Genomic DNA, 72,089 nt, shown 5'->3' with positions numbered 1-72,089 from the left:
TCTTAGATACACCATATGCTCAACAGTTAGCATTTGTATATATTCTATTGGATATACGGTGATAACACACTCTGGTGTTAATTTGCATTTCTCAAATGACCAAAGATGTTTAACAACTTTTTATGAGCTTCTTGGCCATTGATATACATTGACTCAAAATGTTCACTCATTTTTTTTATGTGTCTGTCTTGTTATAGTTTTACAAGCGTCATATTCTAGATAGAGGCCCTTCGTTAAATACAGATTTCAAAAACGTGTAACAATCTAGGATCTGGCTTTTGAATTCTTAAAATGTGTAACTGGCAAACGAAAGGTTTAACTTTGATAAAATGCAGTTTAGTAATTTTCCCTCTTGTAGTTAAGATTTTCATATCTTCTTTAAGAAAATATTTGTCTAACAAAAATATCACAATTTTATTCTGCAAGTTTTAGGTTTTAGTCCTGTGTTTATGTTTGTGATCTATGTTTTTGTATGATTTTGGTTCTATCTAATGTTTGCTACAGCTGTAGATGCCAGAGACTTCAAAATTTTGTAGTGTCCTTATTCTTGCATCCCCTCCTAACATTGGGCTTTTCCACATAATCTCAAGGAGTCTGTTTTGCAGCTTTTTCAGCTGTAATCCACTATTTGTATACTAGAGCCCTTTTGGTGGTGTTGTAAGATGTGTGGGGAAGGAAGTGTTCTGTAATCATACTACTAAATCTTAATCTTTTAGTGGGTCTCTGTCTTGGATTTTAGTGGTGACTCACTGGATTAGCCTGTCTTTCCAGACTTCACAGTAGCAGTCTGCTTTGCAAACTCAGTTCTCTGATGAGGACGTGAAGATTCCTTGATGTAAATTTCCTCAACGTTTACATGTTGTAACAATGAGGCAGATAATTTCTTTTCTTTTCTTTTTTTTTGCACACAAAGTCTTGCTCTGTCACCCAGGCTGGAGTGCAGTGGTGCCATCTTTGCTCACTGCAACCTCCACTTCCCATGTTCAAGCAATTCTCTGCCTCAGCCTTCTGAGTATCTGTAACTCCAAGTGCACACAACCACACCTGGCTAATTTTTGTATTTTTAGTAGATATGGGGTTTCACCATATTTTCTAGGCTGGTCTTGAAGTCCTGACCTCGTGATACACTGAGGCTGATAATTTCTAAGCAACTTGATGTTAAAGACGAAACTTAACCATTAACATTAGAGCAGAAGTTGTCATTTTTAATGTATGCAACTGTTCACTGGAGATCTAACCACATTAATAAAAAGAACTTTTTAGAAAAAAGTACATTGTTTACCAACACTTGGGAACAAGGATCATTCCAGTCCCTCACCAGTGAGAATTAATTTTGGTTCCAGGATGCAGATTGCATTATAGACATAAATGCATACATCTGTGTAGAGAAGTGGTCAACTCTACACAGTTTTTTCAGCTCTCCTTTGATTTCTTCCAAATCACCTGGCCCAGAGTCAACTGGGCCATTCTTAATACTCTCTGTAACCCATTCTTAATACTCTCATTGAATCTTAACTCATGAGTGCCTAGGCCTTTCTGGCTCGTGGTTCATCATCGACATTTATAAAATAATGCATCTGTATATATGAGAAAAACCTCAATAAGACTGTGATATGTACAAAAATTTGTATTCCAAAAAAAAAAAGATGTGAAATCTCTAGCTCAAAACATTTGACAGCAAATATAAGACTTCACAGAGTAAGAAAAACCAATTTATAAAGATTCCTTTTTGTAAAATGTATTATTATTATTTCAAGTATTATTTAATATAGTTCTTGAAGACTGATCAACAACAGAAAAAATAATTCATTACCTTTGGATGAAGCAGTAATTGTGTGGCTGCAAAGGAATAAAACTCTTTTTAAGAGAGTCGATGATATCAACTTAGAAAATGTCAGAAAGCGAAAAAAAAATTGACAAATCACAAGAGTCTAATAATTCTGCACTTATAAGCAAACTATACAGAATCAATTGTGTTTATGATATGATGATATTGGTGGAAAGGAAGATGTGGACAAGCAATCAAAATAACATTATCTTAATTATATTTGCTAAGGCTTTAGAGTTTCTAAACAAGATATTGTTTCCCTCAAAAGAAAGATTTGACAATAATATAACATATGAAGTTATAAAATATCATTCTAATAAGGAATTTTTTTTGCTCAGGAATTATTTGTGAGTAAATATGCTGATGTATACTCAGAATCCCTAAATTGGGGCTTACAGGAGCAAAATTTTCCAAATGCGCTGAGAACTTTGGAACATGTATTGAATCCTCTTCCAAATCTCCCGAAGATTTGTGGCATTTATTAATGGGCCTTCAAATATCAAGTCACCCTCCTCATCTCACTTCTCAGTGAATATGGACATAGGCATCTAAGTTTTGCATCAATTTAAAGGAAGGTTAGATCCAGGGAACAAGAGTGTCTAATTTTTTACCTAAAATTATAAGCAAACACCCAGATCTTTTTCATTATGAAGCAAGTGAGATAGGACATAATTCACTGATAAAATAAGAAATTATATATAATTTACATCTAATTATTAAAAACCTTGAAAACTATATAAAATAGTATTAAAATACATAAATGTAACAAGGACTTGTGGAAAGAAGACTGATCTGGTTTGATTTATAACAAGACTACTTGTTGAACTGATATTTAACCTGAAATTGGAAAGGTAAGAACAAAAAAAAAAGAAAAGAAAAGAAAAACTGACACTCTTTGGGTGCTTACTGTTTTGTGGGGATTAGTTAGAATGCTTTAAATGTTTTATCCTTAGCTCAGTGTCCACAGAGTGGGCTCCAAATTGGCAGCATTAGTATCACCTTAGAACTTGTTGGAAATGCAAATTCTTATGCTCAAATCCAGAATCATGAATTCTTGGGATCAGGCCAGGAATTTCTGTTATAATGAGCAGGTGACTCTGATGCCCACTAAAGCTTGAGAAACTTTGCTTAGCTAACCTTCACAACAAATTAATGGGAGAAGAATATTGTAAACCCTATACAGATCAGAAACCTAAGGTACGGAGATTTTTAGTAACTTGCTTAAGACCAAATAACTATTAAATCACAAAGTATAGGTTCCAATTGTGTTCAAATACTGCCTTCCAAAGTCTGAAATGTTCTAGTCTGGTCTAGGCCCATTGAAAATCAAAAGAAAAACCAGTGGAAACTATATTGCGTAGAATGGGAATCAGAATGGTATAGTGTACAACTTGTTGAGCAAGGATTCTATTCATTAAGAAGAGATTAGTAAAAGATACATTTGAGTGAAGATGACTATCTATACAGAAATATCAAGTAGAGGCCAATCCTACACTTGACAAAGTGAGCTTATGTTGGATTTCAGAGACATAACTCTAATGCCTCAGCTCTTAAATGTTATACAAACTGAATCAATATTGAGATACACAAATATTAATGGGACAGAAAGACAATCCTATATATAAAATAATTTCCCCAATGATATTTACATATATGTAATCTCTACATTTCCTTGTTGTCATGAAATGCTTGGATAAAGGATGGCAAGAACATGTAGCCCTGTTTATTGGTATGCTGCCTTACTCTAATCTAGCTTTTAGTTATAGTCCACCAATTTTTCTTGCAAGCACTACTAGCATAGAATTATGTTAATAAGAATTATATTATCAAGAATGCCAAAATCACTTATTAAATGAGTGAATGAAAGACTGAATAAATGATTGACAAAGTCTCCCTTGTGTCCCTGTTGGTCTTCATAGTGTCAGCCAGAAAGCCATTTCTTCTTTCCATTGGAGTATCCTTTTGCTCTTTACTGTAAGCCTTACGAGCATCTCTTTCAATAAGTCATCAAACCTGGATGTCTACTCATTACTTCTAGCACCCTTGCTGGGATAGTATTTAATATTTTGTAATATTAGAATGTTATTACATACTTTACATTATATGGTATGATTAAAATTCATTTATTTTGTGATATTTTCATATTATTTCCATTCAGTTGTTATGAGTCATACCTCTAACCTGTCCAGCTCCACAGTCTGACCCATTTCCACTGCTATCCTCATGGGTAGACAGTAACTAAAGGACAGCTTCAGCACACAACATCCTTAAATGTGAGATTCTATTTTTAAAAAATTCATTCTGAAATTCTGATTCACACTTAATACTAATATATCTTGCTGCACTATTAGAATATGTCACTTAGCCTCCAGTGTAAAGTGTACTTTTTGACATGGCACAGAAAAATAAATCTTATTCTTTTTCAATATTTTGCGTTATGCCACATTGAGTGAATGCATCATTCACATTGCAAAAAGTGGTCTTCTTTAGATGACAAGGTCTGTCTTGCCATCTAAACGCAGAAATTACGGTGTCATCACCTGCTCTCTCAACTCTCACTTTTGTTGCAATAAACTGGAACAAATGATTGAGAGATGTAAGTATGTGTGTGTGTGTGTGTGTGTGTGTGTAATTCAGGCCTCTGGTGTCACAGTTGATAATTAAACACATTTCCTAGGGTTAGATGAATTTAAACACATTTCTTAGGGTTAGATGACTTTATAGAGTCAGAAGGTGTCAATGAAAGAGAGTTTATTTCTGTAGACAAAGTTGGTGATTCCCCACTACTGAAACTCCTATTTGTCTAAAACAACTTCACAGATCTAGATAAATAAACTAGTCTGGTGGGCAATAATAATCTTATTTTTTTTCTCCAGCTGGTCCTCCAAAGAAGCAGATGTAATTCTGGAAGAGAATGTGATTCCTTATCTGTTTCTTCTATTGTTTCTATAACATGGTCAGTCAGCACACAACGTTTCATAAGAGGATGGCAGAATGGGGTTAACTTTGCTACTTAGCTCAGGTTAGGTGTTATTAGGAGTGTAACTAGGAAAGTGAATGAGTATGAGTTCATTGCTCTGTATATGTGATAATTAGATACATTCTTCAAATTGTGATTCTTATTTTATTTTTTCAGCATCACTATCAGCTCTCCCTAAAAAAGTGATGACTTACCTCTCTTTCTTTCTTCATGTTGATATTTTGCTTGTTTCCTCAGATCTTCCTATTGGGCTTTTTATTCATCTTCTAAGACTCAGAGGGGTTACCTCCATCTAAAAGCTTTGACTCTGACTCTTCTAATTAGCAGAAGCTCTTCCCCATATCTTCAGATGCTAATCTGTTTACTTTCCTATTATTTCACTTCATAAGATATGTTATAGTAATCTCTTCATGCATCTATGCAGCATGTGACATTCCAAAGGTATATTTAGGCCCAGGTGTATTTAACACATATTCTCTACTACTGACACCTGTGGCAACTAAAGCACCTGACATTTATTCACACTTAATTTCCTGGGATTTTACTGCTTGCCTTGTGAATATCGTCTCATTTAATGTTACAAAGTAATGAAGTAAGTTAGTCTTACTCTTTCCATTTCACAGTTAAAGAGGCTGAGTCACTGATGTGTAAAGTAATTTTTCAAAGAATACACAACAGAGAAATTTGAGGTGCCTGAGCTTTGAGTTCTGTGATGTCTGTTATTCCAGTGTATGTTTAAGTTTGTCTATTATAGTGATAGTAAAAAAAGAATTTGGAAACAAACAAAATGGCCCACACTATAAGAATTTAATTGCCATAAAGGGAGACATGTGCTATCATTCCCATGACTTTTCTTTTTTTTTTTTTTTTTTTTTTTGAGACGGAGTCTTTCTCTGTCTCCCAGGGTGGAGTGCAGTGGCCCGATCTTGGCTCACTACCATGACATTTTAAAAGGATAGTTTTAACACAGTAAATGCACATAATGTGTTAAGTAAAAAACTAATATTAAAGTCATGAAGCAAGGTACTTTCTTCTGTTCAGTATACGTTTGCTAAATGACATTTTTACTGTAGATAAATATATACTACATACGTGGATATTACAGAATTTAAAAAGATTTAAAAGACATGTTTGTGTATAACATTTTAAATATTTCATACAATGTGGATGTCACATAAACCTTTCCAGCAATGTCAACTTGTTATTATATAAATCTTTGCTAAAAAGGAATTTTGAAATACTATCAAAGAGAATTTTGAAATACTAATGTAGAAATGTATGAGAAATTCAAATACTTATCTAGAAATATGGCAGATTTCTCCATCCTCCCATTCTCAATAAACTTGTATATTTGAAAATCTAAGCTTTGTATTATAAAACAAACAAGCTCTAATTGGGAGGCACTCAAATTATGAGCTTATAGTCAAGGACTGTTTTCTGAAATCAATGCAACTGAGTATTTTGGAAAAAATATTTAAAAACCTAAAAACCATGCTGAATTTGCAAGAATTAAAGAATGAAGGAAACAACGACAGGCCATACTTTAAAGCTATTTTAAAAAAAGTCTATCCATGGGTTTTTATTCTTTGAAGTTCTGATATTTCAAAACATGAAATAGGCAGTTGCATATATCTTGATGTAATTTATAGTACCATTGTTTAAAAATCTGTTACAATTTTATTTCACTGGTTAACTTAAGGGTTTTCTGCTTGTTACACTCTATTAATTTATTTTGCTTGCAAATGTTAAAAATAATGTAGTAGTTTCATTTCTTGGGAAAGCATAACTGAAAACAAAATCTCCCAACCTGGAAAATTTCCACAAAAGTAGAAGAGAATGAAAGCATTTCATTATTGAATAAAGCCCTAAAACAGATTATGTCATCCATCACAGATAATCTGCTAAGAGATTGAAAAGACAGGAAAAAAAAAAAAAAAAAAAAAAAAAAAAAAACTTACTCTTTTATCTAACCAAGCAGACACAACTCATTCTGTACTTGTGTCTAAGGTAAACAACTAGTCCTCAAATAAGAGGACTTGACAGCACCATTTGTTACAGCAGTTTACCCTAAATTTACTTGGTAATTGGAATGGCCATCTGTGTTAGCTAATTGACTTTATACAACGGAAAAATCAACTCCTCATATCTTTAAGACAAGAGGTAGTTTTGCAATTTGGAGGGAGGCACCAGTTAGGTTCCTGCCCTCTCAGAGAAAACGGGAGATTGGGGCATTATCTTTATGATGATTACATTATAAAAAGATGGTTCCCAAGTTCTTGAGGAAGGAATTCATGGATGTGAAAGCTGGCAAGAGCCTTAGTTTCTAAAAGACTTACATACATTTCAAAGAGAGAGAGAAAGAATTAACAGTCACAAGTTTTCTAAAGTGTATGTTCTAAAATGGAAGGAGGATGTCTCTTCCCTATTTTTCAAGGAGAATTAAACCTATTATTTTAAATATGTATTTTCCTTATATATGACTCTTTTTGAAAAGTATGAATATAAACATGGTAAAATTAGCACTAGTACTAAGGCAATTTACCAAAGGAAGCCAGAATACCTCGTTAATACTAAAGTAATACTAGCTGTGTTCTCAGTTGACCTGATAGTTCTCTTTTATTGAATATGCTAGAAAAACATCGAACTCTTCAGTTAATTCTGCCTGTGCAAGTCACAAACCATTAACAAAAAAGCCTTTGCAAGATTTTTATGAGCATTTGATGATATTTTTCCAGGGATGATAAAGTGTATTTGTTTTGAAATTTTATTTCACAAATTCTCTGTTGATAACATTGTGGTATTGGCTGTAGTATAATTATCTAATTAAAACAATCAAAATAAGCAAAGTAAGCAAATTGACCATACCAAACGCCTAGAAAGCTGTACATATGAGATGATTAAAAATGAAACAACATCTTTTTGATATGGTCAATAAAATTAATCTGCACACGGAAGAAAACAACATTCAATGAGCCTTACCTTAAGTAATCATTTGATAGGGTGTTAAATTTCTGAAAGGTTTATATTTCATGGTTAATTTAACTTAATTTATTATTTTAAACCAGGTTTATTTTCATATTCATCTGTCTCTACTTGATAAGAATGTTTGCATTATGACCATGGTAAACAAATAAAGCCCATGATTTCTACCTTATAATCTTCAAATTAACAAAGATAATCATAATCCCCCATACAATGCGCATTCTTTCAGTCAATAATGGAGATGTAGCTGTCAGCTGGTACACTATCATTAATTTGAAAAGCTGCCCATGTAATACTGTCATCAAGAAATTTGAATAATGTATGGGACTGAGCCAAGTGTTGCATTAATGGAGGTTTGACAAGCATGTGATAGTTGAGCTAGGCAAGGAGGCATTCAGTGCAAGAAAGATTTCACAATAGATAACGCAGATAATTTCTGGAAGTGAATAAAGCAAGTCAAATGTAGTCCATGAAAGATTTAGATAAAAGGAAACACAGGAAAAGGAGTTGTCTAATAAAACATGGTAACAGAAATAAAAATTTGGTAATTGTAAAGATTGAGAAAGAAGATAAGGTTCAAATTCTCATGGACAGAAAACTAGTTCTGGAGACAAAGACAAACATTCAGCTTGGTGGTAATACGTGATATGATTTTCAGTTGGATACAAATGAATAGAAAAACCTGGAACCAAGTTAGGAGTCCAGTGACAAGGCTGGGTCATTAAACTTTTAAGAAAGCTGCTTAGCTTAATTTCTGTATTTCTTGTCCATGTTTGAAATGGAGACAGGTCTATATCTTAGATATGCATAGAAAGGCTTCAGTTTATATTTATGATCAGAACAATGTGCAGAAAAAAACAGAAATCAAATTATGAGAGATTATACATGTTAATAGCATTTCAAAAGTATAGTCAATAGAATATATGTAGTTACAGTGTTTTAAGTATTGAAATGTTCAAATTATGTGTTCCCTCATCTGAAATAAAAACATAACATATGCGTCATGTACTGATAAATTAGTTGCTAAATTAGTTCTAGGTTGGATTATATACATTTTTTTCCCCAGTGAAAAGACAAAAGGGCTCAGAATAGTTGGGCTTGATTCCTCACTCTGGCTCTTACTAACTATGTAAATATGTGACCTAGGAAGGATTAATTAATCAATCTCTCTGTGCCTCAGGTACCATTTCTCTAAAATGAGATGTTAACAATAAAGTTAATTTATAAGGTTTTGAAAGTATTAAATAAAAAATGTAAAACTATTAAGAAAGATTATAGCTGGGCACGGTAGCTCATGCCTGTAATCCCAGCATTTTGGGAGGCCAAGGGGGGCAGATCATGAGGTCAGGAGTTCAAGACCAGCCTGGCCAATATGGTGAAACCCTGTCTCTACTAATATTTTTAAAAATTAGCCGGGCGTGGTGGTGCTCACCTGTATTCCCAGCTACTCAGGAGGCTGAGGTAGAAGAATTGCTCGAACCTGGGATGCGGAGGTAGCAGTGAGCCGAGATCATGCCACTGCACTCCAGCCAGGGTGACAGAGTGAGACTTCATCTCAAAAAAAAAAAAAAGAACGAAAGATTACATATATGTTATTATATAATCTTTCTTAATAAATGTTATTATATAATCTTATAAATGATTAAAACCTTACTATGAAGTTATTATATACTCTATTAAAATGCACATATATTTCATTTAAAATCCTTGGAATATATTTAAAATGTGGATAATTTAATATGCATTTTCTAAGAAATAATCATTTATTAAAATTTTTTCCTCTTGAAATATGGTTGTTTTCTCACATCTTCATATTTCAACGGCTAGAACAAAAGGGAAACACGTGGATAGCCTGTTAAGTATTCAATAAAATAAAGTTTTGAATTCTGCAATAAAATATGAGTAAGCAGGGGTTACAATTACTCTTATAAAATTGTAAGCTGTCTTGTCAGATAGAAGCCTTGAGTGTTAATTTCCTTAAGATCTCACTTTTCTCAGGCGCATTTTTCTTCATAATAAAAATGCCAGTTTAGAACCCCACCTTAACAGCACCACCAAGCAAATCAGCTTGCAAAATAATTTTCCTCACCAAGGTTCCATATCTATTAGCAGTCCTCATCATTTTATTATTTCTAAATTGCAGCTTCTTAAAGATGTTCTTAATTGAGATCTTGACTGTGTGCTGAACTGACCCCCATAAATGATTCTGAAATTACTATAAACATGCTGTCAGTTAACTAGATCAATTAACAATGTTAAGTACAGATCTTTTATGAAATTAATTAAATGATTCTCATATTTTCCCTGACACTGATTTCAACTCATTATAATGTGCACTTCTTTTCTGAAATAAATGGCGTAAATTTTATGAACAAATAATGTAAAATTATCTTTTAAGCCTTACACTGTTTTTAAATAGCACTTTCAAATATAGTGATCTAACTTCATAGTATCTTTATAGACAGTTACATTTTCATAAGTGTATAAAATATATATCATATGTTCAATGTAATATCTTTTCTTTGGGTTATTTCATTACCTCATGTATCACAATAATTTTCTCCTCTCCCCCATTTTTTTTTTTTTTTTTTTTTCTAGTAACTGGTGTCTGTCAAGCATTCACAAGTGTTCAGTCAAAAAAAAAAAGGTGAATCTGTTGTAACATGCAGCCCTATACATATTAATACTTAGCCTAAACTCATTAAGACATTTTTAGGCAAGAATACTAATGAATCACTATCTTATAATTTTTTTCTTCTTTGAGTGGGTGTAATGGTCTTCAGTAGCAGCAAGAGGCAGGGAAAGCAATTAATGTATTAAGTTGCCACTATCTACTAACTAAACAAAGCCATCAAGTAGTTTCTCATTTGGAATGGAAGAGGCAACCAGGATTTATTAACACTTGGTCCATTTACCCTAATCATAACTACACTTTCCACAACAAAAATTATCAAGCAGGCATTTTAGTGAAGATTATTTCAGGAAAGCTAGGTATATACATTCTAATTGTGTCACTTTGCTAGGGCAGCCATAACAAAGTACCACAGACTGGAGGGTTTAGTCAACAGAACTTCATTTCCTCACAGCCTTGGAGGTCTGATAACAAGCTGAGATCAAGGTATAGGCAGGGTTAGTTTCTTTTAAGGCATCTCTCCTTGGCTCGTAGATGACCCTTGCCCTCCAGTGTTCTCACATGGTCTTTTCTCTGTGTGTCTGTGCTCCAACCTCTTCTAATAGAGACACTAGTCATGTCAGAGTAGGGCCTACCTATATGATCTCATTTACCTGAATTTCCTCTGTGAAGTCCATCTCTCCAAATACATTCACATCCTGAGGTATGCGGGTTAAGACTTAAACATACGAATTTTGCAGGGACAAAATTCTACCCATAATAACAACCACTTAAACCTTCTTTCCTCTATATAATGACAGGCTTAGTTTATAGTCAGACCTCTCCCAAATTCTATGGCAATCTTTGCCTAAAGACTGATTTAACTAATTTTGTGATACTCTGCACCTGTTTCTGCTTCTCTGGTTTTTTTTTTTTCTTCCTCAAGAAAAGGGCTCTGAAAACTGAGGCAATTTGAACAGTACTTGCACTAGGCTTGAATGGACCTTACATTAACTTATTCTAATTGTTATCTTGTTATACTTCACATTTATAGTCACAATAAATCATTATTTTCTGTAGCCTCTAGCTCTTTTTCAGAATTTCTTCTCCTAAATCATAAATCATTCATAATAGTACAATACATGTGGTGTTTTAAGAATAACAAAATAGTTGTTCATGTGCAAACCTTTTATATAAATTTTTAAACTTATTTTTAGCATGTGTTTTTTTTCTCCTCAAATAATGGATTTCCCTTTTTATCAATAATTTCCAACACTGAATATTACATGATGAGATATAAAGTATGTGTAGTATAGAAGGTGGTTTTACTATAAAATACAGTTTATATCCATAAAACCAGATTGCTGTGGCAGCCCTTAAACCTTAGCACCTGAACCACTTTTCCGAAGGTATTCAAGGTTACCTGAGCTTTTACAATTGAAAAGGCGCTAGAGAGACAAAGATGGAAATATATTTAAGGGAAGTCCTGGAGAGACAGTGCCATGTACGGTGAAGGGTGGGTGGTTAAAGCAGCACAGGAGTTATTCAAGACAGTTCCAATATCATGTGTAGGGCAGGAGATGCATCTCAAATACTATGCAAATCCCAGTTTGTAAACAGCCTCATCTGCTAATTTAAGTTAATGCTTTGTTAATCCTGAAGACAACAACAAAAATGAACAGAGAACATTTCATACTCTCGCTCTCTCTCTCTCTCTCTCTCTCTCTCTCTCTCTCTCACACACACACACACACACACACACACACACACACACACACACACATTTGCCAATGATAAATGTTTCTCATTCTTGAGGGTCTTCTCTTAAGAAAAGTCCATAGAGTCTAGTAAAAAAAATAAGCAAATGTTTCCCATAGACTAAAGATTGTTAGTTTATTGGAAGGTGCGCAGAAAGGCAGCAACATAGAATAGGGAAGTTGCTTTACCAGGCAGTGCCAGGAAATAAATCTGACCAACGTTTTAAAACAAGGGTTTGGATTTTTGCATATTCTTGACAAAACCTCCATCACTGCTGTCCGTAAACCACTGCAAGTGTATCTTCTTCTCCCCAACACAGATCAGTTCTAATTTTAAGTCATGAAGACCCTTTCCTGAAGACATCCTTTATCTTGTCGCTCTCATCAGTGGTGACTAGTTACTCCCTCGCACTGCTCATATCATTGGGACAGGGTGTGTGGTAGGGTAGGTGTTCTCTGTTACTGATTTGTCACTTCTGCTTCCAGACCATTCCAGACCATTCTCCTTTCTCCAATTTCCTTCCCAAATGCTTACATTTATGTTATTAGACGATACGACACACTACCTCTGTTTCAGAAGTTCTCTGGTATAGTGTTCTATATAAGAAGTCAATTTGTTAATTATAGTGTTGTCTTTATATGTATTGGATTATGTTAGTTAATAAAATTGTTCAAATCTTCTATATCTTATTGAGTTATTGCTCCTTGTCTTATCACTGAGAGAGGAGTGTTATCATGTTCCATGATAATAGTGGATCTTTTCTAATATTCCTTTTAGTTCTGTACTTTTGTGATATATATGCACATTTCTCATGGGTTTTTAGAATATATATACACACACACATACTCCAGAATATATATATTATCTATACATATACTCCAGAATATATATCTCTATACATATACTCCAGAATATATGTATCTATATATATACACGTGTATGTGTATACATATATGAATGCATGTAAATATATGTATATGAATGCATGTAACATTAGACATGTTGCAGCTTTTTTGATGAATGAAAGCATATATCCACACAAAGGTGCATATATAAATGTTCATAACAGCTTCTTGTAATACTAAAACTAAATATAACACAGATTTCCATCAGTAGGTAAATAGATAACCACATTTTAGTACTGAAATACAATGGACTACTACTTAGCAATTAAAAGTCACAAAGCATTTATAGATACAACTTGAATGAAACAAAATAATTATACTAAGTGAATGAAACCAGACAAGAAAAAGTGTGTACTACCTGATTCTCTTTATGTAAAATTCTAGAGAAGCTGTAGTGACAGGACACATATAAATTTTCAGGGTTGGCACAGCGGGAAGAAAAAAGTTACAAATGAATAAAATGGAACTTCTAGGGGTGAATAATATGTTCATTATCTTGATTGTGATGATAGTTTCGGGTATGTGCATACATGTGCCAAAACTCAAATTGGTCCCTTTACATTTGTGTAGTTTATTGAAAGTCAGCTATAACTCAATAAAACTAGAATAATTCATTATGACTGATATTCTTTTAATATGATAATAGTGTCTAGTTTCTGTAGAATACATTCTAAGCTCATTGTTATATCCCTAAGAACTTCAAGCTCCTCTTCTTTCTCATTTACTACACAGATACTAAGCTCCAGTCGCACTGAACATTCCCATTCTCCAATAAAACAATATTTTTTTCTAATGAAAGGAAAAATACATCTGAGACCATGGAAAAAATATCTCTGCTGCAGCATTAAGCTGATATATTTGTAGGTTTAGTAGAGATTTTTCATTGTTGGCTTTTTTTTCCTGTCCCCAACCCTTTTTAGGTAAAGCAAAAGAAAGGGCTATGAGAAAACTCTCCAGAGAGAGAGTTAAGCATATTTTTCAAGCATGATAGCCTTAAAGAACATGATGATATATTTGGAATACTATAAATAGTACTGGGTAATCAAAGAACCTAATTTTCTTTGGTGTCCTCATCAGTGAGAAAATATCAACCTGAATGGGCATTACTCAAGTCTTACACATAATTCATGTTCCTATTATACCTTATGACTTGGCATTTCACAAAATTTGATTTGAAAAGCCAGACCCAATTTCCCAAGACTTTATAAACTGTAAAAGCACAGGTAAATTATTGAAGACTCACTGAAAATACAGGAAAATAGGAAAATTTCTAAAATGATATTTTTTTAAACATTAGAACTTTTATCAAAATGCAGAAGTTACATTTGATAACTGCTAATATTTCAAAGAACATTTTAGTATGCTTCGTGGTTAACATTAAAAGTTGTTTACAAATAGATTCTTTAGAAATTATTTTTTATTCCAACTAAGTAATTGGAAATTCAACTCCATTTTTGCTTAATAGACATATCTTTAGAAGTAAATACAAAACCGTACCTCTCACCCTTTAATGATTCTTCAGTACTTTCCACCAAGAATAATTATTACCATAGTTTCATCATAACTTTGATTAATTGCACTATGTAAACCCAGAATTCTCCTATAAACCCAATTGGTTATGACATTATTTTTTTCACTACCTGATTATATAAATAGGCCACTAAAGATAAGTAATGAAACAGTTCATTCTCCCATATAGAAAAATTAACAAATGCTGTCATAAGAATACATTCTCATTTTAATATTTGAATATGTGAAAAATGAACGATGAAGCAACTCATTTCACAGTTTATTATGGAAAACAAATATAGAAACCGTTAATTCAAGTAGTTCAATAGCTCAAGCCTTACACACACAAAAGTGTATGACAACATACCCAGTGCCTATCCATAGGCAGCCATAGGATGAATCAAGTCAGAGCTCTAAATATAGTGAGATTGGCATTGGCTGAAAGTCTGACAATGCATGAAATATATTGGGTGGACTGTGGTGATTTAGTGACAGTATGAGAATTAGTTTATTATCTATTTTTTGTCCACTAGAATTAAGTTCCATAAAAGCAGGATAGATTTTTGTTTACTCCTGTAACCCAGTGGCCAGAAAAGTGCCTGACACAGAAAAGAAACTCAGGAAATACTTGCTGATGGAATGGATAAATATGTTAGTGAAGTTATGAGATTACTGCACAAAGATAAAACCAGTAGATGGACTACATTTGTAAAAGGCTACGCTTCTATTTATAAAGGGTATCTATCCATATAGAAATGGAAAAGGTAATAAGCAATATAAGATTGAGATAACTTACAGAAGTTTACATGAGCAGACAGAGCAGGCCAACATAGATGTTTGGAACACTAAAACAATGACAAGTATGCCACTGCTAGTCCTAGAGTAGAAGGAGAAAATCAAGACATTAATTATGGTGCTGGGCACATAGTAATAATTCATATAGGTTTGTGTAAACTTTTACATTGTGAATTGTTGAGATATTTTTGTACCTTTTCCATTCCTATACTATGTGAGACTACAAATAAACTATTAGAATTAGTGAATGAATTAATTAAGGTCAGTTTGGAAATATCAGTTTTATTTCTATGTGTAAGCGACAGACCAAAAATACAATTTGAAAAGAGGGCAATTTAAAATAGCATTAAAACATGTAATAAAATACGTACAAGAACTTTTCCAAATAAATCATAAAATATAATATGCATAAATTAATTAACTTCATAAATAGAAGGTTATACTATATCCTGGTTTCAGTGAATTCAATATTTGATATTATATTAATAAGTTCTCCAAAATTAATTCATAGATATAAAACTATTTCATTCATAATATCAGGAAATATTTATAAGGAAGTATTTATCAGGAAGAATAAACAAGATGATTGCAAAGTTTATATGGAAATGCAATGGGCTAAGAAAAGCCAATAAAATCCTGAATAAAGAAAAAGCTGAACTTCCTCTGCCATATATCATGGCTTATTTTAAGATTATAATAATTGAGACAGTGTAGTTTTCATAGAAGATGATATGGTTTGGCTCTGTGTCCCCACCCAAATCTCATCTTGAATTGTAATTTCCACATATCAAGAGAGGGACCGGTTGGAAGATGATTGGATTATAGGGGTGGTTTCTCTCATGTTTTGAGGGGAGTTCTCATGAGATCTGGTTATTTTGTAAGTGTCTGGCATTTCCCCTGCTAGGTCTCTCTCCTTCTGCATTGTGAAGAAGGTGTCTGCTTCTTCTTAACCTTCTGCCATGATTGTAGGTTTCCTAAGGCCTGGGGAGGTCTTAGCCATGCAGAACTGTGAGTCAATTAAACCTCTTTTGTACATAAGTTACCCAGTTGCAGGTAGTATCTTTATAGCAATGTGAGAACAGACTAATACAGAGAACTGGTATCAGCAGAGTGAAGTACTCCTATAAAGATGACCTGAAAATGTGAAAGCAACTTTGGAACTGGGTAACAAGGAAAGATTGGAACAGTTTGGTGGGCTCAGAAGAAGACAGGAAGACATGTGGAACTTTGGAACTTCCTAGATACTAGTTGAATGATTTTGACCAAAATGCCTATGGACAATGAAGTCCAGACTGAGGTGGTTTCAGTTGGAGATGAGGAACTTATTGGGAACTGGAGCAAAGGACACTCATGCTATGCTTTAGCAAAGAGACTGGTGGCATCTTGCCCTGCCCTAGGGATCTTTGGAACTTTGAACTTGAGAGATGAGTATCCAGTGAAAGAAGTTTCTTAGTAGCAAAGCATTCAAGACGTGGCCTGGCTTATTATGAAAGCAATCAGTTATATGCACTCACAAAGAGATGTTTTGAAATGGAAACTTATGTCCAAAAGGGAAGCAGAGAATACAGATTTGTAAAATTTTCAGTGGACAATGTGGTAGGAAAGAAAAACTCATTTTCTGGGGAATATTCAAGCCAGCTGCAGAAATTTGCATAAGTAACAAGGGGCTGAATATTAATAGCCAAGACAATGGGGAAAGAGACCTTCACGGCAACAACTCCCATCACAGGCCTGGAGGCCTTGGAGGGAAAAATGGTTTTATGGGCCAGGCCCAGGGCCTAACTGCTTTGTGCTGCCTTGACACTTGATACTTTATGTCACAGCTCTCCAGCTCCAGCCATGGCTAATAGGGGCCAACATACAGCTCAAGCCATTGCTTCAAAGGGTGCAAACCCCAAGCCCTGGCAGTTTCCACGTGGTGTTGGGCCTACGGGTGCACAGAAGAGTGGAGCTTTGGAATCCTCTGCCTAGATTTCAGAGGGTGTATGGAAATGCCTAGATGTCCAGGTAGATATCTGCTGCAGGGGCAGAGCCCTCATGGAGAACCTCTGCTTGGGCAGTGCAGAAAGGAAATGTGGGGTTGGAGTCCCCACACAGAGTCCCTGCTGGGGCATGGCCTAGTGGAGCTATGAGAAAAGGGACACTGTTGTCTATACTCCAGAACTGTAGATACAGTGACAGATTGCACCATGCACCTGGAAAAGCTGCAAACACTCAATGCCAGCCTGTGAAAGCAGCCATGGGGGCTGTAACTTGCAGAGCCACAAGAGAGGAACTTCCCAAAGCCTTGAGAGCTGATATGGTTTGGCTGTGTCCCCAGCCAAATCTCATCTTGAATTGTAGCTCCCACAATACCCACTTATTATGGGAGGGACCTGGTGGGAGGTAATTGAATCATGGGGTGGGGTCTCTCCCAAGCTGTTCTCATGATAGTGAATAAGTCTTATGAGATCTGATGGTTTTATAATGGAGAGTTTCCTTACACAAGTTCTCTCTTGTCTACCAACAGGTAAGACATTTCTTGCTATTCAGTCATGATTGTGAGGCTTCCCCAGCCATGTGGAACTGTTAGTCAATTAAACCTCTTTCCTTTATAAATTACTCAGTCTTGGGTACGTCTTTATTAGAAGCATGATAACAGAGTAATACAGGAGCTCATTCCTCACATTAGCATGCCCTGGATGTGTGACATGGAGTCAAAAAAGATTATTTTGGATCTTTAAGATTTAATAACCACCCTGTAGGCTTTCAGACTTGCATGGGGCCTGTGGCCCCTTTGTTTTGGCCAGTTTCTCCCATTTGGAATGGTAACATTTATCCAATGCCTGTATCCCCACTTTATCTTGGAAATAACTACATTGTTTTTGATTTTACAGGCTCATAGATACAAGGCACTTGCCTTGTCTCAGATGAGATCTTGAACTTCGACTTTTGAGTTAATGTTGGAATGAGTTAAGATTTTGGGAGGCTGTGGGAAGGCATGGTAAGTTTTGAAATGTGAAAAGGACATGAGATTTGGGAGGAGCCAGGGGCTGAATGACATGATTTGGCTTTCTGTCTCCACCAAATCTCATCTCAAATTGTAGTCCCCACATGTCAAGTGAGAAATGTGATATGAGGTGATTGGATCATGGAGGCAGTTTTCCCCATGCTGTTCTGGTGACAGTGAGAGTCCTCATGAGATCTGGTTGTTTGATAAGTGCCTGGCATTTTCCCTTTTGGTTCTCTCTCTCTCCTGCCACCTTGTCAAGAGGGTGTTTGTTTCCCATTTGCCTTCTGCCATGATTGTATATTTCCTTAGGCCTCCCCAGTTATGTGTAACTGTGAGTCAATTAAACCTCTTGTGTTTACAAATTACCCAGTCTCAAGTGGTACCTTTATAGTAGTGTGACAACTAATAAAGAATAACAGAAAATTAGACATTGAAGTAGATGTAAAAATTCATAAGACATAATGCCTTAGATTTTTAAAATTGATGCATAATAGAGGCACACATTTTTGAGGTACATATAATATTTTGATACATTATTTTAATGTGTAATGATCAAATTAAGGTAGTTTGGATATTCATTACCTTAAATATTTACCACTTCATTCTTCTGGGAACATTAGAATTGTTTGCTTCTAGCTATTTTGAAATATATAATAGATTATTATTAACTATAGTCAACCTACTGAAATATGAAACACCGGATTTTATTCTATCTAATGTATTTTTGTCCCATAAATAAATCTTTTTTGATCCCCTTCCCCCAATCTTCCTGACCTCTGGTAACCACCAATCTACTCTCTATCTACTCTATCTTCACAAGACCCAGTTTATTAGCTCCCACATTTTAGTGAGAACATGGAATAATTGTTTTTCTGTGCCAGCAATAACATCCAGTTCCATTCATGTTGCTGCAAATGACAGGATTTCATTCCTTTTTATGGCTGAATAATAGTTCATTGTGTATATATGCCACATTTTATTTATCCAGTTATCTGTTGATAGACATTTAGGTTAATTCCATATTTTGGATATTGAGGCTAAAAAACAACATAAAAGATCAAAAGGTTGTTTTTTTAAAGATAAATACAATTGATAAACTATTAGCTATACTAAGAAGAAAAGAGAGATGACACAATACGTACAATCAGAAATTTAAAATAAGACATAACAATTGATATCACAGAAGCACAAATAATCATTAGAGACTATACACCAACTATACACCAACAAATGAACTGTACACCAACAAATTTTAAAATATAGGAGAAATTGATAAATTCCTGGACACATACAATCTACAAAGATTGAAACATGAAGAAACAGAAAATCAAACTGATAAATAACTAATAAGGAGATTGAAGCCATAATAAACAATCTCCCATCAAGGAAACCCAGGACCTAATGGCTTCAGTCTGCATGCTAGCAAACATTCAAGTATAACTAATACCAGTTCTACTCATTGTATTCAATTAATTGAAGAGAATTCTTCCAAATGCCTTAGGTTTTGTTGCCCCAGAAATAGACACTGAGACAAGAATTTAAGTGTCAATAATTAATCTGAGAAGTGCAAATAACCAACCAATTAACAGTGGAGGTATTAGGAAGTACTGAATGAAGTGATGGTGTAGAATGTCTTTTAAAACTACTTTCTGCTGAAGGTCCAAGCAATTGTCCCTTTCAGAAAATGGGAAGTGAGCATGCTCTTTGGAATGCAGTATTTTCCTAACCTAATGTTATCAAGTAGAACATCTCACCTAGAATCAATGTGGGTGGAGGAAGAGGTTTAAAATCGAAAATCAGGAGGCCATTTTTTTTTTTTTTTTTTTTTTACTGTATTTGTAATATATTACAGAGTGTCTATCACCATATATATCCCATAAATAATGATTTAATCAAATGAGCTAATTGCAGGCCCATTTCTATCTCTGTTATGTATACTCTTGAGTAAATCATTTTCCTTTCAAACTTCAGCTGAACCATCTTAAAATTAGAGGCAGTTGTGATAGTCACTATCTTAGTAAGTATTAATTTATCAGTGAGATGAAGTAAAGCAAAATCTATACTGGATACTAAAATTTGGAGGATTTTCTTTGTCATATGTAATAAATCTATATGCAGACAATACATTATGGGTCTGGTGTTCAGTGGGGCCTGGGTTCCTTCCAATTTTTTGTTCTACTGTTCTATTCTTAGAATCTCAACAGGAAGCATATAGATCATTGAATTAGGATAATTTAAAAAGAGTTGATTTATAAAATAATTATTCAAAGGAGTGTTTGGAATATACTAAAAACTCAAGACCAATAGCAGCAGTCATTAGTAACCTTGGGCTCAGAAGGGACAGAGTTGCGAAAACAGTTACCTAAACCCAAGAAAAGAGAGCCTTGTAGTAAAGGCCACTTTGTGAATGGCTGTGACCCTCAATTGAGGACACCGTTAGCACAAAGTGACACAGCTGGGGGGAAGCCAGTGGGAAATAACCTGAGCTTCCTCTCATTTCTTTCTCCAATTTACTGCCTAGATTTCCCTTTGTTTAAACTCAGCTGGAAACCAGAAGGCCTGGTTATGAGCACATAAGTGAGCCTGTTAATGGCACACATACAGTGTAGTCTCCTAGGGCACTAAACAAGACAGAGAAGGATGGAGAATCAATCTGCAAGGGCAAGTGGAAGACACCAGCACTGCCATCCTCAACGCAGTGCTCTGCTGCTAAGACAGCTGCTTGATTTGCAGTTATAATATCTACATTACATCTATCAGGAAATAGTCCAGAAAGCAAGGAAGTAATGCCTCCTTCCTTTAGGGACACATCCCAGAAATTGTCCTCATCACTTCTACTTTTGCTACATTGGTCAGAGCTGAGTTACATGACAAACTAATTGCAAGGGAAGTTGGGATATTTTGTTTTTATTTCAGTCAGCAAACAGACGCAAGTGAAAATAAAAGATTTATTAAGAATGCAAAATGAGAGAATATCTAGGTATTTGTTACGTGCTTCTTCCCCTCTTTGAGCCACTTTTCTGGAAGTGACTCGATCCCTCAATGATCACATCTGCTCTCAAGAGGAATCTTCTCTAGGGCTCCATTTCTCACCAGTCTAAGAATATACTACCTACCCTCTAATTCCCTTGGGACCTGTGGTGACCAGAATGGCTTCCTGTTGTTGCTGATATCTGGGTGACTTGGCACACTCTGTTGTTTCCTCGCCATCCCCACTCTTCTAGGGAAGTCTGTTTATTAAAATGATTTGAAATTTATGAGCTGAATATTTTATTTTTTCTTATGACAAAAAATAAGTTTTTTAAATCTATCTTTTTAGTTTGTTTTATTTTTTGGAATATATAATTACATGATATGTGACTCTTATGAATTCTAAAATACTCTACAGATATTGGAGTTAAAATATTATAAAGCTACTTTTTAAATTACCCCAAATATGAATATCTTAACAATTTTTAAACTGGTACTTTCTCGTTCTATAGGACAGGTAATCTAGGTTAAAAATACAATTTTTCCGCCGGGCGCGGTGGCTCAAGCCTGTAATCCCAGCACTTTGGGAGGCCGAGATGGGCGGATCACGAGGTCAGGAGATCGAGGCCATCCTTGCTAACAGGGTTAAACCCTGTCTCTACTAAAAAAATACAAAAAACTAGCCCGGCGTGGTGGCGTGCACCTGTAGTCCCAGCTACTCCGGAGGCTGAGGCAGGAGAATGGCGTAAATCCGGGAGGCGGAGCTTGCAGTGAGCTGAGATCCGGCCACTGCACTCCAGCCTGGGCGACAGAGTGAGACTCAGTCTCAACAAAAACAAAAAAACAAAAAAACAAAACAAAAAATAAATTCTCAATAGCAAAATAAATGTGTTTTCATTTTAAAAGGGAAAATGTATCTTGAATATAAATTTTTATAACTTTAAAAAATAGCTTAGTACATCTTATATTCTTATTATTTTAAAAATAATTTCTTAATACAGATATGCTTATTTTCAAGATGCCATAGTGGTTTATTTAGCCATCCCTTTGATTTGGGCAAAATAGTAAATGGCGTGGTTTTCTTTAAGTAAAAAAAAAAATGCTCTTTTACAGTTAAAAAAACTGGAATTAGATGGTCAAGAGGTATCAGAGTATTTTAGAGATGAAAGCATATCCTTAAAATTTCCCTGTGGCTTTTAAAGTTATCTAATTAATTTATAGAGTTTTACTTACAAAGAAAATCTAATAAATATATACAATTAATTAAATCTGAATTTTGGAATGTTTCCATACACAACTTAGAAAAAGTAAATATGTAATTAACCTCTAGCTTCAGTAAAATGCATATTGAGAAACAGCATCACATAAAAAAATATAATTCAAGGATAGAATAAATGCTTATAAAAATAATTCATATATTTACAAATATATACACATGCATATACACACATACACTTACATGTGTATATAATTTAGATTTCATTTTTATTCAAAGATCCTCACAATGTATAATCTCAGAATCACATAAAAGATCCCTATAGCAAAGTAGACTTTTTTTTATTATTAAGAAAACAAAATAAATGTAAATTGTTAATACTTAATATTACTCAAATATTTTTGGTTGGGTGTTCTCTGGAACTAATAAATCTGTGCTCCATTCCAATGAGCATTGATGTCCCTAGGCTAAATTGCAAAGACAGTGCAGACACTTCCACTCCTCCTATCTAGGTATTGGGTTTTATGCTCGTAAACTGGACCACTCCTTCCTTACCCTAAATGGTGTTTACTACACTTTTCTACTTAAGTCATGCCATCCTTTAAATGCTCTAATATGTCTCAAAGTAATTCCAAAGAGATAATCACTATTCAAACTAATTCTTTGTAACCCCAAAGCCATTCTCCCTTCAGGTTACGTTGTGTTACAGAGATTTCAGTGAAGAATTATGCATCTCAAATCCGTCTTGTGTAGCCTGCTTCAAGCGTGTACCATAGGTCAATCTGAGTGACAGATGCCATTATGTGCATAGAGCTTCTCTATTCCTCTACTGTCTCATGTTCTTTAAAGTAAGCATGCTTCTTTCCCAACATCCTTGTCTCTCAGGCAGTTAGGCCTCGGACATTCTTACCTGACACAACATCTACAATTAGCCCAGTTAATAAACTAGTCAAAACCCTACCTCCTCATTGATTCTATACAAATCGTACAATCTTCCTTAATTTGCCTGACTTCTAGCCAACTTTTAAACATGTATAGTTGTTTAAATTCAGTAAAATATTTAATTTTTATTCAGTTGTAAGCTATAAATGTAAATATTATCTCTAAAAAGTCATTTTCTGATATCACCATCGACATGGTGTGTGAAAGGTTTTATATCTTTTCAACAAAAGGAATTATAAAACAAGTTGAACTCATTTAGTAATTCTAAGTTTCATTGGTTGTGAGAGCAAAGGGGACTTAAGACAAGGGTGTATTTGTAAATTTTAATTAAATTTAGCTGTCAGAGTAAGAAAACTTATTTTTTTAAAATAAACAAAGACATTTTATATGAAAGCCTGGGAGAGATAATACTCCACTATACAATGCCATTTTATTAATTTATTTGATTCTCTGATGTCATACTTGAGCAAGCAAGATTAAGAATTGTTACATGATGGATGATTTAATTTTATTATTTAATTGGATATATTAGCTAAATTACAAATTAACAAAGTTTATAAAATGATTGATAACACTTAAGAAGATACCATTATCATTTACTAAATTACTACAATTTGCAATCAATAGAACTATACTGAAAGAATTCCAACATTTTGATGATTGTGATAAAACCATGGACTTAAAAGAAAAATTTGTCCAGTAGGTATATGTGTTTGTGTGGACATGTGTGAATTTATATTCTGAAAAACTACACTCAGAATGAAGGAGGATGGAGGGGCAGTAGCTACAAAAACAATATAACTATAGAATAGTTGCTGTTTATAGATTTATATCAGACAAAAAGGTCTTTTTTTGAGTAAAAATGTATTATTTTTTGATAACGCCAGTTCTTACTTTAAAGACTGACCATAATAGTAACTTTTAATCTAATTCCATAAATATGTATTTAACTTCAATCATGTTAAGCTGTTATGGCAGTTAGGCATAAGATTTAAGGCTGAGTTTTCAAACTTTGGCACTATTGACATTTTGGGGTAGATTATCCTTTCTTGTGGAGCTGCCTTGTGCCTTGTAGGATGTTTAGCAGTATCCCTGACCTCTACCTACGAGATGACAGTAGCTTTCCCCACTCAATATGACAACCAAAAATGCTTCCAGATATGGCCGAAGGACTCTTGGGAAGAAATCAACCAATTTTGAGAACCATTGATTTGAGATAATAAGTCACTCATTTAATCCACATGCACAACATTTACAATTAGAAATTAGGCTTATGCAAGAAAATGGAAAACCTGCTTCAGGAAGTGAAATCTGGAAAAAAATAATGAGTCTTTTTTCCAACCACAGCCTCCTAGAAACCAACCCTGACACACATACACAAAGCATATACATTCTCCTTAAGAACCAGTGTCACAGTAACTATGCATTGCTTTTTATACATAATATGAAAGAATAACATTTTGGGGATGAGAAAATGGAAATTCACCATTCTAGTGTTACACTTATTTATTTACTTATAGTATATATCTGAATGTACCATATACAATATAAAATCATTTTTCAAAGGTTCATTGTCTTTATTTTTTTAATTTAATATTTTTATTGTGGTAAGAGCACAACAAGAGATGTATGTTCTTAACAAATTTCTAAGAGCAAAATGTGGTATTGTTAACTACAGGCACAATGCTACACAGCACACCTCTAGAACTTATTTATCTTGCATAATTAAAATTTGAATTTGTTTCATAGTCACTCCCCATTTCCCTCTATCACCCAGTCCTGGAAACCACCATTATACTCTATGTTTTTTATGAATTTAACTATTTTAGATACCTTATATAAGTGGAATTGTGCAGTATTTACCTTGTGATGGCCCTTATTTCACTTGGCATAATGTTTTTCAGGTTCATCCATGTTATCAAATATGGCAGAATTTCTCCCTTGATTAAAGTGAAGGTAGCATCATTTGTATATACTGCATTTTCTATATCCCTTCATTTCTATATGGAGATTTAGGTTGTGTCCATATCTTGCCATTGTAAATAATGCTTCAGAAACATGCAAGTGTAAATATCTTTTTGAAATCTTCATACAAACTGTCCAAAGCAATCTATAATTCAATACAACCTCTATCCAAATCTCAATAGAATTTTTAGGGAGAATAGGAAAAAATTAAATTCAGATGGAACCACAAAAGAATCCAAATAGTCAACGCAATCTTGAGAAAGAAAAGCAAAGCTGAAGACATCATACTTCCTAATTTCAAATATATTACAGAGCTACAGTAATTAAAACAGTATGGTACTGGCATAAATGTAGAAATATATACCAATAGAACAAAATAGAGAACCAAGAAATAAACTCTCACATATAAAGTCAATTTATCTTCTACAAGGATTCCAACAATACATGGTAAGGAAAGGAGTATTTCTTTAACAAGTGGTGTTGAAAAATTTGAATATCAATGAACAAAAGAATGAGATTAGACTCTTATCTCACAAAAATATCAATTCAAAATGGATTCAACTTAAAGCTCGTTTTATATCTGCCTTTTTGAGCTTTTAACCATTTACCAAGCATTATGCAAAAGTCTTCATATAGATATAAAGAAACATATATGTAGATATAAATTCATGTGTATGTTTAAATAATCTGTACATACTATGCACATTCCTTCATAAGTGTTTGCATTGCATTTCATACATAATATTTTAAGAATCAATTTACTTTTAAATAAAAATTTATAAAAAGAGTGCAAAAGCCACATTCTTTCTACCCTATAGCTTTCACTTACAAACCTTGTAATGCCATACTACTCAAGTTAGAAAAGAATGAACTATTTCCTTTAATAGTGAATTGCTTATTCACCTCATAAAACTTACTATGAGATAAACATATATATTTAAGAGAATTTTGTTTTCCCTGAATGAAAAGAGGAGATAAATAAATCCGCCTATAATTAATTTACTCATTAATAATTCACCCCTTAGGAAATATTGCTTGAGTTCTTACCATACAAATCCCTCTGCTAGGTGTTTCAAAGAGGGTAGATTGAGTTAGATAAGATATTTGCTGACAAAATATTTACATCATAATAGAATGGAAGGCAAATACGTGCAACATTTTGCTACACGTAATACTCCAATATGTATTAACAGATACTTAATGAGATCACCAGAGTTAATCAGAAGAATAAGAATAGTGATAACAGAAGAAAAAGTGTTCTTTAAATTATTCAGGGTCTTGGAAAAAGAGATGGCACATAGTAATTTATTAGTAAATAACTTGATAGAATCTCTATTTAGCAAAGGTGTAGGGATACTGGAGAAAGAATGTTGTCCATGGAGACATGGACATCTGACCCTCTTATGTCTCAAGGGGTAAGAGAAGAGATCACCACTAAGCCAGAAAGAAAAGGGAGCCAAGTTGTAGAATCTCTGGCTTTGGGTGGTGTAACAAAGGGCCATTGAGAACACTGTGAAGAAGAAGTCAAGAGAATGATAGCTGAATATCAGTCTTTCATCACCTGATATTTTGTTAGCGTTCATCACTAGTCTAACCCAGCAAGGAAATAATGGGCAAACTGCCTACTGAGGTGGGTTAACTATCCAAGCTCTTGACGGGATGAAGTATTGGAAATGGATTTGAAATGGCAAAGAAAAACAGTCCACATACTCCCATATATACAATTAGCCTTATTATATTTGGCCTAATTGTTTTTCACATACAGCAGGAAACAATCACCCCATTACAATAAAGGCAGTGTATTCTAGAAGTAATGCTAAAACGTTAACTAAAAATAGATCAATAGATGTTTTCTATAGAAGATATTTCAGTAACTCTTTAGATGAAGATGGAATGAGGTAAGAGGGCTGCCTTGAAAGATCAAGTTAATCTTCTGAGTCAAACAGTAGATATATAGTGGATAATTTAAATATGTATGGGAATTTAGACTAAAGCCATGTTCCTAGTAAAATAATAACTGTAACCTTGACAATGAGTAAGTACACGTTGCTTTCCATAATGTAACAACGTCTCCCTTTCAGTATAGAATACTAATTATTCTAGTCCATTACAGCAGGATGTCAGTGTCATATTTCTAAAAGAGGAAAATATTTGTTCAGAATCAGTTTTCACTGGGCATAAAGCCCTGTGAGCAGAATCCACATTACAAACTGAATGTCAAATTGAGTGGGAATAAAGGACAATGAAGTTTGGAGATTATATGTATTGTTATTTGTTTGTTTCAGTAATTTTCTGGAATTAAGGAATTAAAGTGGGGAAGAGGGCCATTTCTCTCTCATTTCTCTCCTTTATTACAACTCCAGGGACATCAATTAGCCACAGTGGTCTTGTGAAAAGCAGACTGCCAATTAAACCAGAAGGTTCCTTGAAGCCACTGTGGAGCATTGCCCAAGGAGCCCAGCTGGTTTCTGATAAATCTTGCCTTGCATATATTTTACCAGACTTAACAATATCAATGTCAAAGAAGAAACTATGGAAATTATAACTATTCTGAGATTTATTTTTAAAGTATTTATTTTGAAATTTTAAATAATTAGCTTGCAAATTGATGTATTACATCTATCACTGAAGTATTCTATATTATTATAATAACTCATATTAAATGCATAACACTGATTATAAAGAGAACATATCTATATTTAAGCCAATATTAAAAACACTGTGTAAAATCACTTTACTATAACCACTTAAATGCCAATAAACCACTTTCAGTAAAGAGGATGATTAAATTGTGACATTGCAATATTGCAATTTTTGTTTGAAAAGATGAAAAAATATTTCTCTCTGCTATTATATTTGATGAGCTCTCTTAATGCATGCCTTTCTCATTAAAATATTCATATCATACAGTTTCAAATGAATAACTTCAATATGATATATTTTGTTATATTAATACAATAAATGTAACTACAGATATAGTTTTCAATAATAACATATAATTTTCATAAATGTGTACAGCTATTTAAATAACTGTCATATTATCAGCCCACTACAGAGCCTCAATTAGTGTATTTAGTTTAATGACATCATTTATCTGAAATCCCAAATGGTATTTATTGACAATAACATGTATAATTAAATTGTATGAAGCAAACATCCATAAATTAAGAACTATTTCTGTCAGTTCTCCTGACATGATTTTTAATGTCCTAATTTACAGAGGAATGATGAATTGTCAAATTAAATTTCTTTGGCCAGTTAGATTTGCTCTATGACTTATATTACCACAGTTATATTAAGTCTCGTCATAAAGTGCTAAAGTATTGTTCATGTTACTTATGTGATAATACTTATGGCACCGATTACCCATACTGCAAGGAAAATACTAGTTTTAATCTTATTGTTGTACCTGTATAGAATAATGGATATTGAGATAGTCATTATGTTTGAATATTTCTTGATGTTTTCTTTTTCTCCTTTTTCTCCTTTCTCTATTTGTTTGGTCCTCTTCGCTAAAATGTAAGTCAAATGAAAAAGAAATATTTGATTCATCCCTGTAACACTGGCTCTGAGAACTGTGTGGCTAACATTGTAGGGACTCAATGTTACGTAAAAGAATATCATTATATGTTAATTACTTTAAACCATATTAAGTCATATGTTTTATATTTTATTCTTTAATACTGTCTCTTTACTAACACTTAACAAATGCTATAACCATCATCAAAGCTCACAGTATATATGCTTTCATTTAAAAAGCTATCCCTGACTTTTGTTCAACTCTTCCAGACCACCTGAAATTAAGCATCTTGCCTTTCCTTCTACTCCTGGAATAATTTCCTGGAATATTTTATTTTAGTTATAATAGTCATCTATAATATTTTTATCGTAACTATATTCACGCATATAGTATTTTCTCCAATAGGGTTCAAATCTTTAGAGAAAAGTCCAGGTCATTTTATGCCTTGTATTTTCAAAATTTGCCAATATGAGACTTAACACACAGCATGTATTCCAATAGTCCTTTCAAGTTTACTATTTACTCATCCATACACTCACTCATTCACTCAAGTCTTAGTTTTGGCCATCTGCCAGCCACTTTGTTAAGTGCTTTAGGATCATAAAAGAAGAATAACGTATCTTCCAGTTTCTGTCAACTGAAACTTCTGTTGTTCCCAGCCCTATGACAATAAAAACCTAAATATTCAGGGCAGTTCTAGCTCTTCCATTATTTATACCTGCTATCAACAAACTTTTTTGGTTGTTTTTTTCTAAAAGTCATGTAGTAGACATCTACTTTCATTAGCTTAGAATCCCTTTTGTAAACAGTCTTTTTTATCACATGTCAACTTGTCTCACCTTCCTTGCTAAAGGTATGCGTATATTGTTTAGCCATCAAAATCCTTTTTAGAGATTTGTATAAATACTGGAGGACAGAAACTGAATCTTTTTTTTCCTTCTAGGAGCAAACACTGATGGTAAGGGTTGCACACCCTAAAACCACCAGAGACAGTTTTGTTGATACTGCTTGAAAGAGAGATTGATACTGATTGAAAACATGCTTGAGAATAAAAGAATCGTAAAGCAGAGAAGACAGTTGGATAATGAGGATGGAAATATTACTTGCAAAAAAAAGTCACAGCTAATGAGTGACTAGGGAAAAATAAAAGGTCTACCTCTTAAAGGTTCGATACACCACACTATAACTTTTAATTACAATTTTTAGAGCAGCGCACAATATAATCACTCACAGAGTTTTTCCATGTCCTTGTATTGTTTGTTTACTTGATCCTTGCTTTTAAATTTCTTTCTCAATTTTCAGTATTCAAATAAAGTTTATTCAACTATTCAAATTACCTCTTAGAGCAAATCTGAATTTCCCTGCTTGGTTTCAAAATCACTCTATGGGTGACAAGGGACTGCCATTACTAATGTTAGTCTGTAAGTTCAACGAAAGTAAATACTTAACCTCGTTTCTATTCCTCACATCATATACATACTTTCAAGAATTCTTAATCACAGTTGCTTGATTGCCATAGTTATTTGAATGATATTTTAGCAAAATAAATATTAATTTTGTTTAGTTATTTGAATGATATTTTGGCAAAATAACTATTAATTTTGTTTTATTCATACTTAGAAGAAAGATAAGAGTACCACAAGGGTAGCCTCTGTGAGTAAAGCATGGCTTATCTTCTTGGCCTATATGAAGATTTTGTCAAAGATATTCAGATCCTAAATCATTGGTGGTAAGTAGTTAACATTGGCTTTAATGAATAATATTGTAACATATATTTAGAAACATTTTATTATGTTTTATAGAAATTATTGTATGTAAATGTTTTTAGTTTTAGTTTTTTATTGAATGATAGAAGCTATTAGTTGCCTACTCAGCATCTTTTCCTTTTTTGTTACTTACAGAACCTAAACTGTTCATGTCTCCAAGCCTCCTCCTTTCAGTCTTGTATTAAAGGGCAAGCTGAAAACTCAGTCACGTTCATATCAGGCCTAACAGTAATCTCATTGACCTTGTCAAGGATCATTTCAGAAATGGACACATCCCTTACTGGCCAATGAAACATTAGAGGAAATTTGATGGGGAGCTCCCTTGATCCTCTCAAATTCCCCAAGACATAGTCTTACTTCTTCCTCTAGGTGTGCTAAACCCTTGTTTTGCTGAAGCCAACTTACCAACGGCCCGAAAATGAAGCCAACGCAGAACTGCTGGGAGAGATTTTGACTAAAGCAAAAGCAAAACCAAAAAGAAAACACCCCACTTAGGCCTTTAATTGCGGTTCTGTGCATAGGAACATTGACTTCCTGTAATACAATTTTATCTAAAATAGTAGAGCATGTTTGGGAGGTGACTTTTCAGAACTTATGTTTATTATTTTGGAATAAACCAAATTCATCTCTGACTTGAAGTGAAGGTAAAAGAAAAAGAAACATACGCTGGACTACAAAATTTCTAATTCATGATGTCTTCCCATAAGGACATGACTTATTTTACAAAAATAGTTCCCTAATCACTCTCTTCTCAATGAAAACATGTTTTGATGATTTACATGGGCATCTGGGACATATAACATTCCTGCTGACTAGAGCAGGAATATACTGAACGCAACTGTCAGTAGACAACTGTTTCTTCTGTTTTATTTGGTGAAAGTAATATTTCTGTAAAATATGATAGCTTGGGGAAATTTCTGCATTCTCTAAGCATACAGATTGGGTTTATATTTATGATTCCTCTAACACTTGAAATCTTGTTTGTTTTGACATATTTTGATTTAAAGGATTAAGGACTTTTTTAGCATTACATATCTTGTATAATAAAATAAAAGAATGTGGATAATATCTTTCTCAATCTTTCTTCAGAGATTCATAAAGTCTTTTCTAAACTCTTCATAACATGATTCACAATAAGATATAATGCTACTATTGTGCAGCAAAGAATGACACAATTTTGCTTTGGAAATGTGAATGAGAGTATTTGCTAAACATTAGGATCTCATAGCCTTTGTTGGATATATTTAGAAAAATATACACGTGACATGTGAAACATAATGAAAAATATATTGAAGCTCTTAACTAAGGATTAAAGATCAAATCTGAATTGCTAGGCAAAGAGGACATTAACTCTTTTCCATATTTTACTCTAGATTTACTTCCATCTTCTCTAAAAAGAATATTTTTTAATACAGATAAACAATTAGCCTGCCTTTGAATATTCTTTAGCATTCAAAATTATCTTGATTTATCTATAAAGACAAATCTCACACAGGCCACTATATCTTAGAAATTCTGGGTTCAGGCCGGGCGCGGTGGCTCAAGCCTGTAATCCCAGCACTTTGGGAGGCCGAGACGGGTGGATCACGAGGTCAGGAGATCGAGACCATCCTGGCTAACACGGTGAAACCCCGTCTCCACTAAAAAATACAAAAAACTAGCCGGGCGAAGTGGCGGGCGCCTGTAGTCCCAGCTACTCGGGAGGCTGAGGCGGGAGAATGGCGTGAACCCGCGAGGCGGAGCTTGCAGTGAGCTGAGATCCGGCCACGGCACTCCAGCCTGGGCGACAGAGCAAGACTCCGTCTCAAAAAAAAAAAAAAAAAAAGAAAAGAAATTCTGGGTTCATTGCTCTTTTTTACTCGTTTAACACATCACAAACTGACTTAATCAAATATTTTATTTTCTAATTGGATGTGGCTTTGAGCAACACTTCTGCTTTAAAGAAAGCATGGACATGGATATAATAAACACATTTATATCAGTGTGTTCTTTAAATTAATAATTTAATTTTTAAATACCTAAATATGCTTAAAGAAACAGTTACTTCCAGGTTGCAATTGTCACATACAGTTTCCTTAAAAATAAAATCTCAGTCTCTTTGAATATGTAACTGGAGTAATGGTCGCTGTAATTGTCTTTAAATTACTATTTTAAAGCATGATGGATTTAAATAGGTTTATAAAGGATAACACATACATGCTCTTACTTATTTAGCAATAATTTACAAAAATAACAGTAAAAATTCATGTAATTATTTTCTTTGAGTATATGTAATAAAATAAAAATATTACCTGCTTAAATGTTGGCAGAGAATATTTATTTATTTTGACAAATGTTTCATTAGAGTTAGCACCTCTACCATCCATTAACATTCTATAGTTTTATAGCTAATACACAACCTTATAATCTGCCATCTTCCAAACCATTTGGTCTGGAATATCATTTTTGTATTATGGTGTCTATTGAAGTTTAGAGAGTCACATACAAAATTTATGCATTTTAATGTGGAACCATTTCTAAACGTTTGTCTCAGGGCAATAATGTATCTGACATAGGGAAGTGTTAGCTATGTTGTCTCTAGTTTTCTCTAGTTTTAAATATCTAACATGCTGCATACAATGAGATACTTAATTACTCTAGTTCTGTTACGTGTTTCTAGTGCTATGTGTTCTGTGAAAAATCAGGAATAGTTTAATAAGCAATAATACTAAACTATATTATGAAATAGATCACAAAATACAAGTTCTTATTAATGGTGACTATACTTAATAACAATAGATTGAATACTCAAAAATCACTAAGAGAATATATTTTGTGTTCTCACCACAAAAAAGAAAAAAAATGATAAGTGTATTGGGTAATGCATATGTTAATCAGCTCTAGTTAGCTGTTCCACAACAATACATATTTTAAAACCATGTTGCTTACCACAGCTATATACAATTTTATTTTTCAACTAAAAAATAAAATATTTTCAAAATTTAATTAAACATCTTAATAAAATGATAATGAGTAATAGTCGTGATCTAAAATGCATTCTAACGCTTGTGTTTAAAAAAATCCAATGCTTGGTGGAACGTGCATTTTAATATGATTAGTTTACTTATTAATTAGGACATAATTTTACAGAAAATATTTTACAGAAAATAATGTGAAGTATTCTTAAGGTGACTGAAATTTATTTATACATGCCAATGAATAATTAATAATATCTTGACATCACCAGAAAATTGAAACATGAAAAATACTATCAAAGCTTTCTCATGGTTGTTTAGATTTTACCCAACTTTATTACTGAGGCTGGGTATTAATGTCCTTGCTCTTTTGGCGAGGCTGGGGTAGCAGGTCAGTGCTGTTAGCTTGTGGCTTAGGAACACCTTGGTCATTTTACTTCAGTGTCTTGTACAAATACTATCTTTTTTTATGTATTCTAAAAAGACAAAAATTTTGGGACACCCCATTAGAGACCTGATAATAGGATAGAGTCAAAGCCTATTAACCCCTCATCATTTTAGGGGGATTTCTTCCCTAAGTCTCTGTTTTTCTGTTATATACTCATAATAATATTTTACATTACTTAAATAATCTGTGTGATGAAAATGTTAGTTTATTAATGTGAAATCTCTTCAAAGAGCATAGTGTTTCATATAAAATTAGACATATTGTGAGAGTCTCAGATCAGATCTGAATGATTTTGCTAGTATGTTCTAATATATTTATTAATTTAGAAGACATTAAGAATCAACATTATGTATATGAGACTCATTCTTGAATCATGGCCTAGAGACATTAAAAAGATTCAATTCTAGCCTGGCCAATGTGGTGAAACCCTGCCTCCACTAAAGATACAAAAGTTAGCTGGGCATGGTGGCATGTGCCTGTAATCCCAGCTGCTCAAGATGCTGAGGCAGGAGAATCGCTTAAATCGGAGAGGCAGAGGTTGCAGTGAGCCTAGATCATGCCACTGAACTCCAGCCTGGGCGACAGAGTGAGACTTCATCTCAAAAAAAAAAAAAAAAAAAAAAAGATTTAATTTGAGATCCAAGTTTGTGGTAAAAAGAGTTGTGAAATTGTTTCAAATGCAGTCTCTTTATTTGTGCCCATTTAGTATCTAAATGCTTAGGCTCATCTCTTAATATGTGATAATAACCTGAAATGTTTCAATTCTTAATAGATGAGGTGGGAATCAAACTGATTTTTTGAATATTTCTATATTATTCAACAGACAGGAAAATGTTACTTTTTAGAATATTCTTGTTCATTCAAGCACTAAAATGTTATCATTGCTTTATTTTCTTACTGACATCATACATCTAACTCTATTTAAGATATAAACTTCTGGTTTTCTTTTCACTTCAGTAAGATCTTGAGAATGTCTGGAGTTGTTTTGAGAAATGTTGCAACTTACAACAACTAAATTAATATGTACCATGACTTGTACTAAACACTTTTGTGTGACTTATCTCTTTTCCCTCAAAATTACTCCAGAAGGCAGGTAATCTTACTGGGTTTTGATGGGATCCAATAATCAATGCCCTCTATCCAAGTGCGGTGCTAAACGAATTGATTACAACTTCTGTGAGGAATTAAAAGCAGCCATATTTGTAGAAGCGGAGGGTAGAATGGTAGTTGTCAGCATCTTGGGAGAGGGAGAAATAAAGAGGTATTGGTCGAAAGGTACAAAGTTTCAGTTATGCAAAATGAGTAAGTCCTAGATATCTACTTCACACTACAGTGCTTAGTTAACAATTGTGTACTGCATACTTAAACATTTGCTAAGAGGGTAGAAATTATGTCAAGTGTTCTTATCACCAAAACTAGTCATAAATAAAGAGAGGAGAAGGAAACACTTGAACGTGATGAATATGTTTATGGCATTGATTGTGGTAATGGCTTCACAGGTGTATACTTATCTCCAAGCTCATTGAGATGTATACATTGAATATGTGCAGCTTTTCGTAGGCCAATCATACCTCAATAAAGTGGTTTAGAAAATTGAGACCTAAAACAAAGCAGATAAGAAGCTGAAAATTCATATCACCTTTGTCAGTGATAAAGATGAAAGTGAGGGCTGTGGCTAAGCTCTCATAAACAAATAAGCTTGCTTGCTTTTCAACATGCCACCTGAGGAAAAGGTTAGTTTACTGGGAAGGATCAGAGAATTAATATGCCAGACTCAGGGTATTTGGATAGAGTAGCCACACCCAGTTGAGAATTTTGTATCAGTGATTGTCTTCCACCAATCATGTAACTCCTTAGATATTCCTTAAATGGTATATGTCCAATGAACAGAGTAGTATAGAGAAAATAACGTTTTCTAGAACAGTGGCAAAGGGAAAAAAGGTGTTTCCCTTCTGCAATAGCAAGACTACCTAATAATAATTCAACTTACAATCGTCCAAGATCTGTATAAAGTATTTTACCTATTTTATTTCCCTTTATCTTTAACATACACTATTGTACATGAGGAAATTAAGGTTTATAAAGTTAACATCCTTTATCCTGACTAATACTCTCCAATAAAAAGATAGTAAAATGCGGACCCAGTATCCAAACCTAGGTTTTCTTGCTTAGGTATATACCTTTTTTTCAGGATATAAAGAAAAACTTAGTGAATTGGTAACTACAAAATTTCTTAAATGGGTTAACATACTGCTTCAACGTAATTTGTTCTTTGAGAGATTCAGTATCAATATCTTTTGGTAATTTATCCTATATTTTTCTCAAATTTGCAATTATATTGATAATCATCAAAGATACCAGAATTATTTACTAGCTGTTCATCTTATAGTTTTAGCTCAAATTTGAGAATCTGAACTGGAAAGTCAAAACACATGTAGATAGTTTTCCAGTACTAATCTTCCAATAAATACTTTTATGATTTAATTACCACCTAGCATTCAAATACTTCTGAGTCAAAATCATATGCCATGCATCTTCTCTTCAAAACACAAGGTAAAGAGAACAATGACGACCTGCATCTTTTCATTAACAAAATTGAGGTAACCTTTATTAATAAATATGTTGTAGACTGGAAAATATAAGTAAAACAATTAATTAAAAATATCCTGTAGGTACTAAGATAAATTTTTGAAACCAATTAATTATAGTATAAAAAACTTATACTTGCTTTATATTTTAAGTTTATGCATTTTGGGGTCACGATATAGACAAAAATTGTTGTCCCAGAATTTTGTGCAGCAATTTCAATAGTAAACTGTAGGGGCAAGTCCATAAAAAAAGTTTTTTAATGTAATAAATAACATTCACTGTTTTTCTTCTTCAAAATGTTTAGAACAAACAGGCTTTTAAAGATGAAAGTTAAAATCAATAATCTACTACCCAGTTAAAATGATGATTAATATTAATATTTTGTTATATTTCTTTCCATATTCTTTTTTAAAATGTGACTATTTTTAATCAAAACAACCCATTTAGCACTATTTCATACTCTGTCATTATTCATTTAGATTTCATTACATATTTTATAAGATCAATGGCACATCACTGTATTGTATTGTTTTCATTTTTATCTTGAAGTCTCTATTCTGAATTGTTGGCAGTTTGGATATGATCTGTTCTCTATTATTTTCCTTAGGTGTGGTTCTTCACATGTGGTGGTTTATTTTCTGCATTCTTGCATTTATGCAGATTAATGACATCTTACCTAGGTAGAAAATTCTTATATTGCTGTCTTTTCTCTTTAAAGTCTGTAGAATTTGTTAGTTCACCGAAGTCTAGCTTCTCGTTTTTCAGATGAAATAGTGAGTGTTTTCATTCTTTGCTAGAAATTTCTCCTTTCTGCTGGAAGACAGAACAATGTTCCTTTGTGTTTTTTTGGCAACTAGTTGATAACACTATCTGATTATGTACTCTCCCAAGCATGGTGTATCAGCTTGTGTGTCTTAAGTCTGGAGATTTATGCAACTCCTATAAAAGTATAATAATAGATGGGCCGGTATTCGGTTTTGGTTTGGTTATATATGCTTATAGAGAGGTGTGTTCTATCTTTAATAAAAACTCAAGTATAGCAGAAAGGGAAATAAAAAATTTAAATACAAATAAAGACATTAAATATTAGAGGTTATACTCTAAACATTTAAAAACAAAGTTATTTTTCTAACTTTGGCAATAATGTATATCTTATTAATTAGTCATTACCATGTCAGAAATCATTTTGTTTTGTTTTCAGAAATCTTAGAATCTATTTTTCAATAGCCAAAAAGCAGAAACCATGAAGAACATGTTATATAGTTATTTTATTATCTCTGGAATCTTTTCTTCGAGATATATTATGTAAAATGAAGTAGGGTAGTGCTCAGTGCATAGGAAGTTCTTGATGAATATCATTTTCATGTCTATCTAGAAATTCTCTTTAATTTAGTTATATACATTTTTTTCTCTTCTTTAGATCTTAACTAATGAGCCAGAGAACAATTTTGTGCAAATTATTTAAAAAGGTGCCACTCTCTTCTTGCATAAATAGCCTCAGGCCAGAGTTCATGGCTTGGCAAATGGGACCCTGGTTTGCAAAATTATAAACCTTTCTGCTACTGAGCATAAAAGTCTGTATTAAAACATTAAAATTATTCATGAGACATTGACACAGACTACATTTGGTCAGCTAGAAGCATCTATTTTTCTGTAGAAGAATGCCCTAGATCATGAATTAGATATGCAAAAATCCATGACTAGCAGAGAATAAAAGCTTTGCCATGACCATCATGTATTCCAGACTGGGCACCACCAAATCATCATTCTGTTGCATGTGCCTATTTATGCATGAAGAGTCATCTAGAAGATTTGATGAAATTAAAATAGACTCTGCTGTTGTTTATCTCAAACCCAAGTATTCTAGTTAGTGCCACACTTAGGACCCCCTGCAGAAAATTGTGTTTCTAGTCACCAAAAGGGACAACGATACATGCTTACATGTTCTATTTCTTACTCATTAATGTACCAAACCTTATTAGGAAAAAGATCCCAGACATCTGATAGATGGGTCATCATTGTACAAACCTTCAGTTAAGAAACTGAATTTAGAAGTCTACTCATTTAGTAGAGGTTCTGTTCACATTTGTCAAAATAAGGTAATGTAATATTGAGTAAGCTCCTGGGCTTTCTTGGGAGTGCCAGAAGTAGTCCACAGAAAAGAACCCACATCAGTGTATATGTGTATCTGTGTGTGTGTATGTGTATGTGTGTGTGTGCTCGTCTTGTGTGTGTGCAGCTCCTAGAATTTTTATACTGATACGCAGATCTGCATTTGCCCTTTTGAAATTTGTTAAAGTTTGTAGCTGAATTTTTCCTTTGTGCTTGTATGCCACATTGTCCTCCTTTGCTACAGGGAGCCAGTACCTTCTATTTGAGGCGCCTTTCTTTCCTTAAGATGTCATACTACTTCATTATCCTGTGACTCTAGGGCCCTGATGGGTTATGTAGAATTTATAATAATGTGGATTATCCAACTTTTTCCTATTATGATGGTAGTGGTGCTCCTTCCAGCTTTCTATATAGTAGGAAGTCAGGAAGGCTTGCTGTCACATATTTTTAACCAAATTCACTTCAAGCTTGCTTAAAAGCAGAAGCTATAGATATTTGGAATATAATTGTATTCAAACATAGTGAATGTTTCTGTTTAGGCAGCAATTATGTTTTTTGCTTAATAATAAAAAATATGTTATTACACCAAATATTCTCTTCACAAGTTAATTATCAATTATCTACTTGACAGTTTCCCCCAATGAACTGCATCTCTCTTTTACCTTATACCTGATTTTTAATCACTAATAAAGTATTAGTATATTACCCCAAACAGCTTAATTTTCAAGCCACTTGCTTCTTTTAGTTAACAAATACTACAAAAAAGAAAAATCACAAACTTTAGTCGCTTAAAACAACAGTGGTTTAGTATTTGTTGTGCTTCCTTTGCATAAATGTAATGAGCCTTGTGCTTCCTGTTATGCTGGCTGTGTCACTCATACGTTTGCAAGAGGCTTAAATCTTGACTGGGGGTAACAGGAAAAGGACCTTCAGTTTTCTTCTGTGTGTTCACTATCTTCATATAATGCCCTACATTCCAGGGTTTCTCCATTATCCTCTCTCCACAGGAGGATAATCTGGACTCCCATGTAGTCTCTGGAGGGTTACCTAGAGGGAACATTTAAGTCACGTGAAAGTGCATTCCTTAGTCAGCTCACGTTGCCATAACAAAATATCACAGACTGGGTAGCTTAAACACCCAAAATTATTTATCACAGTTCTGGAGGCTAGAAGTCAAGATCAAGGTTTTAGTTGATTTAGTAGCAAATGATTTCTGTGTCCTCATATAGTTTTACCTTGGTGCTTGCACTGAGGGAGAGAAGAGAGGAGTGAGAAAGAAAGAGAGAGCACATTCCAGTGTTTCTTCTCATATGGACACTAATCCTATTAGATCATGACCCCACTCTTCTGACTTCATTTAACCATAATTACTTTCATAAAGGCTCTATTTCAAAATATAGTCACCTTGGTCATTAGGGCTTCAACATATGAGCTTTGGGGAGCAACAAACACTCAATCCATAATAGTTCATGCCAAACTTCTGCTTACGTTACACTTGCTAAGGTCTCATTGGTCATATAGCTAAGCCCAGATTAGTGTGGGTATCAACTACACAAAGTATGAATGAAGGATATTGTGGTTCATTGAGGGATCATCAATGTGACATCCCAGCTTAGTGCTATTGAAAATGACAACCTGCTTTTATTGCCCAGTTGACTGTTGTTTTTCAGGAAGATTTATCTTGTTGTCCCCTCCTTTAAGAATCCTTCTTTCACTGATACTGTAAAAGATCCTTCTCTTTGTCCACAAATTCCTCCATACAGTCAGACTAGTACGAAGCCTAGAAGGCAGTTGTCTCTGGAATGGTTTAAGAGCCACCCCTCCCCGCACACCAAACAACAATTTTATTTACAAAAAAAATAAATAGGAAAACAATGGAAAAAAATGCATTGTGCTTTTGTGTTTTTTCTATTCACATTTTGCCAGTATTCGTTTGTATATATAAAAAGTGACAACAAATTGCAGTAATCCTTTTACAGACAGTATTCTCCTAATTTGAGAAAGAGATCTCAAAATAAGTTTATTCTACCCATTTGGGAAAAAAAAAAAAAAAAAAAAAAAAAAATTTTTTCTAATAAATAAAAAAAAAAAAAAAAAAAAAAAAAAACTCTTCTTAAAAATACATAAAAGAATGTTTTAACTGAACAATGTATAGAGATAATAAAAAGATGTGTTCAGAATTCATTTATTTTTCACTATGCCTCTATAGTGCTAATACACATAGTTCTAATATACAAAGAAATACACAAATAATATACATGCAATAGTACAGGTAATAGGCCTGATGGTAATTCTTGATGTCTCTTAATGAAGATACATGTAATAACTCTGTAGAGTGGTAGAAAAATTAGCTTATCTATTCTCGGCTAAAGCTTCTTATGCTCACTATCCCATACTCTAAACACTCCTATGTTTCATTCTAAGGCAGCTTTTACTGTTATTGCACTTGATAATCTAATTATCCTGGGCTTTTTTCTTTGTCTTTTTCATCAGTCTTAAGATGCAGAAAGTTTCCATTTATTTGCTTGGAATTCAGCAGCAGTAGAGTTATTTTCCTCGTTTTAAGTGTTGCTGCTTATATCTGTATATTAGTCAGAATTTGAAATGACGTGATTTTTCTGTGTGCTAATTTGGAATATAAATGTGTTCTTTAGCTGTCCTCTGCCCTTGGCAAGTTGCCTGGCGTTACTGCATATGGGATATTTGTGGAGCGTGGCAGGGTTCATAAACATGCCGGTCTGTAAGTGACTAAAAAAAAAATCACTGGACAGATGGATTGTTGTATGTCGAAAAACATGACTCAAAAGCCCTCTGACCTTTGGTTGTCTCCTAAATCTCAACATTTGAACTTTATCTCCCTCTTCATATTACTCTCGCCTCCATTTCCTCTTGTTTTGTGCCTGTCTCTTACCCTCAGTCAGTTTTCTATTTGCTACCAGAAAGTTACCTCTCTAGGGTTACACAATTTAATACTTACATCATATTATACAATCATGGCCCTCATTTGAATGAAGCTCTGTTTGGAAGGATTCTAAATGACATCACAGATTTTTTTTAAAAATTTTAACTGCACATCAAAGCAGATAGACATTCCTGGAATAGTTAAATCATCCTTCATCTGTGAATATGTGATGACATGACTGTAATCCAGATATTGGTTTCTCCTTTCCCAAGCTCATTTCTCTCTATGGTATTTGAGAAAGGAGGCTGGTCCATGGAGTGCTCTGAATTATTTCCAAGCTGCTACAGCTGTATTGCAACTCTTTAGCTCTGTGATGAGTAACTATTCACCTTGGTGATGGTCATAAACTGAACCTTGTGGATCTACCCATACTGTAGATAAACAATGCAACATCAGCATGGACATCAGAAGTAGAGGGCTAAATACAAAAACTATTCATTAGTCCTCCTACTCTCTTATCTCTTTATGTCCTAAGTTATTACCATTATGAGTGTTAGGTGTATTGGGAGTTCAGAGAATAAGAGATTACATTAAAGAAAACGTGACAAATTAAAATTGGATGTTAGACATCTGTAATCTCATAACACCTGTGGCCACTCCATTTCAAGGAATTTAATGTGGCCAAGATACTCTACTTACAACCTTATTTCTCCTTTTATGTTGCCCGCCCTCTCAATCTCATACCAAACCCTCTTCTCCCCAACTCCAAACACATTTTTTTCTGTGCTCTCCCATTTCCCATCTAAACATAAGTTTCATATGAAGAGCAGTTTAGCTAACTCCTTTGCTTCATTTTTTTTTCTTTCAGTCAACGCTTTTAGAGTCTTACTTTCCACTCCCATGTATCTTATCAACATATTGTCCTAAACAGTAGCAGTTGTTTTTCTAAAGGAGCTCTATTTTTACCTGTTAAAAGAATGCATTTTTCAACTGCCTGAAACACCAAATGTCACCATTGTTATTATCTAGTTTTGTCCTGTTCATGTGAGAGTTGGTAAGTGAAAACTTTCAGACCACACAAAATTGAAGTATATAAATTCTGGGCATGCCTATATTAGCTACAGTTTCGATATAATTAGGATATTGTTAGATATAGTTTAGGTATAATTAGGACATTGGTTAGTAATCTATTATTATATCTTAATCATTCCCTCAGGTTTTATAAATGATTTTAAAATGATGACAGAAATTACACCTGCAAATCTCCTTAGATTTTAACTCTGTCTAAAACACTTTATCCCACAAACTAATTATAGGTTTTTAAGGTTTCTTACTCCATATTTAAAATTCAAAATTTTCATGCATTATTTCAGTAGACTTTGCTTTGGAAATAGAATGAACTATTTTCTTTAGAAATAATAAAGTATAACTTTTTCAAACAATTGTACAGAAGTTTCATTTATTTAATGGGTATGAGAATTCCTGAGGACATTTTCCTCCGAGTTATAGGTGTGAATCAGAGCAATTAGTTTAGGCTTTGGTGTTATTTTATTTTATATCTTTTAGCAAAACTAGATAAATATTCTGTGGTTTTGTTTTAAAAAACAGAGCCATTTGAAGTATTTCTTGGGTAATATATTTCTTTATTTGCTGTATTTTTATACAGGAATTAGCATTTGTATTTCACAGAAAGAATATTTTTCTCAAAAGCATAACCTCAGTTATATTGTTAAGAAAATTTAAGTTGTATAAATATTCAGATAACTCCTGACATTAAGAATGAACTATTGCCATCAGTAAATAGCATTGTGTCATTCTGTGGATTTAAGAATGTACCAATTTTAAACAACCTTAAAAGCCATAATTATTAAGATTTTGGAATTCTTCTGTAAATACTCACCTGACAATATTTTCCTTTTGCTTTGGACCTTTCAGATAATTTATTTTTTCTTCTCATGATATGAACACTTAACATGCAATCTATTTTTAATGCACTGTACAGTATTATCTATGATATCAGCAATATTGTAGAGCAGATGTCTAGAACTTACTCATTTTCTATAATTGAAACTTTATACCCTTTGAACATCAGCTACACATATTCCCTTGCCTCTAGACCCTGGCAACCACCATTGTACTTGCTTTTTCTCTATGAATTTGACTGTTTTACATGTCTCATGTAACTGAAACCATGCAGTATTTATCTTAATGTGACTGGCTTATTTAACTTAACAATGTTCTTCACGTCTATCCATGTCATCACATATATATGGCAGGATTTCCTTCTTTTTAAAGCCTAATATTTTCCATGATGTGAATATACTATATTTACTTTATTTTTTCATCTCTCTAAGAATATTTAGGTTGTTTCCACATCCTGGCTATGTGAATAATGCTACAATGAACATGGAAGTGCAAATATATCTTTAAGACCTTGATTTCAATGATTTGGGGTAAATATCCAGAAATGGGCTCACTGGATTATACGATAGTTTTGATTTTTAATTTTCTAAGGAATCTTCATACTGTTTTCCGTGGGCTGGACCATTCTAAATTTCATCCACTGATGTATAAGAGTTCCAATTTATCTGTATCTTCACATATCCTCGTCAACACTTACTAAAAAAAATAGGATGGAGGATCCAAGATAGCTGACCAGAAGCTATCTTGTGCTTTAACCACACCTCCAGCAAGCTGCTGTGTGCCACTCTCATGGAGAGAAGACAGACATTAGCTTTTCCACTGGAACATACAGGTGGACACATTGGGATTTGTCGAGGAAACAACTGAATGATGAAGAATGGAGAGAAGTGAGATAAGAGAGCCACCCACCAGAGAGTGGCATTGAGCCCGGGAAGGCCCCACCACCATGGGGAAATGGTGAGTGAGAGTCCCTGGAGATCTATATTTCTTCCATGAACTTTTGCCACTCTGGGCTCAGGAGATTCTCCTGTAACCCACCTCCCAAAAGACTGGGCCTCTCAACTGACATGGAGAGCTACATGAAGTCTGGGCAGAGGCCCGCCAAGACAAATGCAGAGTCCTAGGAGCCTTTGATCTCAGGGCATCCCGACTTTAACAGCTGCAGCTCTGAAAATGGGTGATGTTATGTCCCCTTGCATGCCCCCAGGAAAGGGTCCAAATCCAGGGGCTGAGCACTAATGAACTGCAGACCTTTCCTCCAATGCACCTAGCAGGAAAAGGCCCTCTGGCCTCGGGCCTTAGCATGGCCAGACCAGCTCACCTGGTTTCCTAGGCTGAGAGCAGCTCTGCAGTTCCCTGGGAGGGAGAGACAAGTTGCCACTTTTTTGTGTCTTGCAGTCCTCACCACTTTTGCTCTCAGATTCTGGAGGGAGCAGGGTGATTAGGGACTGGTTTGGATCCCCAGCAGAGAACAGCCACCCTTTGGAAAAGCTTTGTTTTCCACATGGGTCCCAGTTCCCGCTTCTTTTCACTGGGCAGGACTTCCTGACCTGGGCCCCCAGTACAATTAGTCTGCCCCTCCTGAACACTTCAGTTGGAGGTACCTCTACATTTCTCTGAGAAGGAAACCCCAGAGACAAACTATAGCCCCTCTGCCACTGCAGCTGCAGTGGTACTGCCCTAATTGCCCTCAGGATGGGAAAGGAATAAAGGGCCTGAACGCTATAATGGCACCTCCAGCACACAGCAGCCACCATATGGAGAGGAGCCCAGTCTCTCTTCTCTGTGAGCTCCAATCTCCCACTTTTTGCTAAGCAGGCCCCATAGCTTGGGACAGCAGTGTAGTAGCCCTACCCACTGGCTGAAGATTCCCAGTAGCAGTGGCTCCTACATTTCTTTGAGGTGGAGCTACCAGAGGAGGCAACTAAATGACCCTCCACCACTGCCACTGCAGTCCTCAGACTAGGGAAGGAGAAAGAGCTTGAGTGCTTTAACCACACCTCGAACAAGCTGCAGTTGCCCTAAGGAGAAGACACCAGTCTATCTCCTACATATACCCCTCCCCCTGGAACCCCCTGCTTATCACCACCCAGTGCCCCCATCTTGGGCCTACAGCACAGAAGTCCCACTACAGGCCAATCAAACTGATTGACAATGGCTCCGCATCTCTCTGGGGTAGAGTCCCAAGAGACAAATGAAAGGCCGTCTACCACAACCACTACCAAGTTTCCTTCACCTGCGGTCTCCAAGCTAGTGAGGGAACAGAGCCTGAGTTTGCCTTAGAGGTGCAGTGTACATCCGAAGAGTACATGTTGAGATCTGCAGCCAGCACTCTAGTGGGAGAGGAGCTGGGTCTCTCAGAGCACTGAGAGGGAGCATGGCTGCAATTATGAGGAAATACAGAAGAACATGTGCCTAAGCAAGACCACACCTACTGGCTTTTATGCTTAAACACAATCTACTGGATCACAGCCCAAACTTCGACACCAAAAATACTTTGCTAATATACACCTCCCTGCTCCGTGAAGCCAAGGATTAAAAATTCAGCTACAATTAAAGATCCTACAAAAAACCTCAGCCATCTGAAAACTTCCAGAAAGGAATTCTACTGACTGTACTCAAATCTCATTGCAGCTAAAGGAGCATCAGCCCACATAGGTGAGGAAAGCAGTGCAAATAATCTGGCAACTCAAAAAACCAGAGTGTCTTCTTTCCTATAAATGACTGCACTAGTTCCCCAATAAGTGTTCTTAACCAGGCTAAAATGGCTGAAATGACAGAAATAGAACTCAGATTATGGATAGAAAAGAAGATCATCAAGATTCAAGTGAATGTCAAAACCCAAATGAAAGAACCTAAAGATTACATTAAAATGATACGTGAACTGATAGACAAAATGACCATTATAAGAAAGAACAAACATGATCTGATAAAGCTGAAAAACACACTACAGGAAATCCATAATACAATTGCAAATATTAACAGCAGAACACATCAAGCTGAAGAAAGAATCTCAGAGCTTGAAGAATGGTTCTCCAATCTAAGTCAGACAATTTTTTTAAAAAAATTAAAAGAATAAAGAAGACTTCCGAGAAATGTGGAAATATGTAAAAAGACTAAATCTATGACTCACTGACACCCTAAAAAAAAATGAGGAGAAAGCCAGCAACTTGGAAAACATATATTAGGATATCATCAATGAAAATATCACCAATGTAGCTAGGGATACCAACATTCAAATTCAGGAAATACAGAGAACCCCTGCAAAATACCACACAAGTAGACTATCCTCAAGACATAGTCATTGGATTCTTCAAGATCAGAATGAAAGAAAAAAATGCTAAAGGCAGCTAGGGAAAGGGGGCAAAGGAAACCCCAGCAGACTAACAGTAAACCTTTCAGCAAAAACAAAAACTCTACAAGCCAGAAGAGAATGGGGGCCTATATTCAGCATTCTTAGAGAAATTAAATTACAATAAAAACTTTTATATCCAGCCAATCTAAGCTTTATAAATGAAAGAGAAAAAAGATCCTTTTTTGGATAAGCAAATGGTAAAGGATTTTTGTTACCACCAAACATGCCTTGCAAAAGATCCTGAAGGGAGTGTTAAATGTGGAAAGAAAAGACCGATATCAGCCACTGCAAAAACAAACTTAAGTACATAGACCAATGATGCTCTAACACAACCACACAAACAAGTCTGCATAATAACAAGCTAGCAACATGATGACAGAAACAAATCTGCATATATATCAATACTAGCTTTGAATGTAAACAGGACAGATGTTCCAATTAAAAGGTAGAGTGGCAAGTTGGATAAAGAAACAAGACCCAACAGTATGCTGTCTTCAGAAGACCTATCTCACATGCAATGACACCAATAGACTCAAAGTATAGAAGAATCTGCCAAGCAAACAGAAAATAGAAAAAAGCGGGGGTTGCTTTGCTAATTTCAGACAAAACAGAATTTAAAACAGCAAAGATCAAGAAAGACAAAGAATGTCATTACATAATGGTAAAAGGCTCAGTTCAACAAGATGACTTAACTATCCTGCATATATACATACCAGACACAGGAACACCCCGATTCATAAAGCAAGTTAGAGACCTGTGAAGAGAGTTGGAAACCACACAATAATGGTGGGAGACTTCAATACCTCACTGAAATTGTTAGACAGATCAATGAGGAAGAAGACTAACAAAGATATTCTGAACAAGAACACAGCAGTACCAAATGGACCAATAAACATCTACAGAACACTCTACCCCAAAACAAAAGAATATACATTGTTCTCAACTGCATATGGCACATACGCTAAAATCAATAACATCATTGGCCATAAAACAATTCTCAACATATTAAGAAACAAAACAAAACAAAATCATACCAACCACACTCTGGAACCACCATACAATGAAAACAGAAAGCAATACTGAGAAAATTGCTTAAAACCATATAATTACCTGGAAAATAAACTACCTGCTCTTGAATAACTATCAAGTAAATAATGAAATTAAGACAGAAGTCAAGAAATTCTTTAAAATTAGTGAAAATAAAGATACAACATACCAGAATCTCTGGGACACAACTAAGCCAAAGTTAACAGGGAAGTTCATAGCACTAAACACCTACATCAAAAAGTTAGGAAGATCTCAAATCAATCACCTAACAGGACAACTCAACGAACTAAAAAAATAAGAGCAAGCTAACACCAAATCTACTAGAAGACAAAAAATAAAGCTGAAGGAAAGTGAGATGTAAAATACATCCAAAAGTCCACAAATCCCAGAGTTTTTTTTGTTTGTTTGTTTTGTTTTGTTTTGTTTTTCACAAAGTTAATAAGATTGATAGACTGCTAGCTAGACCAAAAAAAAAAGAAAAAAAAAAAAGAAGATCCAAATAAATACAATCGGTAATGACAAATGGGAATGATAAATGGGATGTTACCACTGACCCCACAGTAATACAAAAACATTTCAGAGAATATTATGAACACCTCTATGTACACAAGCTAGAAAACCTAAAAGAAATAGATACATTCTTGGACATATACTATCTTCCAAGACTGAATCAGGAAGAAATTGAATCCCTTAACAGACCAGTAACAAGTTCCAAAATTGAATCAGTAATAAAAGCCTGTTCATCCAAAAAAAAAAGTTCAGGACCAGTAAAATTCACAGCTGAATTCTACCAGATGTATAAAAAAGAGCTGGTATCATTTCTACTGAAATTATTGGAAAAAAAAAATGAACTTGATGGAATCCTTTCTGACTCATTATATGAGGCCAGCATCATCCTGATACCAAAACTGGGAAAACACAAAACAAAAAAGAAAACTTTAGGCCATGAACTTGATAAACATAGATGCAAAAATTCTCAAAAAATACTAGCAAACTAAATCCAGCAGCACATCAAAAAACTAATCCACCATAATCAACTAAACGTTATCCCTGGGATGCAAGTTTGGTTCAACATATGCAAATCAATCAATGTGATTTGTCACATAAACAGAGCTAAAAACAAAAACCACATGATTATTTCAATAGATGCAGAAAAGGTTTTCAATAACATTTCATATCCCTTCATGTTAAAAGCACTCAACAAACTAAGCATTGAAGAAAGACTCTTCAAAATATTAAGGGCCATTTATGAAAAACCCTCAGTCAACATCATACTGAATGGACAAAAATTGGAATTAGTCCCCTTGAAAACTGGAACAAGACAAGTATGCACTCTCTCACCACTCTTATTCAACATAGTACTGGAAGTCCTGGCTAGAGCAATCAAGCAGGAGAAAGAAATATAAGACATCCAAATAGGAAGACAGAAAATCAAACTATCCTTGTTTGCAGACAATATGATTCTATACCGAGAAAACCTCATTGTCTCTGCCCCAGATCTTGATCTGATAAACAACTTCAGCGAAGTTTCAGAATACAAAATCAATTTACAAAAATCAGTAGTACTTATATACACCAACAACATCCAAGCTGAGAACAATCCCATTCACAACTGCCACAAAAATAATAAAATATCTAGGAATACAGATAACCAGGGAGGTGAAAGAGCTCTACACTGAGAATTACAAACACCACTCAAAAGAATCAGAATTGCTGGGCGCGGTGGCTCACGCCTGTAATCCCAGCACTTTGGGAGGCTGAGGCGGGCAGATCATGAGGTCAGGGGATCGAGACCATCCTGGCTAACACAGTGAAACCCTGTCTCTACTAAAAATACAAAAAATTAGCCGGGTGTGGTGGTGGGCGCCTGTAGTGCCAGCTATTCGGGAGGCTGAGGCAGGAGAATGGCGTGAACCTGGGAGGCGGAGCTTGCAGTGAGCCGAGATCATGCCACTGCACTCCAGCCTGGGCAACAAGCGAGACTCCATCTCAAAAAAAAAAAAAAAAAAAAAAGAGAGAATTGACACAAACGAATTTTAAAAATTCCATGTTCATGGATAAGAAGAATCAATATTGTTATAATGATCACATTGTCCTAAGCAATTTATAGATTTAATACTATTCCTATCAAACTACCAATGACATTCTTCATGGAATTAGAAAAAAAATTTTTTAAAATTATATAAAACAAAAAAGAGCCCTAATAGTCAAGGCAATCATAAACAAAAAGAAAAGAGCTGAAAGGCATTATGTCACTTGACTTCAAAATATACTATAAGGCTGCAGTAACCAAAGCAGCATGGAATTGGTGCAAAAACAAACACATAGACCAAAGGAACACAATATAGAACCAACCCAGAAAGAATTCCACACACGTATAATCATCTGATCTGTGACAAAGTCAATGACAACAAGCAATGGGGAAAGTTGTCCCTATTCAGTAAATCATGCTGGGGTAACTGGCTAGCCATATGCATAAGATTGAAACTGGATCCCTCCCTTACACCACATACAAAAATCAATTCAAGATGGATTAAAGGCTTGCACGTAAAACCTAAAACTATAAAAATCCTGGAAGATAATCTAGGAAATATCATTCTGAATATCAGAACTGGAAAAGATTTTATGAAGTAGACACCAAAAGCAATTGCAACAAGAAATAAAAATTGACTAAGGAGACCTAAATAAACTAAAGAGCTTCTGCACAGCAAAAGGAACTATCAACAGATGCATACATTGCAGATGTTTTCTCCCGTTCTGGAAACAGACAGTTTACATAATGGGAGAAAACATCTGCAATGTATGCATCCGACAAAGGTCTGTATATAACATCTACAGGCAATGTAAACTAATTTACAAGCAAAAACAATCCCATTAAAAGCTAGCAAAGGACATGAACAGATACTTCAAACAAAGACATACATGTGACCAATGAGCATGAAAAGCATACTCAGAGTTATTAACCATTAGATAAATGCAAATCAAAATCACAATGAAATACCATCTCATACCAGTCAAAATGGCTATTACTAAAAACTCAAAAAATAACAGAGGCTGGCAAGTTTGGAGAGAAAAGGGGATGTTTATACATTGCTGGTAGAAATATAAAGTAATTCAGCCATTGTGGAAAGTTGTTTGGTGATTTCTCAATGAACATAAAACAGAATTGCCATTTGACCCAGCAATTTCATTATTGGATATATACTGAAAGAAATATAAATATAAATCTTTCTACCATAAGGACACGTGCACATCTATATTCACTGAAGCACTATTTGCAATAGCAAAGACATGGATCCAGCTTAAATGCCCATCAACAGTACACTGGATAAAGAAAACGTGATATATATATATATATATCCATTCATATATATCATAAAATATATAAATATATATAAATATATACAAAATAAAAAATATAATGTGTATATATATAATGGAATACCAGCCAGCCACAAAAATTAACTAGATAATGTCCTTTGCAGCAAACACAGACGGAGCTGCAGTTCATTATCCTAAGCAAACTAATGCATGAATAGAAAACTAAATCACATATTCTCATTTCTAAGTGGGAGCTAAACAATGAGAACACGTGGAAACAGAGAGAAACAATAGACATCGGGGAATACTTGAAGGTGGAGGGTGGGAGAAAGGAAAGGATAAAACAACTACCTGTGAGGTAGTGTGTTAATTACCTGGTTGATGAAATAATCTGCACACTAAACCCCTGAGACACACATTTTACCTAGGTAACAAACCTGCACATGTAATCCTGAATGTAAACGTTATAATAATAATAATAACATTTTTTATTATTATACTCTTAACAAGTGTGAGATATACAGGCATTGAACTAGTTGTGGAATTCAACAAAAGTAACATCACAAAGTCTTCATCTTCATGCACCTTTTATAGCAATAGAAGATATAAGCAATCAACAAATTAAAGTATAATATGCAACACTATTATAGATTGTGATAAGCACACAGAAGAAAATCAGTAATGATGGGATAGAAAGTTACTGATAGAAGCTAATTTAGATAGTATGATTACAGATGATATTTTTGAAAATGAAATTTGAACTGAGTTCTTGAAGAGGATATTGTAGATAGATAACTTCTCTCATTTGGAAGCGACACTGATTTTTATTTGCATAACCACAACTTATCTGTTTTGAGAGATACTAACAGCACCTAGAAATGAGGCAGGTGATACAGGACTAAAACACTTTCTGAATATTTTCCATTCGACAGCTGTTGATTCAGGGATGACTGTGAACTCTAACTTTGAAAAGTGAGGTTGCTTTTCTGAAGAAATTTTTTTAAAAATGTAATCTTAACATATAAACATAAGAGGCCAGGTGCGGTGGCTCATGCCTATAATCCCAACACTTTGGAAGGCTGAGGCAGGTGTATCACCTGAGGTCAGGAGATCGCGACCAGCCTGGCCAACATGGTGAAAACCCGTCTCTACTACAAATACAAAAAAGTAGCTGGGGCGTAGTGGTGGGCACCTGTAATCCCAGCTACTCGGGAGGCTGAGGCAGGAGAACTGCTTGAACCCGAGAGGCAGAGGTTGCAGTGAGCCGCGATAGCACCATTGCACTTCAGCCTGGGCATCAAGAGTGAAACTTGGTCTCAAACAAAACAAAACAAACAAACAAACAAAAACGAGAAAATTACCTCCCTGTGACATATGATGATATGGTACATGTCTATGCAGCCTGGAAGTGTCACCATTTCTGTACATTCTGAGATCAAAGCCACCTCACGGAAGTAACTCTTAGCTAATCCAGAGAAATAGAGCTGACACTATTTAATTAAAGAAACCTGAAGTCTGCATTTCATCTGGACTTTTAGTATAAGGGCCAATAGATCCTGCTATTTTATAGGCCAGTTTGAATAAAGTTTGTATTATTTTCAGGAGGAAACAGATTAGGTTATATAAACCAGGAGAAAAATTAGACAACATTTATAGAGGTAGAGGAAGAATGACAGAATTAAAGAAAACAATATGCAAATGCCCTAAATTTAAAAAGTTATTGACATGTTCAAAGAAAAGACAATCTGCTAGTTTTAGGAGTATAGTAGGGAAAAAATAAAATGTGGTATTAGATGAGGTTGGAGAGAAAAACAGAAACCATAATGACTTTGGGTTTTATTAATGATAAGTCATTGCCACATTTTTAGTGGGGAAACTAGATTCTTAGCATTTTTTGTTGTTGTTGTTTTGTGTTGTTTTTCTTTTCATAAATTACTCCAATTGTTTGTGAAGAATGTATTAGAAAAGTTTAAAATAATGTCAAGGAAGATAAAATAACTTGAAAGAATGAAGACAAGTTTGGAATAACAGATAATGGTGGTTTGGGTGACTGAAAATATAAACAGAGATCAGTACAGATTTTCTGAACCCAAATCTATGCTAGAGATAGATGTAATAAAACTATAACGAAGTAGTGGTGGGGGTATAAGGAATTACCTGAGTCATGAGGGTCGGTGGAACCATTTTCAACCTTGAAAATCAGAAGCATTGTTTTGGATATATTACACTTGAGATTTTTTTCAAAACCCCAAGTAGAAACAGATACCAAATAGATAGTTGGATGTGAAATTCTTCCATGCCTTTTACCATCCTCTGACTATCTTTGATTTTTACAGCTCCATATGTTTCGCCAAAGGTCTATCATCAGATATAGTAATAATTCTGTCACTGTTGATATTTTTGCTTTGGTTTTCAATATTGTTTTGTCTAGAAGTATATCTCAGTTCACAATCTCAGAGATTATATGGGCACCTAAATATAATAAAATGTACAGGAAGGATACAGTCCTCCACAAATACAGACAGACCTACATAGCAGGCTTTAGGACAAATGGAAGCCTGCTGTTACATGCACGCATACTACAGGGTAAAATACAAAAGAAAAAATATAAAAGTAATTTAATTATAGCATCTTAAAACTTCATAACTGTTTGGACCATTAGGGATGATACCCTCTGGGAGTATCAACAATAATTTAGATCTTATTATCAGACTACATGGGATCTGATGTTCTACGCACCGTTTGCAATTTAAGTAAATTAACCTCAGTTCTGTAGTCTGGCATTACTTTAAGAAAGAAACCTCCTCTCTGGCAGCTTTTATCTCTGCATGGTTAATAAGAAAAGTGTAGCATTGCCCAGACAGCTGTTCTCTTTGCAATATTGGATTCCTAGAAGGATAACTTTAAGCTATGAGCTACAATTTGGCCACAGCTGGATATAAATCTTTTTTGTTTTTTTGTTTGTTTTTTGCTTTGAATTTGTATTAAGCATGGTGCTGACTGAGTCATGGAAGTCCTGCAGAGGCTCTGTGGATGAAACTTTATGGATCACTGTTCAAACTGAATAGAGAATTTAAAGATTACTTACTCCAAGCCAATAACCAGTAATAAATCCATGTTAAACAGATGGTAGAATGACAAACTAGACACAATCCAGAGATTTGCCATAATCTTAGAAAATTTCTATGTTCTAGCATGAGACTTATGATTTCCCAGCATGTAAACTTTCGTAGAATGACAACTTCAAACAGTATATTATATTTGTGAATGTATCCAAATGCTTATGAGACTGTTCTCACTAGTTTTTGGAAAACCGTTCACCCCTAAATGTTCATTTGTTTTTTTTCTATCTCAAAACTTTGATTTGTTAAACAGTTGCCACCTGGTAAACAAACTTAGAGAATGCTTTCTTAAAAATTATCTTTTTTTTTTCCCCTCCCTAGAAACACCATAGATACTTCATGAGTCTCCAGACATAAAATATCGGCCAGCTGCTTCTCTAAAAATAGATTAGTAGAGGCTGCTTGTAAGATGGAAGGGCAAATATAATATTGGAATGAATGTGAAGAGAGATGAAAAGGAAAGGTCCATGTTTTTAATCTGATGTTGCCTTTCCTCCATCAGCAGTAGAGAACTTGAATCTTGAGCTTTTCTAATAAATCATATTCTATGTGTTAAATTTGTACTAAAAAATTCCACTTGCCTTCTATAATTTGAAATTCTAAAACAAATGACATTGACATTTTTATTGTTATTTAATTTGTTTATGACTATGAAAAAGTAATAGGTATTGTTTGAGGGAGGGTGCTGATTAGGCATAGGTTTACAGTTGTGATTTATAAAAATAGCAAATAAAATTATTCTGGTAACTGGTCACTGTCACTGGAATGTTGGGATGTTAAATTATTACTTTGCTAACATCTTTCTGTAGTAGTTCAAGATGGAACCTTAGTTTTCTGATTTTTATTTTCTTTATCCCTAATGCATGTGTTTAATGCCGTAATTTCCCACCCCACCATCCCCGGGAGAAAAAACAAAAACAAAAACAAAAACTGCCTTTGCAGCAGTTTTTAAATTAAATTTAAATTAAATTTTCCATGGTGACTCACGCCTGTAATCCCAGCACTTTGGGAGGCCAAAGTGGGAGGATCACGAGGTCAGGAGATCAAGACCATCCTGGCTAACACAGTGAAAACCCGTCTCTACTAAAAAATACAAAAAAAAAAAATTAGCTGGGCGTGGTGGCGGGCGCCTGTAGTCCCAGCTACTCGGGAGGCTGAGGTAGGAGAATGGCGTGAACCCGGGAGGCGGAGCTTGCAGTGAGCCAAGATCGCGCCACCGCACTCCAGCCTGGGCGACAGAACGAGACACTGTCTCAAATTAATTAATTAATTAATTAAGTTTTCCACAAAATTTAATACATTGCATTTTCACTTTCATTTGGTCCCAAATGTTTTATAAAATCTCTTTGAATTTAATTTTAGACTCAGATTTTTTGGAAGCATGTTTTTAATTTGCAGGTACTTGAAGATTTTTCAGTTATCTTTCTATTACTGATTTTAAGTTTAATTCCATTGTAGTATGAGAACATACTTTTTACGATATGTATTATTTTAAACTTAATAGGGTTTGTTTTATAGTCCAGACTATAATCTATTGTGGTAAATATCTCATTCACACTTGAGAAGAATGTTTATTCTTGTAATGATGATGGTGACAGCTATACACATCCACTGGGGCAGAGCAGTTTATGTTGCAATTTAAGTCACACATGTCCTAGGATGATTTACCTCTTCATCATTATATAGTGTCCCTCTTTATCCCAATTAATATTTCTTGTTCAAAGTGTGATATTTTAGAAATTACTATTAGTATTCCAACTCTTTTGATTAGTATTTGTTTGACATGTTTTCCTAGCTTTTTATTTATAAACTAAGCTTGTCTTTAAATGGTTTCTTGTAGGTAGTATGTAGTTTGGTCTTGCTCTTTTACTTAGTTGGATAATTTTGATTTCTAGTTGACTTATTTAAAACATTTACATTTAAAAGTATTATGGATAGAATTAGATTACAATCTACCATCTTGCTAGCTCTTTTGTATTTTTCCTTTTTTTCTTTCTTCCATGGGTTTAACTGAATGTTTTTATAATTTAGTTTTATCTCTTTCATTTATTTATTATTTATTTCTCTTATTTTAATATTTTTATGACAACATTGTGGTTTACAATGTGGATTTTTAAGAAATCTAAACTTTCAGAAAATCTTATGCAGATTTATCAGCAAATTCCTTAAAACAATATCATCCCCATTGTTCTCTTTTACCATTGTTGACATACATTGTCCTTTTACATAGGCTAAAACACACAATACATAGCTACTCTTATTGCTTTAAGCAATATTTTTTAGAACACTTACCGCATTTTTAAAATAATATGCTTCCTTTATATATTCATTTTCTAAACTTCTTCATTTTTTTTAATCCAAGATATGACATACCATATTTCACCTGCCTGAGGAACTTCCTTTAATACTTTTTGTACAGTTTTTGCTAGAAATAAATCCCTTTGTTTCATTTGTCTGAGAAAATCTTTTTTCCTTTTACTTTTGCAGGATACTTTCAGAAGACATAGAAGTCAGCTTTGGTAGATTTTATTTACAGGAGTACCCCCTTATCCACAGTTTAATTTTATGGAGTTTCAATTACCTGTGGTCAACTGTGGTCCAAAAATATTAAATGGAAAGTTTCAGAAATAAACAATTCATAAATTTTAAATTGTGGTCTGTTTGAAGTTAGGCAATGAAATCTCAGACCCTCCTGCCCCATCATGCCTGGCATGAGAATTGCCTTTTTGTGGAGTCCATCCATACTGAATACACTACCCATTTGTCACTTAGTAGTCATCTTGGTTATCAGATTGACCGTCATGGCATCTCAATACTTTTGTTCAAATCATCCTTATTTTAATTAATAAGACTCCAAAGCATAACGTAGTGATGCTGGATTATTAGTTTTCGTTGTTGCTGTTGTTGTTTTTCAGTTTGCTTTTGTTTTCGTTTTCGTTTGAGATGAGTTCTTAGTCTGTCACACAGGCTGGAGTGCAGTGGCAAGATCGCAACTCATTGCAGCCTCGACCACTGGAGCTCAAGTGATTCTCACACCTCAGCCTCCCAAGTAGCTGAAACAGGTGCATGCCACCACACCTGGCTAACTTTTCTTTTATTATTTATAGAGACCGAGTCTTGCTATGTTGCCCAGACTGGTACTGAATTTCCGAGCTCAAGTGATCCTCCCATGTTGTTCTCCCAAAGTGCTGGGATTACAGGCATTAGCCACCAAGCCAGGTCTGGAACATTGTTATATTTGTCCTATTTTATTATTAGTTATTATCTTACTGTGTGCAATTTATAAACTAAACTTTGTTATAGGTATGTACGTGTAGGAAAAATGTACATATGATGTTTTGTACAATCCTCAGTTTTAGGCATTTAGGAGGACTTAGAATGTATTCCCCATGGATAATGGGAGACTAATGTATTTATTTTTTTCTAGCACTTTAAAAATGTTACTCAACTCTCATATTGCTTGCATGATTTGAATAAGTGGTCTACTGTAATTCTTATTTTTATTTCCCTGTAGGTAATTTGTTTTCTTTTGGGGGGGGGGGGTGTGGTTGCAGTGGTGGTATACTGCTTGCTGACCTGTTTTTTCTCTTTTAATTTCCAGTGTTTCTGTTTGATATTTTTTATAGTTTTTTTTTTTTTCTCTCTGACGAAATTGTTTATCTGATTTTGCATATTATCTATTATTCTCTCTCCTGGCTAACACGTTGAAACCCTTTTTGAGACGGAGTCTCACTCTGTTGCCCGGACTGGAGTGCAGTGGCGCGATCTTGGCTCACTGCAAGCTCCGCCTCCCGGGTTCACGCCATTCTCCTGCCTCAGCCTCCAGAGTAGCTGGGACTACAGGCTCCCGCCCCCACGCCCGGCTAATTTTTTGTATTTTCAGTAGTGACGGGGTTTCACCGTGTTAGCCAGGATGGACTCAATCTCCTGACCTCGTGATCTGTCCCTTTCAGCCTCCCAAAGTGCTCTCTTTATTGACTTCCTGTGCATATTTTAAATTCTCTGATAGTTTCAACATCTGTTTCATACATGACTTTGTTTTCGGTGATTACCATATCTCTTCTGAATATGTGTTTTGTTACTTTTTGTATCCCTCAGTTTTTCTTTGTCGTTGAAAGACAGAAATATATAGGCAATAGATACTGGGAACTTTTATTATTATTATTATTATTATTACATATTTGGAGATAAGTGTCTCTTTTTGTTAGATGTTAGTTTGCAATTTTATGTAGAAGTTTGGCAGGGTTTGGAATTTGTTGTTGCTATAGTTACTATCTTCAGCTATCCAGAAAATTCAAATTCCTAGTAATGTTCTGTTTCTTTTTCAGTGTTTTGTGTTGGGTCTTCCTTTTTGCACTGCTTCCCAGAGACTTTGTCACTTACAACTCTCCCAGCTGACGTCACTGTTATTTTTACTGGAGGCTTGTCATCATGGTGGTATGGGGTGGAGAAGAGAAAATGCTCTCAGTGTTCCATTAAGGCTGTTTACGCAGGTTCTTTAACATTGGATATGGAGGTATCGGCTTCATAATTGTTCCTGCTTTCTCTCTGGATATAATGCTGGACTTAGCTTGTATCTCTGCCTCTACTCCAGGGCTGGAGCGCTTTATTTATTTTTATTTATTTTTTTAATTTTTGTCTTTTGAATTTTCTTCTCTCTCTTTTATTTTCTTTCTTAAAAAGATAAAATAAAATAAAATTCCTCTGTGCCCCTCTCAGCTGCAGGGATTTTCCATCAGTGCCCTCTCATTACAGTTTCGATGACCTCCCACCTGCTGATTAAGCTTCCTGTTTCATAATATAGATAAGGGTAGTTGGGTCTGTGTGAAATTTCCGTTCTAGCTTCTGTTCCCTTCCCCAAAGTCCTCAGGCTGTAGGTTTCAATAAACTTCTCCCTAACGATTAGATTTTGTTTTCCCTCGGGAAGGCAGGGGAGCTGGGTCTTTGTGAAATTCCCATGGTGACTTCTGTTATCCTCCCATAGTGTCCTCAGTCTATAGGTTTGGATGTTACTTTTTCCCTGCTGATTGTCTCTTTTCCCTGCTGATTGTCTCCTTTCCCTAGTGGAGGTTAAGATAAGGGTCTGCTGCCTGGCTTTCCACGTGGCTGTTGTTTCCCACCCCCAGCCAGCACACAATGAGCTTTTGGGGTTGTCTTTGATTTTCTCAGTCAGGACTCAGTGAGATTCAGCCTGCAAGAGGATGCAAATACATACCCTTCTGTCTGTGGACCCCAGGGGCTTCCCACTCTCATAGTAATCTTCTAACTGCTTTGTGTGGGGATCTGCCCCTAGTGAGCAAATCCAGCCATCTCTCTTCTCCCTCTGGAAGTCTGTCTCTCTCCTGATTGATTTCAGGTTTCAAGTTTGCTCTGCATCTTCAGTTCTCTGATTTGCTCAAGGAAAGGTTATTGCTAATTAATTTGTTTATTGGTAGTGACCAAAATGGCCTTAACTCTTCCCTCAGCTTGAATAAACTTTAGACAGATTTCTTTCTGATTATAATCTCCTGGTCTCCCTATGCTTAGAGCATTTACATTAGAAAACTTACTATTTTAAATTCTCTCTCTTCCCCTTTGAGATACAAATCTTTTCTCCCAGTCTTTTTCCTGGTTTACCACTCAGGAATGTCTTTCTCAAGTTATTCCTTCCTTAGAAATGTAAATCAAAAAACATAGAGTCTCCATGTAAGGCCTAACTTCACCAGTTAGCAAACACAGATTGTCAACTAACTTATGGACTGCATGTTTGTGTCCCCACCAAAATTCATATATTGAAACCCTAACCCGTGTCAAAGTTACCAAAAAAAAAAAAAAAAAAAAGTATCAATATCAAAATGAAGTCACTTATGTCAAACTCAACAAAATGGAGCTGTCAGGCCATAAAGAAGGAACCCTCATGCCGGAATGCCTGTAACAGGACTTATCAAAAGAAATTACTGTGTGTATCTCCATGACAACAACTATGGAAGGAACTCCTTAAAAACTTAGTATTCCAGAGAAGCCATTTGCACAACGACATTTGTCTAACAGTGGCTGCCTCTGCTAATTAGCCAAAGCCAACTCTTGGCAAGAAGCCCCTGTAACCAATGACCTTTATTTCAAAACAGCTTACATGACCTGATCTCCTTATCTCTTTTAATTAATGTGTGTATATATATATATATTATTTTCCTCATTCCAACCCTCTTGGATAAGCCTGTGGTTTAAACATATCATGCATATCTTGAATGGCAATCCTCTGATAATCCTAAATAAACTCTTTCTTTGGAGAACTTGTCTCTGCTGTTTAAAGTTGACGCACCCAGTGTGTTTCTATTTGGACGAATGCCTTGAAAAGATAATAAGACTTAGGTGAGAACAAGAGGGCAGGGCCATCATTACGGGATTAGTGTCCTTAACAAGCCAGGAAGAAGGAACCTATTCAGCTGGAACCTTGATCTTGGACTTCTCAGTCTCCAAAAATGTGAGAAACAAATGTCTGTTGTTTAAGCCATGTACTCTATATTTTGCTACAGAAGCTTGAGCAGACTGAGACACCAACCTCTCTGCTAATGTTTTTCAGTATCTTTCCACTAGCTCGTCCCAGTGTCCAAGGCTCTCCCACCTTTTGTTTCAGTGGAGTTGCATTCAATTTCTTTTCACCGTTGCAATAGTCTTAAAATTTTCCTTTTCTGTCTAAGTTGTCTTGTTCGGTATTTCTCTGGCAGTGGGTTTTTCAGGTTTTCCTTGTGGGAGAGACACTGACTCCAGTTCTTTGTATCTCAGGTGGAAAGGGGGAGTCCGCATTATTATGATTACTGGATAATCAGACTAGTTGTGATGAGGGAAGAGAGAGACCCTCTCGTGTTGTTTTATATTGTTTTATACTCAGAAAAGGAAAGAGAAGCAAAACTAAAGGCAGGTAGCCCGGCGCCTAGGAACCAGACCCAAAACCAAGGAACCAGACCTGAAACCAGGACTGGGCCTGCCTGACCTAAGCGTGGTAGTTAAAGATCGACCCCTGACCTAGGAACTGTTGTTATCTGTAGATCCCAGACATGGTATGGAAGGACATTGTGAAACCTCCTGTTCTGTTTCACTCTGACCACCGGTGCTTGCAGCCCTGTCACGTACCCCCTGCATGTACCCCCTGGCTTGCTCAATCGATCACGACCCTCTCACGTGGACACCCTTTGAGTTGAGAGCGCTTGAGAGGGACAGAAGCTGAGCACCTGATGAGCTCAGCTTTTAAGACGCTAGCCTGTGGATACTCCCGGCTGATTAAAGCCACTCCCTTCACTATCTCGGTGTCTGAGGGGTTTTGTCTGCGGTTTGTCCTGCTACAGTGAGGAGGGATGGCAGGGGAGTAAAATACTCTTTTAGTCTCCGATTAAACCTCTTTATTAGGCAGCGTCTATGTCCCCGTGTCTTGAGGACGGGGCATTTAGAGGAGCTGTTGCTCCTCCTGAAGCTGTTGTGCTTGTTTTAACACATATTTCTGTTCTTCCTCCAAGAGCAGAGCCTTTATTTTTCTGTATTCCTCCCAAGCTGCAATGAGTTTCCCTCAGTTTCAGAAATAATGGTTTTTGTTGCTCTTGTCCCTTGTAGGTTAGGATCATTGTTTCGTAGAGGAGATATGGAGATCAGTAACTACTGTAATCTTTCCCCGGAAAGTTCAGGTAGAAAGCTTCCTGCAGATTCTTCCCATTCCTTCCTATGAACTCCTGGTGAGGTTCTGGAAGAAAAGTCTGCAAGAGGGTGTCAACTGTCTATATTTACAGCCCTAAACTTCTTTCTCACACTAGCTCATACTCTCACACTAGCTCATACTCAGCCTATAGCAACTTCTTAAAAATCCTTAAGTTGATCTTCCTACTAGTTTACCTGTTGTGACCCTTCTGCCCCACCTTAGCAATTGCTAAGGTTTTATTTCACTCTAAGATACTATCTCCAGATTTTGAGTAATGTGTTGGTTTCACGTTTTTGATAGGTTCAATAAATGTTCCTAACTTACAGTTTGTCTAGCTTTTTGATGTTGTAACTGTTGAAGGGATATTCATTTTTTCTATCTGTATCTCCCAACTGAAAATGAAAATCTCTCCTTTTTTACTGAAATTTAGAAGACAAAAATGACTTCTTTATTATAAGTCAGTGGCTCTCTGGTCCTTAAATATCTCATTTGCCACTAAAATAAACAAGCGTTTTTTTGAGAAGTAGAACTGACAGAAATACAGGTTATTGTCGATTAAAGCTTCATATCAAAGTCTTTGTAACCACAAACATTTCTGTTTTAAACATTATATCTGATTTAAATTGGGTATATTAAAATTGTTTTTGATTATTATTTTCTCTTAACCCTTCCTATTTACTTTAGTGAAAAAGGATAATTTATAATTTTCTTCCTCCATAGTGTTTTGGTCTCAGTCAATATAACATGAATTCTTGTTAACTTATTTCCTGAGATATTTTTAATTAAAAAAATTTAAATTATTACATAGAGACATCCTCTCTCTCTCTCTTTCTGTAAATTGGAGCATTTTCTTGTATTTGTCTTCCATTATTTCTGCACCTATAAGGTATTAGATTTTTGTAGGATGGACTTTATTTGGCATATGTGTTAAATGTTAATTATTTCATTCTATGTCAGTTTAGTTTAAAATAAATTTCATTGACACAAATCAGGAAAATACCAGTGATGTACGCCACCTTTATTGCAAGTTGATAGTAAAATTAATTGTGTTTCATGGTAACAATGTAGCTAATAACCATCTAAGAGATACTTTTTAAGAAAATAAATACTGGGAAGAATGAATAGGAGAAAATATTATACTCTGGAAAAAAAATTGTAACGTCATTTGAAACATTAAAAAAAAATCATAAAAATTAATGACTACTTAGATTGTGTAGTATTTCCTGAATGCAACTCTTTGGTTTATCAAGTCAGGCAAAATCTGGCATAATTATGTTAATTAGTTTGTAGTAATTGTTAAAAAAAAATTAAACAAATTCAATTTAATGAAGTTTAACTGAGCAAAGAATGATTTGAGAATCTGGCAGCCTCTCAAGCAAAAATGGGTTCAGAGTGATGCCAGGGCTACCACAGGGTTAGATAACATTTATGGACAGTAAAAGGAAAGTGACATATAGAAAATGGATGTGAGGTACAGAAACGGCAGGATTGGTTACAGCTCAGTGTTTGCCTTATTTGAACATGGTTTTAATAGTTGGCCGCAACTCTGTTACTGATACAAAATTAGGTTTTAGTATATTTACATATTCAAATAGGTTACAGTCCATTATATTGGAGAAACCTTTAGTTTAAAGTTAAAATATGTAAGGGAGCAGCTTTAACTTAACTTTTTTTTTTTTTTTTTCTTTCTCTTTTGGTTAATCTCTCAATTTTGGCATTGGTGTTACTCTGTTACTATTATAAATGGATTTATTTGGTTTCAAATCCTACTGGGAAATAGAACTTTATTCCAGTCAAAGAGAAACCATTTGATATTCTACAGATGGCTGCATGCAAACATTTAAAACTTTAGAGATAATACAGTGTGACAGGGAGACTACTACTACCATTGTGTGGGACATAATATCAAGAGTTCAGAATATGCTCCTTAGCACTGCAGTAACCAAACCACCTAAAATCAAATAGATCGAAGAATGAGCCAGAAAAAAGTCGTCTTGTTTTAACTAGGAACCTGTTTGCCAATTCCATGCACCTGAGTCTTTATAGTGCCTAAAGTATTTATCCACATGCATCAAGAAGTGTCAGATTTTTTCCTATTCAGCCACAGGTAATCAGGAGAAATTTTAATATCTAGCACAACATTAGCAAGATAATGTTTAAAAATCTGCTCTGTAGTCATAGCCCTTATTGTAGAATCTGCTATAGAGCCTATTATAAGAGACACATTTCTAATCATTGCTTCATTTACTCTAACCCACGGAAAAATAGACCTAGCAAATGATGCCCATAAAGAAAGATGAAGACTTCCTGGAAAAGTTTGCTTTACCCTATGATGTAGGTTAAGAAGGGTGGACTCATGTTCTACTTCTGAGTGATTATGGGGTAGCAAAGGTACCATTAAAAATCTTACTCACTCTGACCCTTTGTCTTCTATCCATCAAGACATAAGTTTGCCAGAAAAGGCCCAGGACTAGATGGATTTACACCCGTATTCTACCGGAGGTAAAAAGAGGAGCTAGTACCGTTCCATCTGAAACTATTCCAAACAATTGAAAAGGAGGGACTCCTCCCTAACTCATTTTATGAGGCTGGTATCATCCTGATACCAAAACTTGGCAGAGACACAACAAAAAATGAAAGCTTCAGGCCAATATCCCTGATGAACATTGATGCAAAAATCCTCAATAAAACACTGTCAAACCAAATCCAGCAGCACATCAAAAAATGTATGCACCACCATCAAGTCGGCTTCATCCTTGGGATGCAAAGCTGATTCAACATACGCAAATCAATAAACATAATCCACCACATAATAGAATCAATGAAAAAAAATGATTATCTAAATAGATGCAGAAAAGGCCTTCAATAAAATTCAACATTGCTTCATGCTAAAAACTCTCAATAAGCTAGGTATTGATGGAACATATCTCAAAATAATAAAAACTATGACAGACCCATAACCAATATCATACTGAATGGGCAAAAACAGAAAGCATTTTCTTTGAAAACTGGCACAAGACAAGGATGCCCTCTCACCACTCCTACTCAACATAGTATTGGAAGTTATGGCCAGGGCAATCAGGCAAGAGAAAGAAATAAATGGCATTCAAATAAGAAGAGAGGAAGTCAAATTGTCTGTCAATAGCAAAGACAGGGAACTAACCCAGATGCCTATCAAAGATAGACTGGATAAAGAAAATGTGGCACATATACACCATGGATTACTCTGCAGCCATAAATGAGAATGAGATAGTGTCCTTTGTAGGTACATGGATGAAGCTGGAAGCGATCATCCTCAGCAAACTAACACAAGAACAGACAACCAAACACTGCATGTTCTCACTCATAAGTGGGAGTTGAACAACAAGAACTCATGGACATGGGGAGGGGACCATCACACGCTGGGGCCTGTCAGGGTGTTGGGGGCAAGGGGAGGGAGAGCATTAGGACAAATACGTAATGCATGCAGGGCTTAAAACCTAGATGATGGGTTGATAGGTGCAGCAAACAACTATTACATATGTATACCTGTGTAACAAACCTGCACATTCTGCACAGGTATCCTGGAACTTAAATTTAAAAAGAAAAGAGAGACGTAAGGTTGTCTATGTATAAAGTTGACTGTAAAATCTACCACAATTAAAGGTGTACCCTATGAGAGTACACAAGGCTCTTTTTCCAGTTCTATTGTTCATAGAGGGGTAAGAAAAAAAAAAAAGAGAGAGAGAGAGTTAAGAGTCTCATGATGGCAGAAAAGTCTTGCTTTATAATATTGGGAAGCTGTCCACATCTAGGAGGCTGTTAGCCTCTGGGGAGAAACTTCCTTGGCTAGCTTTACCTTAAGGTTTCTAATGGGTGTACAGTTCAAGAATCTGACAGGGTCCTTCTGAGTTGTGAGAGAACCTATGGCCCAAGGTTCTGGCATTTTGCTGCAGTGTGGGCAGCAAGGACAGTCTTTCTTTTACATCATTTACAGAAGACCCAATCTCCAGGTTTTAGATCATGAAGGGTTTGATTGTCTTCAGTGGGTGGATCATGAAATGCTTTCTTTACCTGGCAAAAATTCATTTTGGCATAATGCATTAAAGCCTCACAGCATTTAGTTATGTCAGAGTTTAAGAGTGGAAGATACAGGAAGTTTTATTATTAGGGTCAAAGACCTTCCAGTGAGTGTTTTATAAGGAGTCAACTTACGTTTTCTCCTGGAAGTCAATCCGATTGTCACCAATCTGAAACATCTTTGGTCAAGGCAATCCAGTCAATTCAGTTAGATTTGCCTAATGCTATTGAATCTGTAATACCTTATTTAATTGTTTTACAAGTTGTCCAGTGAAACAAATAGCTCTATTGCTGGGGATTTCTCCAGGAATGCCCCATGAGGAAAACACATTTCCTAATAAACTTTTAGTTACTGTTATAGTATTGGCTTTCTTGCATAGGAAAGCTTTTAAATAACCAGAAAACATGCATTGAAAATACCAATTGAATGAAATCCCTCTATAAATTTTCAAATGCTACAGCAAATAGTAGAAATACACCCAAAGTTTTGATTGTCTTCCTAGGATTGTAAGGTGGACAAACCAAACATTGGTGATAAACCATTTTAGCAGTTTAGAACAGTCACTACACACAACACACACACACACACACACACACACACACACACACACACACACCCTGATCTATCGTCTATCTGTCTATCTATATCTATCTATCTATCTATCTATCTATCTATCTATCTATCTATCTATCTATCTATCTATTGATCTATCCATCTATCCATCTATCTATCTAAGACTTAGATCATTTTACCTCTTCCATGATGTGCTACAAAGTGCAGAGTTTTTAATAATAGAAACTTTAAGGACTAAGGAAAGACCAAGCAGCCTTCCAGGCCCTCTATAAATGCATGCTTAACACTGGATTTATATCCTCTTAAATACCATTATTTTTTTCTCCAGTTCACATGCATGATACTTATTAAATGGGTTACCATAGGTAATTTGACCTGGGCCACTGAATTCATTCTAATTGTATATCTTGTCAATTTCAGTACTGGCTGATTTAGCATAAACATCTGGCAAAGTATTTCTGTGGTATTCAATTAATTCTTATCCTACTTGGGTTAGCAGTTTTATATATGAGTCAATGTCTTCATTAGATTTCTGGAAATTCTTACCCAGTCTAAGAGATACAATTTTAAATTTATTAGAAACTTGTATTCAGGAGTGCTTGTCAGAGTCCTTTTCATCGTTTTTATGAACCTCCTTGAAGGCACACACTTGAGGACTTTACTTGCTTATAAAGAGCTTTCAGAAAATGCTTCAGAATTAAGCAATTAACTATGGACAAGACTGAATATGGTGATGGCTACAGATGCAATTTTGTTATTTCTGTAGCCTATAATAATTTAACATGATAGCCATAATTATAACTGATAACATATGCCATGGCATCCCAGAATCTTAGGAACCTTATACAGTTTGGAGCACATATTAATAACATATCTATAAAAATATAACTCAAATATTTAAAGTTATTTATTTGAAAATGCTTCCCACATAATTTAACATACAAAATAATATTTTAATGTGTAAAATTATTAATAAAATAAAAATTAATTTTCTTTTGTATGCTTTAGAGGCCATTTGTCACATCTAAAAGTTAGATGTTAAAAAGACTTAATTTTAAAATTTGCAATTTGAATTTGAGAAGCTTATCAAATATGTCAAAGGTGTAAAACACTTGATCAAAATAAGATTACAAGCCACTGTAAAAAAAAATAGTCAATCACTTAGCCAAAGCGGTATTTAAAACATTTTTTAAAGCAAAATTTTTTTTTGTTGTTAGAAACAAACTCAGTTTTCTAAGCCATCAAACACCTGAGAGGCCAGGTGCGGTGGCACATGCCTGTAATCCTAGCACTTTGGGAGGCTAAGGCAGGCGAATCACTGGAGATCAGCACCCAGGCTTTAGAATTTAGCTCAGACAAATCAAGTAAATGTCAAAAGTATTACAGAAGCAGCGGTTTTATAACCTTGAAATATGTATCAAAGATAGCATAAACTTTTCTGACCAGCAATGTCAGACAAAAAATGTCTAAATTATATGTAATACTGATAATTCTGAAGCCATTCCTACTTTATTTTACCAAAAAATTCAAAACTAGCCTCATTTACCAAACATATCACAGAGAAATATCACATACACATAATACATATAGGCATACAGACACAGGACAGAAGCAGATCTTTCCGCTGTCATTAAGATTTTTCATTTGTCAGCTTCCAAATAGTCTTTGTTTTCTAAATTTATACTATCAGTCTTCCAATTACCTGTTGTATTGTCCTAAGCAACTGTTAGCTAGGCAACCCTAAATCTGAACTTCTAAAAGGATGACTTTTAGTGAAAATTAGGTAGGAAATGTGTATCTCAAAACACAGAGATGAGACTGCAGCCCTAAATATTAACTTTTTTTTTTTTTCCTAAACCAAGAAAGGAGGGTGCAGATAAAGGCCCAGTTAAGACAAGATAGCCAGACAAACATATTAAACAAAGGTAAGGCTTGTTACATACATTTAAAGCAATGCTTAAGAATTTCTACTGACTCAATCTTTCCTCTCTTCCCGGTGTACAATGCTCAAATCTTTATAATCCACAAAAAGTAGAAATAATTTTTTAACAAAATCCCTTACAAATGATGACTTCTTTTATAGATGTAAGTTTATTTTATAAAAGGGTTTCAAAGTAGGCGCTGAAATGCTAGAAAGTTGGATTTTGAAGACTAGTTTTATTTCAGTAGGTGGTCTTTTATACTTATATTCTATTTTTTAGCTAAAATTACTGAAGTTAAGATAGAGCCCACTAACAGGGCAAATAAAGAATTCTGTATACATGGATTCAGCATTAATACCTCTGAAAAAGAAGCAAGTCCACTTTAGCTGAGGGAATACCTTTTGTAAACACTTTATTCAGCTTTCTCTTAGCCTTTTGTGTAGGATAGTAACTTAACCAAAAGGTTAGCAGATTCAGTTTTTCTAATCATTTAGTCACTTAGGTTTTTCATTTGCCTTCCTAAATCCTTTCGAAAAATGCAATAATAATACTGACATCTTTTTAGAAACTTCTAAACCTCAATAAGCATCTCAGATGAACCTAATATTGAGGTGCTAATTTTTAAATTCACTTCTTAAAGTGCAGGATTATTCATTTTGTCATTTCACTGCAATTTTAAATTATCAATCATAAGATTTTACCCATTTTTTAAAAGTTTTTGCTGCTTCCAGGACCTAATATTTATACATCTAAATGTAGGCAGAGCTGGAAGGTAGAGTACTCAGTTTTTCAAAATTAAGGATCCAGTTTTTATGTTGAATGTTGGCTTTGGATTGCAGATATCATTTATTAACTTGGCCAATAATTTTTTTCTAACTAAGTGCACACACATAAAAAAGAAACAAAAAGTATAGAACCAAAAATCCCTGCAAGATTCCAAAAACTTGAGTTCACATCCTCTTTAGTATTGCCATTCACTGACAGTTTCTGTCTGACCCAGTCACATACCTGAGCCCTCTAACTGGATCCATTCCAGTTAATTACCCAATCCGATTATCTTCTGGAACCAGTCCACTTTCTGTCACAACTTCCAAACCCAGTTTAGATAAAAAGTTTGCTCAAACAAATTAGGATAACTCAAAACACAAATCTATGAAGCTTCAGAATCCAAGAGAGAACCTACAATCTCCAGGTGCTGCAAGAGAGCAATGGACACAATGCGTTCAGCAGATATCTTGCTTGGTCACTCAATGCCCCTGGGGATCATAAGAAACTTTACATTGATCTCACTTGTGACACCATCTGTTAAAAGAAAAACTTAAAAGAAATTCAATTTAACAGAGTTTAATTGAGCACAGAACAATATGTAAGTTGGGCAGCCCCCAGAAACAGAATAGGTTCAGAGAAGTTACAGGCTGCCATGTTCTTGGATGCTATTTATGGACAGAAAACAAACAAACAAAAAACAAACAAAAAAAACACCTGACATATAGAAAATGGAAGTGAGGTGCATAAACAGCTGGATTGGTTATAGTATGGTGTTTGCTTTATTTGAACATGGTTTGAATAGTTGGCCACCTACGATTGTCTGAAACACTGATTACTACAAGGGAAATTTAGAGTCTGTTGACACATCCAGTTCTCTTTTAGTTCACTTTATATGGAGAAGGCTTTAGGCCCAACTTAAAATATGTAAGGAGGCAGCTTTAATCTAGACTTAATTTAATGTAATGTTTTCAATGATGAAATTGTTTTAAACTGACGAGAAAAGAGTACAGCTGACTGGTTAATAAATTTCAGTAAAATTGATAGGATTTCTACTATGTTGATCTATATGAGGTGATTTGCTTCAGTCAGTATACAAGAAAACATACATTTGAAGATATTTTTAGCTATAGAATTTTCAAATATATTTTGAATAGAGGAGGTTCAGTCCCACTTTATCTCAAGGTGTACATTTTCTACTTAAAGTTAATAGTCTTTTAAATTGTTCACATTGATACTAACTTAATCAAAGAAGCATGTTTAAAACATGACACTATTGTTTGAATGTTTGTTCCCTTCAAAACATATGCTGAAATTGAGTTGCTACTATACCAGTATTAAGAGACAATTTGGCCATTAGCACTTTGCCTTCATGAGTAGGTTTAATTCCTTTATAAAAGGGCAAGTTCAGCCCCCTTTTGTCTCTTTGCCTTTCCACCATTTGAGAACAAAGAATTCATGGTGTCATCTTGGAATCATAATTGACAAACCTGCCTGTGCTTTAGCATTGGACTTCACAACCTCCAGAACTATAAGTAAACACATTTCTATTCTTTATAAATTACTCAGTCTGTGGTATTTTTCTGTAGTAGCACAAATGGACTATGACACATGATCTTCAAACATTCAGATTATTAGTCAATTCGTATGTAAAAGACAGACATTTTAGCGGTAAAACCCAAAATAAATACATATGCATGAATGTTGACTGCATATCCTAATAAAAGCATATGGATATTAAGAAGTTGCTGGTAAAACAATTTTCTTTTGTTATATATAAAGATTCAATTAACAATGTTGTTGAACTGTTAAAAATCAAAAATAATATTGAAAAATAAATTAGTTATCATGGGGTCAAGCAACTTTTGTTGCTATTCTTGTTGCTGCTGTTAGTGTTTTCACTATAGAATCTAGCAAAAGTTAATCATCATTAAAGGATAAATCACATTACTATGTAATATTCCAATTTGGAGATTATGATAGACAAAATAAACCAATGCAATATGTTATCTTAAAATAATATCTTTGGTTTTTAGAATAATGGTATATATTAAGTGATGAGTTGTTTATTATAATCAAGGAAATCAACCAAAAATCAGTAAAGAGGCTATGTTGAAATGGATGGCCAGATCCTGTATTCTGCAAAATAATGGCACTTGGCTTATTTAAAAAATTGCTTGAATAAAAGTTTTCACTCTCTTTATGTATTGTGAGATGAATTGTTTAAGTTTTTAAAGACAATATCTAAATCCACATCCATACAATTTAACATTTTGCCTTTATGGAACAGATGAGGTCATTAAACTCAACTGAGCCTACTGTTTTTGAAATTTTTCTAGCTTACTACAGTATAACGATAAAAGCGTCAAAGTAAACTAAAGATGGACATTAAAGCAGTGAAAACAAATTTTACTAAAAAATAAGTTTTACAGTAGGGGAAATGAGATTCCAGTATCAAATTGAGCTAAATTCTGAATATAGCATAGACAAGTGGTGATTTATAGCATTGTTCAGTGGTTAATGAATAAAAAGTTACTAAGAGGGAGTTTGAGGGTTAGGAGGAGATTTTAGCTAAATAAACTTGACAG

Source organism: Papio anubis, chromosome 8, assembly GCF_008728515.1.
Source record: "Papio anubis isolate 15944 chromosome 8, Panubis1.0, whole genome shotgun sequence".
Classification (NCBI taxonomy): domain Eukaryota; kingdom Metazoa; phylum Chordata; class Mammalia; order Primates; family Cercopithecidae; genus Papio; species Papio anubis.
Note: the sequence above shows the minus strand (reverse complement) of the source record.